Source organism: Enoplosus armatus, chromosome 19, assembly GCF_043641665.1.
Source record: "Enoplosus armatus isolate fEnoArm2 chromosome 19, fEnoArm2.hap1, whole genome shotgun sequence".
Taxonomy (NCBI): Eukaryota; Metazoa; Chordata; class Actinopteri; order Centrarchiformes; family Enoplosidae; genus Enoplosus; species Enoplosus armatus.
Genome location: NC_092198.1, coordinates 16,597,168 through 16,665,575, shown reverse-complemented (window position 1 = coordinate 16,665,575; position 68,408 = coordinate 16,597,168). Strand labels below are relative to the sequence as shown.

The 68,408-nt window shown below is 38.8% G+C and overlaps 10 protein-coding genes across 12 annotated transcripts; 4 read left to right on the top strand and 6 right to left on the bottom strand.

Annotated features, from left to right (window-relative positions):
- Positions 1 to 218: 218 nt before the first annotated feature.
- Positions 219 to 2,458, bottom strand: grcc10 (gene rich cluster, C10 gene). The gene is made up of 4 exons (XM_070926188.1): positions 2,422 to 2,458; positions 1,841 to 1,894; positions 1,328 to 1,504; positions 219 to 662 (listed from the first exon to the last, which is right to left on the bottom strand). Exons 2-4 carry the CDS (start codon positions 1,890 to 1,892, stop codon positions 523 to 525), a joined length of 369 nt encoding a protein of 122 aa, XP_070782289.1. The 5' UTR covers positions 1,893 to 1,894; positions 2,422 to 2,458; the 3' UTR covers positions 219 to 522.
- A 94-nt stretch (positions 2,459 to 2,552) lies between these two features.
- Positions 2,553 to 3,973, top strand: saysd1 (SAYSVFN motif domain containing 1). The gene is made up of 2 exons (XM_070926027.1): positions 2,553 to 2,962; positions 3,514 to 3,973. The coding sequence occupies exons 1-2, from the start codon at positions 2,759 to 2,761 to the stop codon at positions 3,835 to 3,837; spliced, it is 528 nt and encodes a 175-aa protein (XP_070782128.1). The 5' UTR covers positions 2,553 to 2,758; the 3' UTR covers positions 3,838 to 3,973.
- A 962-nt stretch (positions 3,974 to 4,935) lies between these two features.
- Positions 4,936 to 9,343, top strand: bpnt1 (bisphosphate nucleotidase 1). Its single transcript, XM_070926405.1, has 9 exons — positions 4,936 to 4,982; positions 5,520 to 5,641; positions 5,743 to 5,847; positions 5,975 to 6,082; positions 6,232 to 6,280; positions 7,344 to 7,435; positions 7,509 to 7,706; positions 8,209 to 8,314; positions 8,508 to 9,343. The coding sequence occupies exons 2-9, from the start codon at positions 5,522 to 5,524 to the stop codon at positions 8,663 to 8,665; spliced, it is 936 nt and encodes a 311-aa protein (XP_070782506.1). The 5' UTR covers positions 4,936 to 4,982; positions 5,520 to 5,521; the 3' UTR covers positions 8,666 to 9,343.
- Positions 9,344 to 10,220: 877 nt separating this feature from the next.
- LOC139302697 (serine/threonine-protein phosphatase PP1-beta catalytic subunit-like) lies at positions 10,221 to 15,230 on the bottom strand. Of its 3 annotated transcripts, XM_070926402.1 has the most exons (9): positions 15,179 to 15,230; positions 14,870 to 14,899; positions 13,435 to 13,569; positions 12,723 to 12,953; positions 12,242 to 12,346; positions 12,017 to 12,088; positions 11,666 to 11,817; positions 10,652 to 10,786; positions 10,221 to 10,564 (listed from the first exon to the last, which is right to left on the bottom strand). In XM_070926402.1, the coding sequence occupies exons 1-9, from the start codon at positions 15,228 to 15,230 to the stop codon at positions 10,460 to 10,462; spliced, it is 1,017 nt and encodes a 338-aa protein (XP_070782503.1). In that variant the 3' UTR covers positions 10,221 to 10,459. The 3 variants fall into 3 exon arrangements, with proteins under 3 accessions (XP_070782503.1, XP_070782504.1, XP_070782505.1); XM_070926403.1 differs by lacking the exon at positions 14,870 to 14,899 and having other exon boundaries at positions 13,435 to 13,566; XM_070926404.1 differs by lacking the exons at positions 13,435 to 13,569; positions 14,870 to 14,899.
- Positions 15,231 to 16,844: 1,614 nt separating this feature from the next.
- LOC139302647 (phospholipase B1, membrane-associated-like) lies at positions 16,845 to 32,437 on the bottom strand. The gene is made up of 42 exons (XM_070926350.1): positions 32,260 to 32,437; positions 31,565 to 31,618; positions 30,911 to 30,971; positions 30,770 to 30,804; positions 29,624 to 29,708; positions 29,473 to 29,524; positions 29,185 to 29,262; positions 28,588 to 28,653; positions 28,426 to 28,487; positions 27,882 to 27,957; positions 27,621 to 27,728; positions 27,174 to 27,248; positions 26,974 to 27,045; positions 26,744 to 26,818; positions 26,576 to 26,636; positions 26,017 to 26,075; positions 25,154 to 25,227; positions 24,947 to 24,990; positions 24,708 to 24,816; positions 24,217 to 24,268; positions 23,949 to 24,029; positions 23,802 to 23,867; positions 23,608 to 23,708; positions 23,350 to 23,431; positions 23,151 to 23,255; positions 22,588 to 22,683; positions 21,876 to 21,947; positions 21,598 to 21,675; positions 21,057 to 21,117; positions 20,786 to 20,844; positions 20,324 to 20,391; positions 20,189 to 20,232; positions 19,297 to 19,396; positions 19,154 to 19,205; positions 18,983 to 19,063; positions 18,817 to 18,882; positions 18,633 to 18,727; positions 18,364 to 18,445; positions 18,166 to 18,270; positions 17,978 to 18,073; positions 17,807 to 17,881; positions 16,845 to 17,141 (listed from the first exon to the last, which is right to left on the bottom strand). The coding sequence occupies exons 1-42, from the start codon at positions 32,435 to 32,437 to the stop codon at positions 16,845 to 16,847; spliced, it is 3,438 nt and encodes a 1,145-aa protein (XP_070782451.1).
- A 3,786-nt stretch (positions 32,438 to 36,223) lies between these two features.
- On the top strand, positions 36,224 to 39,217 carry LOC139302386 (protein yippee-like 5). The gene is made up of 3 exons (XM_070926064.1): positions 36,224 to 36,389; positions 37,427 to 37,593; positions 38,046 to 39,217. The coding sequence occupies exons 2-3, from the start codon at positions 37,453 to 37,455 to the stop codon at positions 38,265 to 38,267; spliced, it is 363 nt and encodes a 120-aa protein (XP_070782165.1). The 5' UTR covers positions 36,224 to 36,389; positions 37,427 to 37,452; the 3' UTR covers positions 38,268 to 39,217.
- A 585-nt stretch (positions 39,218 to 39,802) lies between these two features.
- slc35a1 (solute carrier family 35 member A1) lies at positions 39,803 to 45,825 on the top strand. Its single transcript, XM_070925407.1, has 8 exons — positions 39,803 to 39,938; positions 40,225 to 40,405; positions 42,100 to 42,259; positions 43,290 to 43,442; positions 43,588 to 43,654; positions 43,957 to 44,133; positions 44,221 to 44,355; positions 44,953 to 45,825. Exons 1-8 carry the CDS (start codon positions 39,929 to 39,931, stop codon positions 45,084 to 45,086), a joined length of 1,017 nt encoding a protein of 338 aa, XP_070781508.1. The 5' UTR covers positions 39,803 to 39,928; the 3' UTR covers positions 45,087 to 45,825.
- Positions 45,826 to 46,522: 697 nt separating this feature from the next.
- rars2 (arginyl-tRNA synthetase 2, mitochondrial) lies at positions 46,523 to 58,313 on the bottom strand. Its single transcript, XM_070925406.1, has 20 exons — positions 58,183 to 58,313; positions 57,934 to 58,007; positions 57,739 to 57,841; positions 56,994 to 57,077; positions 56,799 to 56,899; positions 56,659 to 56,714; positions 56,183 to 56,266; positions 56,003 to 56,079; positions 55,616 to 55,774; positions 55,387 to 55,493; positions 54,685 to 54,780; positions 54,304 to 54,364; positions 53,185 to 53,261; positions 52,461 to 52,585; positions 51,558 to 51,625; positions 51,343 to 51,452; positions 49,920 to 50,015; positions 49,697 to 49,771; positions 49,517 to 49,580; positions 46,523 to 46,710 (listed from the first exon to the last, which is right to left on the bottom strand). Exons 1-20 carry the CDS (start codon positions 58,216 to 58,218, stop codon positions 46,624 to 46,626), a joined length of 1,740 nt encoding a protein of 579 aa, XP_070781507.1. The 5' UTR covers positions 58,219 to 58,313; the 3' UTR covers positions 46,523 to 46,623.
- Positions 58,314 to 59,298: 985 nt separating this feature from the next.
- akirin2 (akirin 2) lies at positions 59,299 to 63,145 on the bottom strand. The gene is made up of 5 exons (XM_070925491.1): positions 62,668 to 63,145; positions 61,922 to 62,056; positions 61,059 to 61,208; positions 60,905 to 60,976; positions 59,299 to 59,957 (listed from the first exon to the last, which is right to left on the bottom strand). The coding sequence occupies exons 1-5, from the start codon at positions 62,837 to 62,839 to the stop codon at positions 59,947 to 59,949; spliced, it is 540 nt and encodes a 179-aa protein (XP_070781592.1). The 5' UTR covers positions 62,840 to 63,145; the 3' UTR covers positions 59,299 to 59,946.
- Positions 63,146 to 66,524: 3,379 nt separating this feature from the next.
- cnr1 (cannabinoid receptor 1) lies at positions 66,525 to 67,928 on the bottom strand. Its single transcript, XM_070926172.1, has one exon. It carries the CDS (start codon positions 67,926 to 67,928, stop codon positions 66,525 to 66,527), a length of 1,404 nt encoding a protein of 467 aa, XP_070782273.1.
- Positions 67,929 to 68,408: the final 480 nt, after the last annotated feature.

Here is a 68,408-nt window from a genome sequence, read left to right as displayed (position 1 = left end):
AAACATATGAAGATGTTGTTGCCAAAGCCTTATTACAATAATAAAGTTATGTATATGGAAGTTATTGTCCCCCCCCACACACATTTTCTCCATTAATATCAAACAGATTCACAGAAAACATTGTAATATATAACAAAAGAGTTACATTTGATACATCTCTGCATATAAAATGGTATATTTTAAAATGATTAAAAAAAAAAGATGGCATTAAGGAAATGTTTAATGTTCAATGACAAACAAATGGTCAAAGTGTAACGTTACAAATAAATACTGAAACATTTAAAAAGCAATAATTTAAGACGTCTTTGCAAGGATACTTTATATGAAACCATAATGTAGATGAGGTATGAATTTCATCTTTGTTGGAACGTGTTAGTGTTTTCAGTTTGAAACTATAATTTTTCCATTATTTCTCAAGAAAAGTAAATGATAGACAAGATCCTGGAATTACAGTAAATTCACGTTCATCTGAAGCATTAGATGGAAGTAACCTTGCAGTTGACCAATGAATGTACATAATTCCTATGAAGCTGGAATGGCACCTCCTATAGGTGGTGTTGACAGTGGTGGCAGGAGGAGAGACTTCAGTTTAACTGACATGGCTGCAATTTCGGGGTCCTGGGTTTCATACATCTTCACCAATCTGGCAAATTTTAGGACACCTGAAAGTGAAGCAGAGGCAAGATCAACGTGATGAAACGTGTCATCTACTCTGAAGAACATGCGGTCTACGTGAGTGAGTATGGCGATTCTGACTAAATACAGTACCTAAATATATATCTATATATATTCATGTAATGTGACAGTATTATGGGGTTGACTTTTGTCACTTTCAGATAATCATACATAACAGAGAAATTAAATGATTAATAATGTGTTTACTTCACTCAGCATGAACAGAATTATCATTTAACTGTACTGCAAAATGTAAGACTACAAAAACACTTAACATATATCATATTACAATAACCAAATCCCAGATGATATTAAGTTTCAAATAATGACATTAAAGTTATATCAACATGTTCAACAGCTCTAGTGAATACCATGATGAATTCTGGTTCAATTGTGTGGGCGCAATGTTCCCCTTTACAGGACGGTGCTTTGCCTCTGAATTTATGAATGATCTTGTTTGGTGCCAGAGTTTACTGGTCCTGAGCAACCAGAGTACATCTGTATGATTCTCACCAGTAAAATCCAGGAAGCCGTCAACTACATGCATGTGTATTTGTGCTAAAAGTTCCTTTCTGCAGGACACATCAGCACCTAGTCAAGAACTTTTTGTATCCCTAAAGTAAATCCATAGAAAATGCAGCCTTATGCTCACCCTCTCCTTCATTGTTGAAGCCATAGGCTTTGATGACCTCTTGTTGAATCAGGGTGGCCACAGGGAGCACAAGCTGCAGCATCTTGCCCATGTCGTTGCAGGCACTTTCTCGAGCCTCCTCCATCCTTGCAGCGTTTTCTGGTACCGAGAAGGCCTGGATCACCTCGCTCAGTACCACTGTGAAAAAACAAACAGAACATCAGTAGCTGCTCTGCTTCTACAGCATGTTGTATATATATATATATATATATATATATATATAACTGCAAGGTGAGCAAACTGTTATGTCGCACATAAATACAGGATCTTGGAAATTCACTCAATGTGTTTTTCAAGCTTGAGGAAATGGAAAAGTTATCCGTGTGCATAGATAACTCAGGTCAGATCATGCAGTGAGATATGCTGAGTGTGTTTGTCCAATATTTATAAGGCAATAATGATGTGGGGCAACAGATGAAAGACCAGAAAAACTAGAAAATGTAAATTTTATAGAATATAACCAGTTCTTCTCACCTCTGGTCTGCTCAACAGTGAGGGTGGGCTGCTGTGCTGGAGCTGAGGCCATGTCTGGAGAGCAATGAGAGAACAACCTGTACATTCTTCTATATTTCGTACATTAATCGAGAATATAATCAGCAGATTAATCGACAATGAAAATGATTGTTAGCAGCCCTACTTAGATGTTGTATATAACGTTACGAGATGTTACAAATCAAGAGCTGCATCTTGATATAATACATTTTGACCATATACCAATACATGTCTAACGTTAGATCTATACACAACTCTGTAAGTTAAACTTAAATACAAAAAATAGTTACACCTACATCCAGCTGCTGTAAGATTATGCTCTCTGTCGTTTAAGTCTCTTCCACAATGACACGCCAACATGAAAAACCCTTGAGCTGGACGTTGGTTTAATAACTGAGCCCATCGACCGTTTACTTTCTCTCTATCGATGGCTTAGAAGTTAACCTAAGCTAACGTTAGCTAGCTTATGAGGAGGTTACCAACAGCGACAACAAATAAAACACATATATTCACGAAAGGATTTACCACTGAACATTAAAGTGTATATATGTTTGGAAACTCACCACCAATGAAAACAACCTAGCTTGTAGAAGACCTGTGAACGTTTGCCAAAAAACGTCACATTTTACGACAGTTGAAAGCTTTTTGCGACATGACTTCCGTCTTTCAGATAGACGCGGATGTAAAAGGTAAACAGAGGTAGTTACGTGGTGAGAGCTCTAAAAATGTAGTTAAAGTGGAAGTTAAAGTGAATGACAGTCAATATATTTGTATTGGACGTTGTATGGAGCTTTATTGAAGCAAAGCTGATATCAAGAAGTTTTGAATAAGTTGTACAAGCAGCTGTTTTGCCACGTAACCCTAATAACGTCAGCGTAAAGGGGCTGGTTGGGTGTATCGATGGAGCAGAAGCTCGCTGAGTTCAGAGCCAGACGACAGGCTGAAAATGCTATTAAAAAGGCTGAGAGTGCTGGTCCGCAGTGCAAAGCACAGACAGAAGCGGACATGGCTGCTGAGACTGATGCAACACCAACAGCTGACAGTCGACAGACAGAGGAGAAGACAGAAACAAGCAGAGGTTCAACCCAGAGCTCTGAGAGGAAGGTGAGACATCACTCAGTTTATTCTGTTTAAGCTATGAATCAGGTCAGAGGTTCATGAACTTTCTGATTAAATATGTCTTATCACATATTAGAGTGTTCACTGCAGTTGACTGAGACAAATCTAATCTGACGTGAATTGGATTTTATTTTATTTATGGATCTGATATCTTCAAATAGCTTGTTTTGTCTGACCAACACTCCAAAACCCAAATGTATTATACAGTAATATAACACATATAAAAGCAGGAAACCTTCACATTTGAGAAGCTATGAATGTTTGGCATTTTTGCTTGATAAATGACTAAAGTTAATCGATTATTGATTTGATTACCTTAAGTCGTCAGTTAATCAGTTCAGCAACTAATTGTTTCAGCTCTACATGTAACATAAGACTAAACAATACAATCTTTAAATGTCAATTCATATCGGTGCTGATTGGGTATAACCCAGCAGAGAGAGGACAATTTTGTGCCCAGATCCACTGTAAGCAGTATACATGTGGTGTTGAAACGCCTTGAATTTATCAAACCTCCTGTTGTGTCTTCTCTGCAGGACCGTAGTGACTGGCTGCTGGACAGCGCTCTGGGAAGATGGCTGACTTCGAGACAACTTGTCTTCTCAAACCTTACTTTACTTAAAGTGCTGCTGTGGCTGGTGCTGCTTGGTCTGTTTGTTGAACTGGAGTTTGGCCTGCCTTTCTTCGTCATCTCCCTCTTCTACTGGCTCTATGAAGGACTCCGTAGTCCAGCTGCCCGCGAGCCTGGAGAACTGAGCGCGTATTCTGTCTTCAATCCAAACTGTCAGCCTCTGCTGGGCTCTCTCACCGCGGAGCAGCTGGAGGGAGAGATGGGTTACAGACCTCTGGCTAACAGATGAATTGCTATCAAATAATCAGATATTTTTTCTGTTCAAAAATGCTACTCTTTTTCAGGAATATGCAGGGACTTACAGTAGTAATTTCATTTTATTATTTATCTCTATAACACATTAAATTGATATTGGTCTACTTACAGTTTTAATCTTGTTTCTGTTTCTTCTTTGAGGCTGTTTCATGGTGTCACAGATACTGGCCAGCACTTAAGGTTGTCAAAGAGGGATATGCCATACCAAATAATCATCACCATCACCTTGTGCACAATATAATGGGTGACATTTTCCTAATATTGTCTTTCATTTTGAACCTGTATCTCCATTTCCTGTACTGACAAGTGTGGGTTTGATAGAAAATGTAGGAATGCTGTTTAGGAGCGAAATAAGGAGAAACAAAGGGGCAAGCTGCTTTTAATTTATATGAGAAAAAAATGTTGTTTACTTTAATAAATACCTTTCCAGGTTTATAAAAGAATTCTGAAGTGTCACACAGTATTGCATCTTGTCTCTAGGCCTTGATATCACAAATGATTTGTTATTGTTATAACGAAATCTGTCATGAAAATAAGTTATGTTGGATTCGAGAAATGTTAATGTAAAACTCACAAAGGGACTTTCTTAATAAAAGTAATGACATTTGAGCGCAAGAAGAGAGCTTATCAGTCAAAAGGTCAAGCAAGTATCTCTGTGTAAGGATTTGTGGATCTCTGTCATTTTCCCTCACTTGAAACACAGCGAACAATTGGACCCTTCAGATGACTTTTAGCACAGAGAACATGTTTTATAGACAGAGCGAGATGCTTCACTCCCATCTACTTCCGCATTTGCGTGTAGGAGATTTGATCGTTTCTGTGTTCAGCTAGGACCAAAAACACTGACATACCTTCGGGGGGTTTTTTAAGATCACTACCATATTTAAGCCGACGCTAGCGTCCTGTTTATGTGTGTTGAACGTATTGTTATTTACGTTTGCATATATTACTGAATGCCATGACAAGCTATCTTGCTAGCTGCGACAGCTCACTATTTGTCTCCTGGGAGGCCAGGTAACTATCTTGACAATTATTTTGGTCAAAAGCACTTCCACAGTTCCTATATCTCCCACGAACCCGTGGAAACTGTTTGGTGGCTACCTGTCTGTGTTCGCAGAAGTAAGTACTCACTCCACATCACCAACTATCCAGTAGTGGGACATTTACTTGATATTCTTGCGTGCTCCGATTTAGCTAGCTAACAGTAGCACGGTAGCTAATTAGCAGGACCTGCAGACTGGTTTACTGCTCATTCTGACTGTTTACAGGCTCTTTTAGTTACCTAGCTAACCCAACTGCTCTAAAAAAAAAAAGCCATATGAATCGCAAAATAAAAAGAAGTAGAGGGTGAAAGTAGAGAATATTAACTAATGATAGTTTGAGAAGAGATCAGCTGAATCCAGTCATTGCCACATGCTATGAATGTTCCACTTTCTTTTAAGTATCCACAGAAGAGGAGATGTAAGTAAGACAAAGGAAAGGATTTTTTTTGTTTTCAGACAAACTGCAAGAGGGTCTGCTGATAATTTTCTTTTGATGTCCCCACCTCAACTTCATCCTTAGCTCTAGAGGCTGTAGATTTAGGTGACACTGTTGGTCATGATTCTGAATGTGTCCACTAACAAAGATGTGCTGTCTGTCTGCTCTGTCTGTCAGAGATGTCTGGAAGTCCTGCTGTGGTCATGCGGCTGGTGGCCTCTGCCTACACTGTGGCTGAGAAGGCCGGGGCCATTGTGAGAAAGGTCCTTCACAGTGGTGAACTTGGCATTGTGGAAAAGGTGGGACCAATTTATTGTTGGTATTTTATAAAAAAAAAAAAAAAGAAGAGAATAGACTGAGATGAATAGTTTGAACCTTTCCTCCATGTACCCCTGCACAGACCGGAGCTAATGATCTACAGACACTGGCAGACAGACTGGCACAGCAGAGCATTTGTGCGTCACTGTCCAGACGTTTCCCCAAAATCACCATCATTGGAGAGGAGGTGAGTACATTAGAGACTGTGTTTAGTGTGTTGGTATAATGAAGTTCATGTACTGGATTATACCAGTATTAGGCTGTATGGAAGGAGGGAGAAAGACTGATGATCAGGTGTATCGCTCGTTTATCAGGAGCTTCCAGTGGAGGAGATAAAGGAAGATTTAATCGAGAATGGCCACTCAGAGGAAATCCTTCAGAAGACATGTCCAGCAGAATATAGTGGGCTGAAAGAGGAGGAGGTAACCGTCAATAGAATCAGAAATGCAATGAATCATATCACAACAATTGTTCGAAAGAGTTGCAGTACAGTTGTATCAATACATAAATGTTGTGGTGTGAAACAATCAAACACTGTTTACTCTTCTGAGTGTTTCTTTCTGAATCTCAGCTAGTTGTGTGGGTTGATCCCCTGGATGGCACAAAGGAATATACAGAAGGTAGGCTCATCAAATGTGCTTCTTTAAAAAAAAATTGTGTGTGTGTGTGTGTGTGTTTGCGTGTGCGTGTGTGCGCGTGCGTGCGTGTTAGATATGCACTACAAATGCTTTTGAGACATCATTGTGAGCTCTCCAGTTCTTGGTCAAGAAACCCTGAACAGACATATTTCTCACTAAACTGACTGCACTCGCTTGTACTGAAGGCATTAAAGAACACATTCTGGCTTTGCAGCATGTACCAACACTGCACCCTGAACCTTGCTCATTATTCTTTTATTTTGAAACCGGTAGTGACTAATTGTGTAATACCAGCATTACATTCTTTGTAGTCGGATTGGTCCATCTCGAAATATCACCCATCAGCACAGCAATTGTGGTTAAACCTTTTACTTGAACAATGTTTGTTCCTGAAATACAATTTTACAGGCAGCCGCTGAACAAGCAGAAACAAGTATTTTCTGTGGTCATTGTAGAATGTGATAAATGATGTGATTTTATTCATCATTTCATTATATTAGCAGGTTTTGCTACATTTTGCTAAGTTATTTTGCTACCAGGCAGTGAACATTAACCACCATTGCTATAACTTAAGTTTTGTTTTAATTTCATTTAGTTCTTTGTTCTTCGTCGGCTGTAAAATGCTTTCTGTGCACCACTTTGTTGGGTTGCTTTCTGTCTCTTGGCTTTCAGAGCTTCACTGTCACTTTTACCTTTTTCTTTCCCTTCCTTGTGTATCCCTGCTTCTGCTCTCTCTCTCTCTGCTGACCCCAGCGTCGAGGTGTCTCCGTCACCAAACTGAGGCCCAGATACCACACAAAGTGTCGGACACCTCTCAGCCTCACAGCACAGCTCTCTGTATGGGAAGGCAACAGCAGGAAACTGATAGAAAGATTAACTTTGGCAGTGAATAATATTAGTTATTCTGCACCAACATGGAAGCGATCTTTCATTTAAAAACATTCTCAATAACCTTTTCTTTCTGCCCAGCATGAGTTTTAAGTGCAGTAAAACTGGCGGCTTTAAGTGGCCTTACAGCTAACAGCCTGCTATGTTCTGATTGTAGGGCTCCTGGATAATGTGACGGTGCTTATTGGTATTGCATACGCAGGCAGAGCTATTGCCGGCGTCATCAACCAGCCTTTCTACAACTACCAGGTACAGACCAGACTGAGTGACTTTGTGTCCTGAAAGCTGTCACTGTTGTTAATTCAAACTTTTTCCTGGTCAGCTCGGAGCAGGAGCAGATTTAGGGAGAACCATGTGGGGAATGCCGGGATTGGGTGCCTTTGGATTTCAGCTGCAGGAACTTCCAGGTGATAAACGCATCGTCACAACAACACGTTCCCATAGCAACAAGCTGGTAACGGACTGTGTGGACGCAATGGAGCCTCATGAGGTTATAAGAGTGGGTGGCGCTGGAAACAAGGTGAGATGGATTTAGAGTTAACAACGCACTGAGGTTGTTAAAATGTAAACTGGGATTTTATTTCTCCTGTTCAGTCTATGTGTAGGAACAACTTGTACATAAAGCACCAAGCACAGCCGTGGTTTCTCCATCAGAGTGATAAACATTAGTTAGACAAACAGAAAGCATGTAAGCCATCTAAACTGATTTGTTTTGTTTTTTTGGACATCTTAAATGTTTAAAAACATTATCCAGCATGTTAATGGAACACTTATTGGCTCCTCCCTGACCAAGAACCCACACTGAAGTGACCTTTGTTCTATGGCTGCGAATGTTAAATGCCCAGCTCGAGAACTGAGTGTTATCATTGACCGCAAACTGAATGGGGAGTCAGCAAAAGTGGGCTGGAAACCAGCCAGGAGTGCATGACAAGCAATACAGACGTTTTATCTTTAACACTACCAGTACATCAGTAATAGCCTGTTGATGTGTAAAGAGTGTTTATCGAATCATCTCTCTGCAGATAATTCAGCTTATTGAAGGAAAGGCGTCTGCTTACGTCTTCGCCAGTCCAGGGTGCAAGAAGTGGGACACCTGCGCTCCTGAAGCCATTCTGCATGCCGTTGGAGGTAAAAACCATCAATTCTGTAGCAGCAGAGGATGTTAAAATGCAAACTTGTCTCCCTGTGAGTTTTTAAACCAAATAGGAGTATAAAATTTTAAAACTGTAACTTAATAGTTTACAACATGCATAGTTTTCCAGTCTTTGAATCAGTGTCTAAAATGTATTTTTTTTACTAATTTATTCCTTTTCTTGTGCAGGTAAACTGACTGACATGCATGGCAATGCATACTGCTACAATGCTAATGTAAAGCACATGAACTCTGCTGGTGTTCTTGCTACACTACGCAATCACGAGTACTACGTCAGCAGAGTACCACAGTCAGTGCTGCAAGCCCTCAAGTCTTCTTCACACTAATGTCCCTCTATAGTTCTATGGTTCAACACTTCCAAAAATCCACACATCTATTTTGTACTTTTTACTTTACTTACTTTTTAGTTCAAATGTCACATTGGACATAGTGAACTGCTGTGGTTTCTGTGTCATTCAGCATCACGTAATCCTTAATTAACCAGAACAAACAGAGAGCAGGTTCAACAGCACTCCATTTATTTCACTCATTTGAAACAAACTCATACACATCTCAAAACATCTTAACATACTGTTTCCAACTTGAAGACCAATAGGTTTACAAGGCAAAAGGCAAGATTTAAATAAAAACACATCAGGTAAATGTTCATTAGTGAGTTGGAAATGATTACTAACTGATTTACTTTCTTCAATAACCACTAAGTTTGAACAATGTAATATAACTAGCATGATGCCAACAACAAACAAAATGCCATTGTCTCGTCTTTGACCTCTTTACAATGTCATGCGATGACTGGAAGTGCAACAATGTTCAGGTCGACATCTACTGCTGTGAAGAACTACTTGAGAACTACTTCTCAAGCTGCGACAACTTTAAGAAAACAAATATACTGATAACTAATTTTATTGTCAGTGTTCTTCAAATTTCTTTTATATACATTCTTCTCTCCGTCCGTCCTACTTTTCTACACATCTACTGTACTTACCAGACTAAAGGACACTACCTCAAAGTGCTTACTGATGTTTGGTTCCCACATTTTCCACAGACACAGAATTTACATCCGAACTGAAAATGAAACTTTTATACTATTGCATTACTCACTGGAAATTCTGCTCTTTAACACCACAAACGCTCCTTCAGTGATGTGAGGGATAAAAAAAGTTTCAGAGTTTGGTGTTGGTGGTGAAAAAGAGGCTGGAAACACTAATGTAGAGCATATATGGCAAGATTTGAGCAATATTGATTGCACTTGTATCATCAAAATCTCAGGATCTTACTGATACCTCCATGGAGAGAAAGACATTCTTGAGTCGAAGGGAAAGTCAGAGCAATGTCTAACAGGCATTTTGGGAAATATGCTTAGTCGCTTTCTTGTCATGTCATAAAGACTGGAAACAGGAAATGGATAACCTGGCTCTGTCCAAAGATAACGAAACACCAGAATACCACCTACCAGAACTTCTAAAGCTCACTACTTAACAGGTTATGTGCCTATTTCTTGGGTGGGACCGGTAACTTCTTGGAGTCTCCGCTGGTTGCCTGGCAACAGGTCCTGATTGATCTTCTCATCTAACTCCCAAAATATCAAACTATTCCTTTAAGCAGTGTACTACTTCAACCTATATAGAAGGGGCAATGGCAGTAATTAGGTTAGTTCCATGGACACACAAATCAAGGTGAGACAAGAAACAATTGGCCCTGTTGTCTGGGAGAATTTATGGATTTTACATTGGCTAGGGCAAAGCACCCGTCTCAATCTCACAAGCGTGCATGCATTCACAAATCACTACGGAAATAGTTAATCTGAAGGCGGAGAAGCATCTTTTCTTAACGTCTTGCCCATTCCACAAGAGATTGGTTTTGATATTGCTGAATGGACTGAGTAGTAGAAGTGAGGGCTGAGTTAATACATACCATGGCATTAAAAAGAAAATGGAAAAAATACCACTCAACATGTTCATAAAAATACTCACAGAACAAGCAAAAAAACACTCCTGGAGTTTTTGTTTACACATGAACAAGCTGACTTAAAGAAGGCTGGAGTGTTTGAGGCAGCCTGCAGGGACGTGGGCCAGAGACCAGCCGGGTGGGGGGGGGGCAGGAGAGTCTGGGCCAGCCGCTCACCTCTTTTTCGGTGCCTGAGTGGTGCGAGGCGGGGTGACAGGGCGTCCTGAATTCACCCCTCCATACTGGTACTTTGCTTTTTTTTCTGACGGCTTCAGGATCTGAAAGAAAGCATGATAGTGATAAATACGTTAAATGCACATAAATCAGGATTCATGTTACGTTACAACAGACACTGAGGTCTGTACCTGGAAGGAGCACATGAGGGACTCGTCCACACTCATCATGCCGCCTGCGTTGTCAAACTCCCCACAGTAGTTTGGGGCGGAGAACAGCGTCACCAGCTGTCGCTTGGCAAAGAACTCATAGCCGTCTTCAACAACCTGTAAGGCAGCAGGGTTAGAGATGAAACAATCAGTCCATCCACAGAAACACAGAAATTATTTGGCAGATAATTGCTTAATCGCTGAAGCAAAATTGCCAGAAATTCACTGGTTCTAGTCCATGTCAAAATAAGCAATTTAAACATGTCAACTTGGGCTCTAGGAAATTTTGTATTGATTTCATTTATTTTTTTCACTTTTTTTCTGACATTTTATAGATCAAACAATGAATTGATAAATCAAGAATCAAGGCTTATTTTAATTTACCAAGAATGCCAGCAATAATGCACTCACTGTATATAGTGCTGATAGGTGATAAAGAAGCTGAAGGAGACCAGAGCTGCACTATTACGGCTAAGCTTTGATTACAATTAGGGCTGGACTACATGGCAAAGATACTGTGAGACAACAGAGGTTGGCAGCAGGAAGATATTGTTTCTATACTGTTTACACAGAGGTAGCCTTTCAAAAAATGATCTGGTATTGAGCCAGGACATAGTGGAAATGTTCTTCATGGCAATATTGGTGATAAAGTACCCTGATAAGCCAAAAACACACATCTGGTTATTTTATCAGAATTATTAATTCATCTTTAAATTAACAGAAAACTGCCTTCACTTTTATGCTGTAATAGATTAAGTTTAAAAAAAAAAAAAAATCAGTGTGTCTTCTATAAATATGTTAAACTGAACTCAATGATAATGTTGATCATTAACAATTTATTTGCTGAAATTTATTTTTTTTATTTATATTCTGACAACATTCTCTGCACAGTCGTGTGAATTTGTAAGTTGTTCCAATTTATTTTCCTTAATAAAGTAAAGTTTAACCCTCCATGGTAATATCTGAATGTAACCCTTAATCTCAAAACAGTGTTACCTGATGTGCTCGGCAGATGAGGTCCAGGTCGTGACGGTTAAGAAACTTGCTGACCACATCAGCTCCAAAGGTGAAAGAAACTCCCCGATCGTTCTCCCCCCAGCCCTGGACGTCTTTGTCTGGGTCTGACCACAGCAGGTCACACAGTAAGCCTGGCACAAAAAAAGCATTCAGCAGTCAGAAACACGAACCGTAAAGTCAAGCAGTCACTGATGGAAGTGTGTTAAGACCATTTTCTGCTAATACATCTAGTGCTTTCCTGAAGACAGCTTGTGAGAGATGCAATAAGCTTATCTAGAGTTAGTCTTCCTTTAGTTCAGTAACATAAACGCATACTGTAGGACAACAGACCTGTGTCTGGGACATCAGTGGGTCTCATTATGCGTCGAATTTGTTCCATGGACTGTAGATCAGGTGAGAGCCCTGAGGAGAACAGATGATATTTTATAAGTGACACACACTAAAGCTAATCCTATGTGAATCAGAGTGTACATGAAAAAAAATCAAGCTGACTTTTATTCCACATTATTCAGTGGTGCATTACTGGCTGCTTCATAACCGAGATGCATCACAAACCTCCATGGCAGCAGAAAATCTTCTCATCAATAATCGCAGCGATGGGCAGACAATTAAAACAGTCTGTGAAGGTCTTCCAGAGCTTTATGTTGAACCTGCGCTTGCCTGAGGAAAAAATAAAGAAATGTGGGGAACAAAGAACAAATCAGACAAGGAACAATTGTAAATGAGGCTTTTAACTAAATAATACTGGATTTCTACATTCAGATTTGGATATTTCTGTTATCTAAAGGAACTTTACTAACTATTAACTATGCAAACTTAAGTTGCATCTCTCTTGATCAGGAATGTGAACAGAATTTCAGTTATTAAAGGCTGTAAATATAAATCATGTTGATTTTCAGTTTTATAACTAAGGACGAATTGTTCATGTTTGCAAATGCTTTCCTTGGCCAAATGCAAAACACACAGTGGGCCAACTCACACTGAACAGGATGCACACGTAGCCAGTGCTCACCAAACAGGTGTTTTCCCAACTTACACTCATCATAGAAGCCGTAGATACGATTGATGGAGGCACACTCGTGGTTCCCCCTGAGCAAGAAGAAGTTTTCTGGGTATTTGATCTTGTAGGCGAGCAGCAGGCAGATGGTCTCCAGCGACTGCTTCCCTCTGTCCACGTAATCCCCCAGGAAAAGATAGTTGGCCTCTGGAGGGAAGCCTCCATACTCGAATAGCCTCAGCAAGTCTGTGTACTGTCCATGGATATCACCTGGAAGGATGTGTTCATCTCATTTTTTTATTGGTATCACAATATCACAATTACCATCACAATCTCAATTATCAGAATCAGAATCAGAAACACTTAATTGATCCCCGGGGGGAAATTGTACAGTACCGGTGCTCCCATTCAAGAGTAGAAAGTAGCATAAATTTAGAGCAATAAGTATGTAGAAAATATAAAAATAAGAAATAGAAAATAAAAATATACACATTTAAAAAAAATAAAAGTAAAAAATATATATACAACAACAATGTATGTGTATATATATATATGTGTATGTATTGCACTGTTGTGTATGACTATATATGTATTGCACTGAAAGGCAACTAAATAATGTGAAATTAATTAATTCATTACATCAAGTTGGATTAAATACAGAACATCTTTAAAAATTGCTACTCAAGGTTGCCTCTAGCTATGTGTTTTCTCATTAAGGAAAGGGGTGGCTGTTGATAGGTGCTGTTCTCACCGCAGATTTTGAGTGGAGCCTCCAGTTCTAGCAGGATCGGCTGACTGAGGAAAATCTCTCTGGACTTGATGCAGAGCCCCCGCACCTCAGCCTCTGTCATCTGTACGACCTTCCCTGGACGACATCCTCGCACTGCAAGTCAAAAGTACAAAGAGGTCAACAGTCAACATGGGCTGATCCTTAAACAGGGATGAGTAAGTATTAGACACCAGAACCATTAGGTAACTTGACATAGTGATCAGAACTAATATGCATCAAATTCAACATGATGATAGTGGGCCAGGTAGCTATATTTTAAAATTGTAGACTAAATTAGTACTGTTAAGACCATAAAATATGGAAATATATAATTAAATTTAAAAATCCATTTTGTGCATTTCTCAACTGATCATAAATGACTGTTCCAGACTGATGTTTATAAAAATTTCTGATGTTAGCAAATGTATCAAAAAAAATCTCAAAATCTTACAAAGACTTCGATTTAGTTTTAAAATGTAAGTATTGAAATGCCTACCGATATCTCTGAGAGTGAGAGCATGTGTCAATCGTGTGTTTTTCTTTTGGTAGTCGGGTTAGCGGCCCTTCTGTTTACATTTGCATCACGGTGTGCCATTAAAGAGAGCTGACCATTGCATTTGCTTTGCTACTGGCCAGACATGCCATTTACTCCAGTCAACACGGGTTGTTATGAACTGGCAAGTACAGGAATGAACAGCTTGTTGGCTCAGCTGGAGGTGTGTGAGTGAGTGAGGGCGTTGTGGTCCAAGCAAGACAAAAAGTCTAGAGGGCAGCTTCATGTATAAAGAATAAACAACATGCTTGTTTAGTAATGCCTTAGCGTTGGCTATAACTGCATGTTGGTGGCTAAAGTAGTAGTAGTAGTAGTATAATATCAAAGAAGTAAATTAAATACATAAACTAATAATACTAATACATACAGTACATTGCAATAATACAACTTTCTAAATTAATGAAATTAAATTGGTCTAAAGGGTTGGTACAGTCAGGCTCTATTAATTGCTTTGTAAAGTTTTATACATCTTTCAGGGGTTTGCAGTACAGAATTCGTTATATAAGTGGTGTTTTTCATAAATTTGGTTTGGTGTTAATGACATATTGCCATTATCAAAACAAGCAAATTTTCCAATTATCCTTTATTAAACATTATAGATTATAGAAATTCTGCAGGCTTAATTGATTTCCTACGTAAGGGGGGTGTGTCCGGGGAGAGGTAGCCGACTTGCTAGCTACCTGCCTTGCCAACGAGAACAGTTAACGTTACTTAGCAACCACAACATTCCACGGTTCTTTCTCGTTCCATCGCATTCCGTCCTGTAAAGAAAAAACACTTACTTGCCCGGACTCTGCTACTCGGCTAGTTTGGCTGTTATAACGTTAAGTTATATCACTAGTTAACATAGTTAGCTCTCTATCTGGCAGCAGCAAGGTGAAATTTTACGCCACCCTCCCATTTTACTCAGCCTAACGTTAACTAACTATCCAACATAAGCGAACAGATAGCTACTAGGGACTGTGACACCATAATAACGTTTACATTACTCCTGAAGCACAGAGCTTTTAACGCAACGGTTAGCTTACGAGTTGCCGATGAACAATACAGCTACGTTAAGGCTGCAAGATGCTAAAATCATTTTTGACATACCGTGAAGTTACTGGTTACAACCAAGAACGTACAATTCAGTCCTTTTCTTGATAAAGGACGCAGAAAGACAAAATATCTTACCTTCCAGTAATCGAGAGATGATGCTGTCAACGTTCAACTCGCTTTCCGCCATGTTTCTGATACTCACACAGACAGAGTCCCGGGTAAAATTGGCCCCGAATACTGACTTGTAGGCTCAAAACGGGACAAGCCTTCCCAGGAATGCACACAGATGGTGATATTATGGATCACACAAGTTATCAGCAGTGGTGGAATGTAACAGAGTAAATGCACAATGCATGCATAAGTGCATGCATACTCGTGCACAGGTACATCCAAATTGTACATAAGTACATTAAGTGCAATTTGCTTTCTGTTGTATCACAAGAGAAGTCATTAAATTGCTCATAAAAACGGACCCTGTAGGTCTAGGTAAAATAAAGCCTTATGCTATTATATATTTTTTCTATTTTATTGTATTCTTTTCAGTCATACTTTATTTTATTATCCATAATTTCCTGAGCATTTCCTATACGTTTACTAGAACTTTGTAATATGATAATAATTATAGGGAAATTGATACAGTGTTCAATTAGTACTTCCAGTTAATGAATTCGAATTAATTACTGTAACCTAGAGAGTCTTTAATTTCTATTCCATTTTGTGTGAAGGCACAGTATGGAAGCAGCAGATTATTATCAAGATCATGGATGCTGCACTCCCTGACCAGGTGGAAGACGCCACCAATAGGCAGCAGTGTGGACAACTGTCTTCGAGAAGCTATATTTATATACTTTAAAGAATAAGTCTGGTGTTATTTTATATTTTTCTAGTTGTCAACAAATCCCATGAAAAGATCAAAACCAACAATATGTTTGCCAACCTCCCTACCCATCCCAAGAGCCACGCTGATAGCATGGCTAAAAAAACACCTAGATAATGTCGAGTGTAATTAGGTGGGAGACATCAGAGATCAGAAAATACCTGATAGTGCAGGACCTCTGGTCTTTTCACAGAACTATTGTTTACTAAGTACATCAACCATGACTTGAATATTGTAGCAATTTTATTTCATCAATAAATAAAAATGAGTAAAGAGAAATGTACAAAACTTCTAGATTCAACGAGGTCAGTCAATTACAGCTGGCATATTTCACAATTTCTATGTAGTATAGAAATTACAAATATTTTACATACTTGTAGCACCATTTGATATATTGAAATATTTTTGATATTAACATTTGATCACATTAGTCTCTATAACGTGAACAGACTGCTAGTACTGCCACTCCAACGGAGGACCATATCTCAGTCTGCAACTCTATGCAGCTTTCAGCTCATTGTTTTGGGTTTTTTTGGTCCTCGACCTACATGATTTTGTCAAGAGTTGAGTTTCAATAGCTCACACTGACACCCCTCAAATAAAACGGTGAACAGCTGCTGTTTAGTACTGCTTATTTACTGTTTACTACCTGCCTCAAGTGAAACAAGCAGTTGGTGAACAAAGTCAAACATCTCGCACAACAAAGAGACTCAGATCATTTTGTCAGGAATTAGTGGACCAAACCAGGGCTGTGTTCAATTGAATATTGGACTTGCAGTGGCAAGAAAGAGGGCTGTAATGTTTCTGCTGGGTGTTTCATCTGGAGTCTACTTTCTGCCCTCTAGTGGCCCAAAACAGCTTGATGCAGCTTTAAGACTTAAATATACCGTTGACAATAAATACAGCTTGGTAAGAATAACTGCATTAAAAACCAGTCCCTTTCATTTGTACTGTTTTCTCCACTTTGTTTTTCCGACCCTGACTGCAGGAGAGAATTAGCCAGGCAACAGTAATGCCAGCCAGTAAACCAGCGATTCCCACAATCACTGGCACCCACACAGGCAGAGACGAGGGACACTTTGGCACGTGGATGGTTGGTACAGGACTGGAGCTGGTGGTAGTAGTGGTGGCAGTGTTGATGGTGGAGCCTGAGACAGTCGTGGTGGTGGTCACTGGTGGACTTGGTAGGCTGTTGATCTTGGTGAAGATGAAGGGATTGGCCTATTGGAAACATAAAACAGCTCAGAGCAGAAATGTATGAACTGAAGAACTTTAAAAACTATGTGAAAGAATTTTTGAGCAGTTCTGCCCAAATATACTGAAGATTCAACCACAAAGATGCAGAGTTCAATTTGGGGATTATGGGTTGAAGAGTCAAGTAATATGGAGATCCAAAATGTCCAATATTAAATAAATAAGACATTATGAAAGAGATACTCTGTTGCATAAAAAAGACATAATAAAATAATAATTATATCTTAGTTTGGTTTGCTTTTATTCTGTCATAAAACAACCCACATATAACACATTTTCCACATATTCATAAAACAAACAAACACACAGATTCAATCCAACGTAAAACAGGGACATGCAGAACAAAATAAAACAAACCTTGGACATCTAAAACAAATAAAATTGAGACACAAGATTCACTAAAAGTTGAAATAACTTATTCCTATTATATATTTCATAATATTTCAGCTGAGAATCTATTGGATTATTATACAAGTTAATGGTTATATTATAGTTTTTGTCTATTTAGTCATATGCCTATTTATTTCATAATGTCTTATTTGTTTATTTTAAATTTTAGATTTAGTTTGGTGATACAGTAATAACATGAGTTGTGAGCAGTGGGATTTCTCTCCAGACTTCTCCACACATACCTCAGAGGGACAGTGGATCTTGGAGCGGTCATATGTGAAGTTGTTGTAGGCCTGCTTTCTGCCTACGGGCTCCAACTGTCAACACAGAAAAAGAAATTCTGTAAAACCTAAAAACACTTGGAAACACTGGTCGTTGTGCCGCACTTTGGTCCATTACTGCTCCATGCTCACCATGTTATTCCACAGGCCAATGGCCATCTCAGCATGGGCTCGCTCACTGATGTGGAAACAGTCCACAGAGAAGAAACTTGGGTCAGCCTCACCAACCTGGTGCAAAGATTAGATTTCTAGCTTGGTTACATTTCTTTACTTGTATGTGGATGCCTGTTTGGATACATTTGGATGTTTCTGTAACTTACTCCAATATAAGGGATGAAGGAATTGTGTAAAAAGGGTTGAAGAACAACAGCAAAGTCTTCTCTTCCGTCATAGCGATTTCCAGAAATAAGATGCTGGATCTCAGCCTGGGAGAAAAAAAAAAGAACATCGGAGGAATGCCAGAGGGAACCCCATTTTTTGAAAATATTTAAATGGTTAAAAGAGCTCCTTGCTTTTACCTGATACTCATGATTGATCCGTTTTATCTCTCCAAGCTCTGGGGAGTTTTCAGCTGGGTTGATAACACAGGGGCAGCTGGTCCTGTAAAAAACAGATTCCAAAACAGATTATTCTCCTTAATCTACTGATCTTATTTTACCACTTGGGGGCAGCGGAAACAAGCTGTAAACACAGCGCTGACACCTTTTATGATGATATTGTTGCTGAATGATGATTGTTTAAATGAAAACACTGATTATAGACATTTAAAAAAACAGGCAAAACAAACCTCTGCAAGAGGGAACAGCCAAGCGTGTTCCTCTGAACTGTTTTCAATGGATCTATCTGCAAGAGCTCCACAATGTTAACCAACAGCCTTGGTACCTAAAGATACAGAGAGAGACAAAAAACTTGACCCACTTGTACTCACGAGGACAGCAGATGACAATAACTTAAGGCTTTTAATATCTCACCTCTTTGTAAAACATGTCCAAACTCAGCATAAGATTGTGGCTATAGTTCTTGGGTGAGAGATTATTCTGCAGAGATATGCAAAGCATGGTTTTTACTGCAGTTCCATAACAAACAACACATGTGTGGTTATTTATGTACAATTCATGTATTTTAAGGAACACTTACTTGGTCTATGCAGTAATTGCAAAGATCATTCCCCCCGACAAATATTGTCACAAGTTTCCAGTCCTTTTCAAAATTCACCTCCTGTGTAGCATGTGTACAGAACGTGAGCATGAAAGAGGTTGACGCTATTAGAGCTATTGTATAAATTACTTAGTTTTGAGGAGGTCTTGCCTTATTCTCTCTCATGGCTTTGATGAGTGCTTTGACTTGTACTGGGATCTCTCTGCAACAAATAGAGGCAGTAGGCGTTAGAGAGATGGCACTGGGTTGTTGAGTTTTATTCAGGTGGAGGAGCTAAAAGAATATGCACATACGAGGTCTTAGCTCCAGCTACAGCCATGTTGAAGCCCTTCTGTCTTGAGCCCTGGCCTCTGGAGAAGCCCTTTAAGGAGGGGTTGAACTTCTTCAAGATGTCTGAGGAGATAAAGATGAAAAAGGATTGAGTCCCCATTGAGAAGTAGTGCACCGCTGGTTTCTACCACTCCAGCAGCTGGGTAAAAAAGTGAGTAAAAGTTTTTTCCCCTGCTATATAACATCTCTTCAATTGGTCCGCTGACTACCGGTTAAGGCTGTAGTTATAGTAGCTTCCTCCCAGTTAGGAATGTCAGACTGTATGTGTGTCTAAGAAACAGCAGAACATTTTTGTATTCTTATCTTAAACTTCTGCTTGTACCAGTGTTCCTAGTCCGATTCACCAAACCCTCTGAACTGCAGAGGCTTGTCATAGATAATTGCGTGTTTCAACCTGATGAATGCCAGCTGAATATGAGTAAGCGCAACAAGATTTTAGCATTAGCAAATCAGTGCCCCCATGTTGCTTTATCAGGCTACCAGTTCCGCTCCGTTTGTGCGAATTTGTGCGAAAACAGAAATTTAGCAGTGTCAGGACGATTGGAAAATGTTAATATAACAGCTGCCAGCAATGTGTCATCAGAGCAGAGATGTACTGTGACAGAAATAAAGAGGAAATTTACATGCAGTCATTTAAACTCCGAATTCATTCAGATTAGGAAATCATGCGTATCTGCCACTTAAGAGCGAATCCGTTTGTGCGAGTGGTCCATCGTTTAGTTCATGCCTCTCATTAAGGTAAAAAAAATGATAGATTTCCAATACTAACAAGAATGCACCTCTGGAGACATTGTTATTCCTATCAGATATAGTAACTCAATAAACAATTCTGCCAAACAAGTGGCATAAACTCACTTGGTAGTGTTGTGACAGTCTCCAGAGTCTTATCCCCTCCAATGCTGCAAGAAAAAAAAACCCCACAAACATCAATGTGATTCATAAAACGTGATGGTTAATGTAAACCTCATTAACACTAGAGGCATGTCATACCTCCAGGATACTCCTTTATACTCTTTATTGAGGTCAAACAGGTTCTTTGCTTTGGCGCCAGTGCCTGCCTGTGAACAGAGAACAAACAAGCCACATATAAAGAGAAAAAGCTGCAGAGGAGAGTGAGACACTGACAAAGACAAGTCTAACATCAAACACTGAATGCCAGAACATGAAAGGGATGATCATCACCGGTGCAAGCTATCTGGCTGATAACAAATTGATTAGAGTTCAGAGTTCAATGACACTAAGTAACTGATTACACATGTTCACAGTTAGTGCAAAATTACAGTTAAATGATTCCCTTCAACACACACACATATACCATATTATGTAATATGTGCTCATTGTCAATGGCTGCTTAAGCTTGGTAAACTATGTGTGATGTCTGTGTCCAGCTGTTTTGTACATTATATCTTCTTCCTTGTAAGAATAAACTAATCATTGTGTTACGACACTCACCGTTGAAGAGTCTCCCAGTGCTGCCACCACCTTGATGTCTGCTGGTCTCAGCATGTGAACTGCAGATAAAAGACATAAAAGAGATTCAACCTACTGACATCAAGATAAACCACAAACACCATCTCTTTGCAATGTAATATTTAGTCATTGGTGGTGTGCACAGTTTTACGCGACAGTGTCTTTGTTTCAGCTTGTTAACTGTAGATAAAAGAGGACATTGAATCTAATAACAAGTGTCTTCTGATAACGAAAAGACGACTGTCCGTCTTACCTGAAGTTGGCACAGTGTCAGATGGAGCAAGGTCCACACAGGAGAAGTCACTTCCCCAGTTCTGGGGGGGAAAAGAAACATCAAAATGTGTAAAATTTCTTCATCTTGAAATGTTGCCTTATCTTTTCTTTACCCCGGAGAAATTTGTTTTTATTTTTCATGAAATGGGTGAAGGTTATTTATAATGGTCCGATGGCAGCAGTCATAACCTACGGGGTTGGATTCTGAGAGGGACCAGGCAGAGGCGTCCACTGTCCCCACTGCTATTTGTGTTGGTGTTTGAGCCTTTTGAGCTGAGGCAATTTGGTGCAACCCTGGAATATCTGGACTGGTTGTTCTCGTAAAATTGCTTTTTATGCTGATGATGGTTGTTGATGATTTATTTTCTATCGATAAACGTATCAATTAATCAGCTAATTGTTTCAACACTATTTTCGTTTATGTGAAACATTAGCATCATTCAGGTCTTTAGTTGTTAAACATTACATATTTTGTACGTGAATTCACTTCTCAGCCTCTCAGATAGAGATTACATGCTTACTGTGACAGGTCCAGGTGTTGGAGAGGGACCAGCATACATGTAATTGCTGTTGTTATATGTCCGGATGTATGGTGAACTCTGTAGGCAAAGGAAAGAACTTACAATACATGATGTCAGTCAGTATATTCAAAAACGGTATATACTTTTAATAACAGAAGCTTGAGGAATTCATGTAGAGCATTTTGTTTCTTCACACAATTGAGCCATCTGAGAATTTACAAAAAACACATTCCCCTGCATTTGCAGCACTGACTCTCTATTTAAACACAATATCATACCTCAGTTGGACATTTCAGGTTAACGTCTGTAGTAAAATCCTGTGTGAAAGTCTTATTGCCCAGAGGTTCCAGCTGTGAAAACAAGAATCAGAGTGACAGCTGAGTATCATTCAGTACTTCTTTACGAGCGTTCGCGCCATCAAGATGGTTATATGATTACAGAGTTGGTCGTGTGAGGATTAAACACTGTGCATTGACAACACCATATCCATTAAATATGTGTTTAATTACATTGAATGACGGTCGTTGGCTGATGTGAGGCGTTTTCAGGCACTTTCATGTTACTAAGTGCCACGTCAGGTAAAATATTAGTTTCCCAGTCGCAATTACGACTTGGAAGTTGACATGAACACTATTTACAATTCAGAAACTTAGTCTTAGTCTATAGTTTTGTGCATCAAGTTTCCCTGTTATTAGGCCAGTTCATTTTTACTATACCTATGTCTATCGCTTGTCAATGGTGTCTTAGCTTTTTCTGATTTGTAATCATTGAATTTGACGTCCATTTATGTTTTCACAGTTTCACAATTGTTTCCAGTGAAAACATCAAAGGCCAACTCCTGTCTTCAACCTTTATTGGAAATGTGTTGTGTAGAAATTCACCTATACGCATAGTGAGGGCAAAAGAATAACTCTTAAAGTAACGAACTTGGCGATAGTAATATGTGTACAAAATACTGTAAAAGCCTCTTCTTGTCTGTCAGATACTTGCCATGTTGTTCCAGAGGGAGCGAGCCATCTGCGTCTGGGCCCTCTGGCTGAGATGGAAGCAGTCAGCACTGAAGAAGGAGCGATCGGCACGGCCATCCTGTGGAAAAGGTACGGTAAATGTATGAAGCGTTATCAGCCAGAGCAGTAAAACATAGCAATATACTCGGGACGACTTTGGCCAATGCAATATGGTGAAAGTAACTACTAGAAAATATTTTTTAAAAGAGAGGAAAGGGAAAAACGTTAGTTGATCTGAGCCTGGATGACAGAGTGGCAACCACGACACAGCTTTTGAGGCTTGAGTCCTAATTAGAATTTGTGTATTTCCATACTGTCGAAATCTTGCAGGTTTGTTTGGAGAATTTCTAAAACTTGAGATTGTGTGTAGTGTAGTGTCCTTTGTTTTAGCTCAACTAGCTAGGTACAGTTGTACTGTTGAGTTTGGATTGGAAAGCAGAGATACTGTCATGATTCTGGTGCTAAACCTGTAGTTATATATAGGGTAAGGGGACTCCCATAACGTCTGTGTAGTCCACATTTGAAAGACAGAGCCTTGTTACTGACTGGCAGTTTGGGGACGATGATTTCTCTGAAGAAAGGCTGGATGACCACAGTGAAGTCTGAGCGAGTGTCATACCGGCTCGACTCCACAACCTCGTGCAGTAAACGCTAAAAGAAGGAGAAAAGAGAAGGTGTCGTTGCCTGATGATGAACTGGGCTGTTACTTTAACAATCATAGCACGTGTTCTTTGATTTTTGTTACCTGATAGCCTCTATTGATGTCCTCCACCATTTGAAGAGCTTTAGAGTTGGCCTTTGGCAAGATAACGCAAGGACACAGAATTCTGGCAAAGGAGAGATAACAAGGTGTTACACCACAGTTTGTGATTATTTATTAAACGATAATTGGGGGAGGATGGAGTCATGATGGGAGCACATGAGCTGGAATCAAAGTCAATGGTCCACATCACATGATAAAACTTTTCAAAAAATGTTAAAAGCAGAGAGAAAAATGACTCACTTCACCAGCCAAGTTGGGCACTTAAGTGAAGCGTCCATGTGCATTTCTCTCAGTGGAATAATATGGAGAGGCTCTATTAAGTTCACCAGAGCCCGAGGCACCTGACAGAGACGAGCTCAATTAATTATAACAAACAATCAACCAGACCAACATATATATATCTGAAAATGCAGCAGCTTGTGTGTTGAATTTACCTCTTTGTGTAGATAATCCAGGCTGTCGCGAACATTACGGACATAATTCTCTACAGAGTAGCGCAGCTGTAAAGACAAGGACTACATATTCAGGTTGTGTCTTAAAAGGGCATGACTCGTGAATCTTTACTCCACGTTAGTACTCACAGAGTTGTAGCAGTGGTCACAGATGTCATTTCCTCCGATAAAAACGGTGATCATCTTCCAATCAGATTCAAAATTGATTCTCTGCACAAGAAAGAGTGAGGGAACGTGAGTAGCATGTGGTGCTTTTAAAAGGGCGTCGATGTGAGTGTGTGAGTCTACTGTATGTTTTTAAATAGATCTCCCTCGTTGGAAGTATGAATCCAATTCTAGACATACAATATATGTGTCTTAAAATAGATAAAGGATAAATATCCGCTCATGAACTTACTGAGTCATTCTTCATCCTTGCCACCAGGGCTCGCACCTGGGATGGTATGTTCCTTAAAACGCAAACGAAATCAATTATCACGATGAAATAGCAAACATGTTACTCAGACAGTTAAAAGCACATTTATTTTAGAATTTCTTCATATATATATAATTTCTTGTGTCTTTCAGCCTTTATAGTAACTGATTCTCAAAGTTTCATCACAGATTTTAGTTTTGACAACTTGATGTTAAAATGATAAAAAAAAAAAACTTTTTATCGACAAAAACAGATATAATATATATACTTGTGTGTATTTTTAGTTTTCATCATTTTGCATGGCTTTCTTTTCCTTTGTATGTTAAAGCAAAAATAAATATAAATATACATATTGGAAAATTGCTGTGTAAACGGTCAGAGATGTGTGGTCTCTTGCAATTAAGTATAAAAAGAGAATGAATTTTCATACTAATAGTATATTTCCATTAGACTGTAAGATGTGTCAGACTCACTTGCTCTTAGCTCCTGCTACAGCCTGGTTGAGGAAAGCCTGAGGAGTCTGCTGCTTGCCCATACCAACAGAGTAGCCCGTCAGGTTGTGGTTAAAATGCTTTAAGATGTCTGTTATAACAAAGGAATGATAATAAAAATAAAAGATTTCAGAGTGAACGGGGGTAATGCCCATCCCAGAGCAACACAAACAGGCTTTAACATGTTATTTGAACTAATGCAAGTCATCAGGAGGACTCACTGGGCAGCGTGGTGACAGTCGTGAGGTTTTCATCTCCACCAATACTGCAAAAAACACATAATATGGTGTTAAAATGATATAAGATAACTTTACAGCTAAAGAAATGGATGGTCATAAAACCACAGTTATACCAACACTGCAGCATATATAACATACGCATTAGGATGCAGTGTGGTGTGATAGTTATGTTGAAAAGTCTTGACTGACCTCCAGGACAAACCTCTGTACTGACGCAGGACGTCCAGGACGTTGCTAGGGCTGGATGCAATACCGTTCCCTGCCTGACAGATAAAACAGGAGAGTGTTTCAGTAACATGACAGAGGTTTTCTATATTTCCCAGTGTATGACATTCCCCCCAATATACACCAGTATATACGGCTCTTCTTTTACTGTACTTTGTTCATCTTTCCATTTCTCTATGGAATGATCTCATATGTACATGGTCTAAATGTCCACCAAGGCCTTGAGGTCTTTGGACTGTTCATCAACTGTTATGTAATTAAGTCTGAGTAAGTCTACTTTCATTATTGATTAATCTACTGATTATCTTTTAAATCAATCAAATAAAACTCGTCCGGCAGCATCTGGTCAGGTTCAGGAACAAATGTCTGGTCATTCAAGTAATTGTAATGTTTATAAACATTCATACATATCATGTATTATATTATAAATCCATCTTTATCTTTGTAATACTATCTGCTTTTCTCTCTGTATATACAAATGTTTATATATTTAACTCTAAATCATTGCATAACTGACATTTCCCTCTACTTGTGGGGATAAATTTATCCAATGGACAGTTATTCATAGTTATTAATATCCAAGGACAAAACTTCACTTTACTATACAGAATATAACATTATTCACTAATTTGAGCTACTACTGTACAGTATTTAACAGGCCACTGTACGTTAGAGGTTATGATTATGGTTCTACTTTTCAGACCATTTTATTATATTTGATTATGTTTGATATTTTAGATTATATGGCTTATATTTTATTCTAACATTTCTCTTTGTTTTTCTATCTCCTTGACAAGTTTTTTCTATAAAATGACAAAATGACTCACTGTCAGAGAGTCGCCCACAGCAGCCACCACTTTAATATCTCCAGGCCTGAGTTCATGGACTGGGAAGATACAGAAGACACAAAACTTCAATGAGACTTTCCGAGTGACTGTACAGTAATATGATACTTATAATACATGGAACTATGAAAATATAGTCTTAAAACTAGCTAGAAATACGACATAGTAGGATTAAAGTACAATTTGAAAGAAGTATAAAAAAGAAATGAAGAGAAATAAACAATGTAAAGTAGGTATGTGTAATTGTACAGACTTCGATATCAGACTCAATATTTTGTATGTTAATGTGAGAGCGTAGTTTAATGTTTTCATGTGTTCATGTGTGTCATATACATTGATATTTGAAGTCAAAAAGAAAGACAATATCTCATCAATCAACTTCAACACAAAAAGAATGAGAAATGACACATGAATATCTGTTCTGAATAAAATCTGCCCGACCATTTTAATGTGAAGTCCCAGAAAAGCATTATTTGACTTTTTCTAAACAACTGAAAGTCACTCTGGCATCTAATAAATGTAAAAGTGTAAACTATCTCACCTGAGGTGGGTGTGGAGGGCGAGGGGCTGAGGCCCTCACAGGTCATCTCTGTTCCTGTAAGCTGAGCAGACACACAGAGCACATCCACGGTCAGAACGAAACAGGAGGCGCACAACGCTGCCACAGCCTCCATGTGGCTCAGCACACAGACACATACACAATACTCACTGAGTGAAGCAGAGGAGAGGCATCGCTGTGGTGATATGAAGGAGAGTTTCCCTCCGTCCTCAGGAAGGGTCGGTCCTTGGGGAGGGGAGGGGAGGGGGAACAAGAAAAAAAGAGGTGGGTTGGGAAAGAAAGAGGGTAGAATATTAGTGCTAAAGTACAGCACGTCTAATGACACTCTTTAACATCCTGATTTAACGGCATGTGTGTGAGTTTTTAGCACAGTTTCTCACCTCAGTTGGACATGGCAATGCGATGATCTTTCCGTTGTCTTCTCTGTTATGTTGACCACTTGTGGGCTGCAGCTGAAAGACAGAAAACTCATTGTCCTCATGTTTGCGACAGAGAGAACAATGACTGTGTTTGTGTGCGTGTGTGTGTGTGTGTGTGTGTGTGTGTGTATGAGATTGCTTTGGTTGCTTTCAGGCCTCACCAGGTTTGTCCACATCTGCACCATCAGTTTATCAGTTTGTTGTGCCGCCTGTGACTCATAGAGAGGCTTCCCACTCTGTTCAAAAAGAGAACATGTGTTACAGAAAGTACATCTTCAGCTCCTCCTGCAGTGAGATAACCAGAGCTCTGTGTCTCTTGCTGTCACAAACAGACGCTATCATCATCTCAGAAGTTCTTCAGACTTTTGGTCTTCATTCGAATCTTTTTTTTTTTTTCCTTTCTTGGCATTTAACTTTTCATTTAACTTTTTTATTTTATTGTCTTGTCTGATTTCAAAGAGTAGGTTTGGTGCTTCGTAACTTCACAGGGAGAAGATAAAAGACATGGCGCAGAAAGTAGATGCTTGTTCAGTGGCTCTGGTACTGGTCAAGATTGTTATATCATTGTCGATGTAGGGGTTGAGGGATAGTAACAGCCTGTGACTCACAGCAACAGATGAAGGGTCTGTGATGAAAGGTGCGTCCTGCATAAGGACAGTAAAGTCATCTCTGTCTCCATACCAGCGCCTGTTTACCATGAGCTCATCCAAGGACTCCTGAAAAGGAGTCAAGAGGAAAGGTTTACCGTAAAGTGGCCGGGCATACACTACAGCTAACTCCACCACCACAGGTCAAAGTTTCACAGGAGCTTAAACAACAAAAGGACTGAATGTAGCTCACAGATGTTTTGGTATGAATAATGGGCAAACCTGCAGAGCTTGACCCAGCATGGCCCTCAGAAGTCTGACTTCTCCTTCCCCGTTTGTCTCCATGCATGAACATATCCTGTCAGCAAAACAGATTCACTCATGAGAACTGAATGATTACGGAGACGTTCTGTACTGTCGTGCTGCTTCACCCTCCCTTCAGCAGTTTATCGCAGTGTGCTACGCTCTATTACTAAGTGATATCTATGGATGGAATGCCACTAACAAGAAGAAATAATCACGTCATGATATTCATGTATAAAGCTCTATTAAAGCTTCAAACCACCTCACATACCTTCTGTCATTTAAATCTTTGTGTTGAGGCTGGTTTCACTATGAACATTTCTTGTTCTCAGGTCTCTCTCTCTCGAAGATTTTACCTGATTTAAGTGGATACAGTTGCTAAACTGCAGCCATTTTACAGACTCATAACACGTGTACATCTGTTTAGATGTCACAGGCTAAAAGCAATTCTTTATATATACTAAGCCAGAGATGAGGAAACAGTGGTCCACCAGAAAATGTGTCATTTTATGTATGAACTCACTTGTTGTGGAAACTGTTGTGTTCTCCATCCCACAATGCAACACTGACGATGGTCCGCTTCAGCTGCAACACAGTGAGGTGAAACAAAATGTAAAATGTGTGAATATTGCCAATATAGTAATAGCGGCAGAATGAAAAATACTGTATGTAATCTGAAATATACCTGAGAGTGCAGCAACTGCAGAGCATCATCCACCTCTTCAACCACTGCTTTGATGACGGACTGAACCTGCACACAAACACAACAGATAGAGGTGATACAATGACCTTTCGAATATGTGTATATGTGTTTTCTTACTGATGGGACAACTTCTCCACAGACAGAGTCTTCCTGTTACTGCTAATTGTTGTCAGGTACTGACAGAGAGAAGATAGCAGCTATAAGGAAGCACAAACTATTTTCCTGCCTCTGCACAGATGTTTTAGCTCTTATGGTCCTTTTAGAAGCTGTTGGTCAGCAAATGCTAAATACCTGAAATCAAATATCGAACGTAACCTTTTAACAGTAAAATTGAAGACAATAGGACGTTATCTGGAGTGTGTGAGTCTGACGCTGATAAGAATACAAAACTCTGTAACTTCAGTGTATTGAGGCAACGAGTGATTCTGCCTCTTGGCTTTAACTCACAATATATATATGAAAACACACAATATATGTGTGTGTGTGTGTGTGTGTGTGTGTGTGTATATATGAAAACACACAATATATGTAGTTTTTCTCTTAATCATTTGATCAATATTGAGGTATTTTGCTATTTACCTGCTGCTCACAGGCACAGAGCTGATCCACCTGAACAAAGAGAAGCACCAGCTTCCAATCTCTATCCACATCAGTGGCCTGTAGGAGAAAAGAAATGAATGATCAACCACTTTAAAGCTGTTTCATGCCACTCAGGTAGTTAAAGAGGTTTAGTAATATGCTCTGGTCCTATTGTAGAATGCTTGAAATGAACAAGCTATTTGAGATAAGTTGAGCTACAGATGTAGACGTAAAAGTGGCCAAGCTGAAATGATAAATATCCTTTAAGATTGGAGTTGGAGCACCTACCTGATTGTTGTGGAGGTAGAGGGACACTTCCTTTGCCTGCTCCACCAGTGAGCTGCAAACCAAGCGAAACAAGGAGACAACAACAACTTCAGATCATTGGAAAGAGTCGTTGGCTGCATATTTCTCACGTGTCAGGCGGTGCGCTCTGTACCTGTGTTGAACAAACTGAGAGGCGTACAAGTTTGTTTCATCTGAGAGAGGACTGACCAGTGCAGGGTTGAACAGGGTCATCAGCTCTGATGGAGGGACATTAGCACAAGCTCAACACCAAAACACAGAGCTTCTTTTCCTCGCACAGTAAGCGATTAGTCGATTCATCGAGAAGTCAAATGACAGAAAACCCATCTCAACAATTTTGATATTTTATCATTTTAAGTCATTTCATTCTTAACGTATGTAAATATCTGCTAAACAAGCAGTTTGAATATGTCAGCTTGGGCTTTTGGAAATTGTGATGGACATTTTTTTTTACTGTTTTCTGACATTTCAAAGACCAAACAATTAATGGACTAATCAAGAAAATAACGCACAGATTAACTGATAATGAAAATAACTAAAATAGTTGGATTTGACCATGAACATAGTGTTTTAGTTTCATAATAATTCTGAATACTTGTCGGTCATGAGAGCTTTCAGACATTAGCAACATCCAAACACGTATAACACCCTTACATATGTAATCATTTATTATAAGCCGCCATATAGTTTTTGAATCAAACACTAATTTGACAATGAAACGGTAAAGATCTTCGTTCTAATAAAACCAGTTATACATGAAAACATCACTGGGTTACAGTGTTTCCAAAATCCAATTTAATCAGAAGAAATGAAACGTTAAAGCACACTTTGATCAATAGCTGTGACTTCCTGCTTTGTGTCAGTCAGTATTTTATCTCTATGAAGTACCGGCAGTACTTTTATTTTACGCACGGCTTTCACAAAAGATAACAGGTGTGTGACATGTGTATTGGGGTTCACTGTTTTAATTATCACGGTTAGTGTAGATATCAGTGTAGTAAAGATAGCGCACAGTAGTGTAATAGAAGCTCATATCAACCTCTTCAGATGGATTACAGTGTATTTAGACCGTAGGCCAATTCTAGTGAAAGTTACATTTTGATTCAACAGCAGCACCAGATACCACAGCGGAGAAAAATAAGAGTGAAGAGTGCATGGACATCCCAATTGTGTATTAATCAGCTTAGCTTATCTAAGGATTTAAGTAAATTATTTAAGAAACATTTGGCTTTAGGCCTCGTAAACACTACAAACAACAAAATAAAACTTTGAATCTTGCCTCTGAGTCTTGATACCACGGTGGACAGCTCGGAGCTGCAGGAAAAGAAAAGAGCACAGTGTGATTATGTCTTCTCACTGTTGAATTTTAGACCTTGTGATGCAAATATCACTTCATGACTTTGGTGACCTGTGCGCTCACCTGTGCATGTGAAGTCCCATGGAGGACAGCACAGCCACATCTGAGGGCGTAACGCTGTTAACTGGAGAGAAAAAATATCCTTTAAATTGAATCTCAGCACAGAGATACAGGAGGATTTGCTTTGTTGCAATTCAGAAATACAATATTTCTGTAGTGGAGCTTTTTGGGTGACTGGATTTAACTTCTTTATATACTGTGGGGTAGTTTAATCCATAACGATGCATCATGTTTTATAAACTGATTTATTATATGTTTTAAAAGAAAAGTTTAATCTGCAAGGTAACTATTTTTATAACATAATTACAGCAGTCAGTAAAAAGTAAAATATGTCCCTCTAAAATATAGTGGAGTAGAAGTGTAAAGTGGCATGAAATTGAAATAATCAAGTAAAGTACAAGCAACTCAAATTGTACTTAAGTACAGTACAAGTTACATTCTACCACTGATGTGATACCGTATATATATTGTAATATAAGTATAGTGTAAGTATTCCACTGAAAATGCATCAGTAATGAACGTTTTGTAAATCAAATGCTGCATCATTGTTTATATGATGTACACATTTCTATCCACAGTAACAGTCAAGAAATCAATTGAAGCTACAGCCGTTAATGTAAGTCGGCCTCAAATCAACTTTGTCTCTATCAGACTCACCATTTAAAGGGGGCGACTGAGACGGGAACATCTGAGTGCAAGGCAGTCCAGTTACTGAAATCAGAGATAGATAACAAAGAGTACATTATTATGACCATATATATAATGCAGATGAGCAAATATTAAGATGATTTAATAATGCTCAAAGCACACGTATTAACATTCTGTATAGCTCTTCTTCTTCTTCTTCTTCTTCTTCTTCTTGGGAACTCGGCACAAACTCTTTAGAGGCACATGAATGTATTAAACTAAGGTAATAGTATGCTATATTTGTAGATTAAATATCACTCTAAGATCACTCATCACTTTTAACAACATGAGGAGCCATGCAGAAGTTTTAAATTCATGTCTTTTTGTTGTCAAAAGAACTGATGAAATATGGAATTCGTGGAGCAGCAAAGGCACAAAGCAGAAAGACCATCTATACGTTCAATAATGATCAAAACAAAAATAACCAAAAATAAAAACTCAGGAGTTAGAGTTTAAGTGCAAAACAACCTTGAGTGTAAGCAGGATGTATTTAAATATACTTGTCTTTCCTCCACTGATGTGTCAAAACCGATGATCCTTTACAAGTTTACTCCATGATTTATAATAAATAGTGATTATCAGTTTCTCCTATGTAAGATTTAAAAAAAAAACTGCAGCATTTACTGTGATTTCATGACACATTAAATTAAGAAAACAGTGGAAACCTGTCGTCCATGTGAGCCCCAGGACTGTGATCACAACCAGCTGTGGGAGCATCATCTCTCTGATTTTCTCTGATCGTTCCTGCAGCCTTCCTTCCTCTGTGCTCTCTCTCTCTCTGGCGGTCAGACGTCTTTCTATGTCATTATCAGTTATACCTGTCCAGTTAACTGTACATATCATAAAGATGCACCGAGGGGAGGGACTGGCTTACTTGTCCAAAGGACACGGCCGTAAGGTTTTATAATGAAACAATGACACTGATGATGAAACCTTTATTGTAATAATGAGCGCAGGTGAACTTCAGAGTGTTAATGGGATTCTATTTCTGGACTATCCGAGGGTTTTTTGCAAAATGTACTTTCGCTGTACACTTTGTTGTTCACTTGGTTACCATAAATAAAAATGACTGTAAATATCAGAATCTAAGATAAACTATAACATTACTGAAAGATGACTTTATGTTCCTCTTAAACTAAAGGAAATCTGCAGTTAGACTGTAATACACTACACAGCATGACTTCAGTTATATAAGCTTTGCTGTGTCTTCTGTGTAATTGTGACAATGATGAGTATCAAATGTTTAAATCAAGAGGTTGTGCTTCTAGTTCATTTGATGCTTTGATTTTTTATTTTATTTGAAGCTCAACGTCTCACCATCTTGTGATTGATGATTGCTTTCAAACTTAATGCAAATTTCAAACATTTTATTTCTGCTAATATTTTCTCAACACACATTGCACACATCCACTCTCACATATTTGCTGCTTAGCTTAGCATAAAGACTGGATACAGAGGACACAGCTAGCCTTGGCTTAATCCAAAGGTAACAAAATCCGCCTGCCAGCGTATTATTTGGATAGCATCTGATCAAAAACTGATGTTGTTTTATGTGCGCGTATGTACTGGACTATTTCTTGGCTGGGCACAATGACTTTCTGGAGTCTCTGCTGGTGGCCAGGAAGTCACTTTAGAGGTGCTGGAGGCTTGTGGGTTTTGTTAGATTTGGGCATAGCCAGGCTAGCTGTAATCCTGTTTCCAGTTTGTATGCTAAGTGCATTTGTGAAAAATGCCAAGCTATACTTTATGTAAGTCCCTGGCATGTTGATTTGACCTCTCCACCACAACAACATAAGGTCAGGAATCACACCACTTTGTAGACTGTTCAGCTGTGTGACTCTGTAGTACCAGATATCTGGTGTGACAGGGCATAACGCCGCCAGTGCAAGGGGGAAAAGATTATCTCAGTTATTACTACAAATAGTTGTAGCTATCTCCCTTTTATCTATAGATTTTATGAGTTCAATGAGGAAAAACGACGGCCATGCTCCGTGTTGGCTTCATGTCAGATGAGTTACATAAATGTGGAATAAACTGACTAAAGTTTACACACACTTGACTTTTGAAGAGAAGGGCCTGGCAGGACCAGGGACAGGATTTAGAAAAAGCATTTGGTGCGATGTTGGGAACAAAGTAAAGTTCATGAGTACAGTATTCTTCAGAATAGGGTGGAAAGTGGATGTCCAGTGAGTCCCACATTGATGCTTCAATGTTGTAAAGCTCGTCTGTCTCTTATCTCTCCTCTGATTAGAGAGGCGATGAGTGGCCAGAAGGAAGGGCCAGGAAGTTAAGAAAACAACTCACCAGATTTTTTACTACTACTGTCCTCATGTCATGCACTGACATTAATACTGCCTCTAATCCTGCCTGTGTTAAACTGTATACCCATAGGAACACATATTATGCACATTGAAAGAACTCAGCTGAGGTTCGGTCTGTACTGAAAAAATGTACAGTCATGATCTCTCTATTGTGTCCTTCCAGCAGAACTATGAACGCTGTCACTCCAATCATGATTACCATAATCCAGATATGAGGTCAAATTGCCTTTACAGTCTGTTATCTTCCCTCAAGGACATTAACTCTGCTGAAGCATGGCTTTTATCTCCCACATCTATACTAATCTTTGCACAGGCTTAGTTGGGCTGAACAGTTTGTCCTGTAGTTACACTTCTGGATATGAAACATCCACAAACAAGGCTGGTACTTATTTAGAAGCCTGAGACAGAAAAAAAAAAAAAAAAGTTTCATGTGAGGAGAAAGGTGCTCAGCTCTCTGCTATTTATCAAACGTAAGCAGGATTAAGTCGCTTGATAAGTGTGTCTGATTTTTCACACTGAAGAACGTTTTAAATCCTATATTGGCACTTTGGAGCATCCTTAAGTAAAATGCTTTGATACATTTGGGCCTTGGAGTGAAATGGTTCCTAGGAGGAGTGAATGAGATGCTTTTGTAAGAAATCTGATATCAAAAAAATAATCAGTTACATTTAGAAAACAGGAGGGGATTGTTGGACTTGAACGGTAAAGATGACAGTTTATGAAGTTTGAAGGGGCCTCTGTATGGAAATATGAAGAACTGGCAGCTTTGAGGAGAGCAGGAAGTCTTCTGGAAAAGAGAAGATTAAAGAAGAAGATTGACTGCGATTTCCTCAGTCAGACTTTGAAGTCCCTATTTAATAAAGTGAAGTATCAAAGGAGGGGATCGAAGAAACAACAAGAAACAGTGTAGGGAGACAGGGCTGCCTTCATATCCCACCAGCTGCAGCGATAGACCACCAGATGGACGATACTGTTCGCTGCTTTTCTGGCTGCTCAGAGCGCACAAACATGATTTGGCACCAGATGCAGTCGGGAGGAGAGAGATCTCTATGTGGTATTTTGGGACATTGCTAATGCGTTTGGCTCACTGTCACATAACTTAAGGTGGGAGGATTTGAGGTTTTTGAAAACAATCTGGTGAAGACATGAAATGCCATGGGGCATTCAGTATGAAGGCAGAAAGCTTACTGGACTTGGTAGAGGGGGAGCAGGACAGTATGTGAGTTTTGATCTGTTGGATTTTCTATTACACCTGACTTTTTCATTTGGATGTATGCCATATATCACTAGGTAAATCACATTGTCTTGATTTAGTTAATCTTAGCTGTAAAGTTAATCTGTTACTTGATTGTAGGATGTTTTTTTTAGTGCATGATGATAAGTACTTGCCCACATATTACTGTCTGGGTTGCACACCTGAAAGGGTGGCCTGTGTTAGCCTTGATCAATGCTAAATTGGTCTATAATATTTGATAAAGAGCACGCTACGTGCACATTCTCCTGCTTTCTTTCTCTTCTTCCCACCAGGCATGTTGAATCTGGAGAAGTCACTATGCCTGTAATATATTTAACATCTGACAAACCAGGGACTGGAACAGGGGTTGTTCTGTATTTTCCCTTTTAACAAGAAATCCTAGAAAAAAAGACCAAAACCAAATATGTGTTGGTCCGTCTCTCAGTACTTTCTGAGATCCAAAACTTTCTCTAATGTTCTTTAGGTTGGATTCTTAGCTAAATCTCTGTCAACTAGTCAATTCAATTCAACTTACTTATTTTATCAGGAAAATATACTCAGTATCAGTGCTGCTTACCCCCTCGTTAAACCCATAAAATCAGGGTATCTTTGAATGAATTTAACAATACATGTGCATGTATGATGAGAGGATGATGATCATCATCATCGTGGGAATTATCAATCTATCATTTGTGTAAAAAGTAGCATGAAGTTATTGCAACATGTCCAGGTGTGCTCTGCTGCCACCTTGTGGTCATTATTCAGAGCTGCATTAAGCTACCGGAGATGCACGGAAAATACTGGGGAGACTCAGCGTTCAAAACAAAAGCAGAGGTGAAAAAACGCTGGTTACAAGCATGGAGATGTAGACTCTAGTCTTTGGTACAGACTCTACTACAAGTTTTAGATGATAACCGTCATGATTATGATGATTGTTATCAGATTGTTACAATTCAAAACGTAAATGTATTTTATCAGGAATTTACTTTGAAAGTTTTGAGCGGAAGCTGTCGTTCTCATTGTCACTAACTTGATTCAAATAAACACCATTGTAACTGGCTGGCTGCATCAACTGCTCTCCTCTGAGTCGAGTTTGACAACAACAATAACAGAGGAAACGAGGACTTGTTTAATCAGCCGAGAATAAAGACTGGTGAACAAAGACACTTCGGCGAGAAAATAACCGTTTCTCCTCCCAACTGCTATTTCGCTAGCTAACGTTAGCTAACGGTATTACAAGGTGAGAAATATGGCTTGGACTTCATGTTTGTTTGGCCTATTAGCTACTATCTGGATGCCTTCGACATTTTTTACATACAGGGGTTTTCTTCTGACAGGCTATGAAGTGGATCATATTGTTGTTTTTATTTTAATTTCATAAAACTTTTGCTAGTTTATGAAGCTAATCCACAGTGACATGTTTTTCTTGTCTTTTGCTTAACCTAGTTATTGGCGTACCTGGCCTAGGTTAATGATGCCTTCAAGGGAGTCCTAAATCCCAGGATTTGAGCATGAAAGTCCTGAATAGTATTTTCTTTACAGTGAGCAACATTTACCTTAAACTGTATGGCTAGTTTGTGTTGCAGAGGCAATGAAAGGGGATAAGTGATATCTGACATACATGTATGAACAGATAATGGTTGTAAATATCTGACATTACTTAAATAATTAATGCAAATAAAACAGTACCCTCAATAATATTTGTTTTGGGGTACATAGAAAAATCATAGTAATATGGATCATGGCTGACATGATCTCTCCAGTTTTTCTTTAATAGGACTCAGCCCAAATGTCACACCATTTAGAAATTGGGTGTCATAGAAAAAATATTTACAAAATCCTCTGTCAGTGTATTTCATTTTATGTCATGATATCGATATATATAGAGATGTAATAAACCTGGAAAACCACTTGAGATTTTGTTATTGGACAAAATTATCAGACTGGAATGCCTGGCAAAACCAGCAAATTAGATACCTGACAAATCAAGGTATTTTATCACATTGATTCAAAACTTCAATATTGCCATAAATCAGTCCTGGTAGTTGATTTGCCACATGGCCCACATGGCCTAATACAAGAGATATTAAAAGAAGAGCTACCTCAGTGTAAATGATAAAACAAAATAACCACCAATAATAAGAAAATACAGCTTTCCCTTGTTGTATTTACTTTGTTGGGTTGTGCATTGGTTTATTTCCCCAAATTTCAGTGTTTTCAATTGCTCCAGAAATGTGTGTTATCATCTAACGGGGCTACTTAATTTGTTTGTTTTAGCTGTTTACCAACTGGAGGTAGACAAAATGGGGCGGATCTTCTTGGATCACATTGGTGGGACTCGCCTCTTCTCCTGCGCCAACTGTGACACCATTCTGACCAACCGAGCTGAGCTCATCTCCACGCGCTTCACTGGAGCCACTGGCCGAGCTTTCCTGTTCAACAAGGTGCCTGCACATCTCTTCCTTCACCTGGGTCGTGAATAACAATAGTGTCGCACTTGTTAGTTTAATGGATGGGCCTCCTCATTAACAGACAGTAGGACATTGCCTCATTTCTGTTTAATGCTAGTAAGCATTTAAAAATCCAGGAGGTGGCCAAGTGTCATGCTGACACAAACAAGCACAAAATAGTCCTGATTAATGATTGATGATGTTATGGAGTGTAAGAATTAGCATTAACATACCTTTGGGAATTGTTTGGAACAAAAGTAAGAGAGATAAATGAATCCTTATTTCAACAATACAACTAGCATTTATGGATGACTGTGGAAGTCATTAGAGCTGACTTTGAAATGTTTTGATTTTACTTGCTGATATTTGCTTGAAAACACAAAAGAAACCTCTGTAGAAAAGCAACTAACTGTTACAGTGACAGTTATCTTACTGCTGCCCTCCAGGTTGTGAATCTGCAGCACAGCGAGGTGCAGGACAGAGTGATGCTGACGGGAAGACACATGGTGCGGGACGTCAGCTGCAAGAACTGCAACAGCAAGCTGGGCTGGATGTACGAGTTTGCCACCGAGGAAAGCCAGCGCTACAAGGAGGGCCGTGTCATCCTGGAGAGGGCACTGGTTAGGGAGAGCGAAGGCTTCGAGCACGTTCCCTCCGACAACTCCTGAGTTCTTCTGTTATAATGCTCAATCCGTGCATAATACAGCTTTTCCTCCAGCAGCAGTGCATGGACAGTGTGCCATTTGTGAGTAGAGCTACACCAAAATAATATCACAGGCTGGGTCTTTGTGGGAAGCTTAAACAAGAAGTGGTGGACATTTTCCCATAACTTTAAACATCTATGAATTTCTTCTATGATGGGTAATAATACCATTGCTTCTCTACCCATTTAAAATCGCCTGCATTAAATGTGTTGGTGTGGTGGGATTTGGGCTGCTGTCAGAGGGAGAGGGGATTCGCTCCTGCTGCCCTTCAAGAAGCTCAGACAGACAGACAGATTGTTACGTAGAGGTTTGAATAGCCATTAACGGCACTGGTGAATTCTGACTGTAAACAGAAGATTGGATTAAGACTAGTGATTCTGATTGAGTGAAATACAATGTGTTTGCATAAAGAGTTAGTCACGAAGCAGTGTGCTGCAGTACATTCCTTTCCTGACAAGTGTTCAATGTGACACTTTGCCATAAATCCTTTAAGTTACTGTAAGTATTAATTTACATTACAACATTACATTATCAAAGTAGACAGAATTTTAAAATGTAAAATACCCTGTTATGTTAACATTTATCATTTTGATTATAGTCACTGCACCAGGTATGAGTTTTGACCTATAAAGAGTTCAGATATTCCCCCTTTATTTTATGTTTTGATAAATGATGATACAGTTGATCAGTACGTTGTACAGTGATGGAAAAAAGGCAACTTTTGTCTTTTGCATTTCAATACACTCTTGCTGCAAACGTTCCAGTGATATGCTGTTCATTTTTAGCCATTTAATTTAACAGTTTCACATTGACTTCTTACCAATTGTTCAAATATTCAAATTGACTGGTGGTAATAGGCAAATTATTTGAATGTTTATTTGTTTTTTGTCAAAAATAAATAAATTCACACCATATTTATTCATTGAATCTGTGTTTTCTTATGTCTGTCCTTATTCAGATTTGACTATTGTGTCCTGCCTAAACCATCGCAAAACATTCCATTTAAAATTGAATGTATTATTTTATTTATTAGTTGATTTTACAGTGCACATTAAATTAATTTGAGCCGTGATAATTCTGCCCTTCTGCCATGCAGCTCTGCTCACCAGTATTTGTATTGTTCGCCTATATATTTATTGGTATTACTGGCCTATACTGTGTTTTTACTAAAAACTCCACCTGTTACTTAAGCTCCACACAAATAATGTTTTAATGAATACTTGCCACTCGTGAAAGTGGTTGAATACAGAAGTGGCATGTGAATATCTGGCAGAAATGAGACACGTGTAACAGGGAGTGTACTGGTGACACTTGAGAAGTAAAACCAGTTTTAATTTGCCCTATGGCTTGCGTAGGAAAGCTATGTGACAGAGTTACAGGTGTGGACGGATTTTCGAGGCGCTGAAAACAAACAAACCCTCAGCAAAGCCGACTCGCGCTGCATTCTGGGAAATGCAGAAAGGATGAATCTTAGCAGAGACACCCAAACCAGGCGCACTGTTGTGTAGCTGGTCGGGCAGCATACCACAGTCCACGCTGATTGCTTTTATTACAGTTGATGGCATGTGATGTGAGCAGGATACGTGACTTCGTTGCCACCCGGACGGACACAAACCAGAGCAGCGATGGCCGGCGGTGAGTTTAACCAGTGAATACAAGCTAGCATGATAGGCTAATGTTAGCTGTTAGAGGACCACACCAGCAACGCTAGGTGGAAGGATCAGAAAACAAAACTGAGCTGTTTTAAAAGACCTGCTAGCCACAAGTACTGTGTCAGTTATAGTTTTCAGTTAAGGAAGTGACAGCACTTGTTATACAATGAAGTGGTCTTCAAAGTGTCGCGCTGTACTTGACGCTCGGCACGCAAGGTAAACACCATTAGCTACATGTAGTCATTACGTTTTCTCCCCTCTCTCCCCAGAAAATGTGAGTGTGATCTTTAAAGTGTACTGCCTGGCAGTGATGACCCTGGTGGCAGCCACATACACAGTGGCATTACGGTACACACGGACCATCTCAACAGGAGACTTGTACTTCTCCACCACTGCAGTGTGCATCACTGAGGTCATTAAATTAATACTGAGCCTGGGGATGCTGATGAAGTAAGTGTTTGTCACCAGTCCACGCACTGTTACATGTTTGACCACATGAACATTTGACCCTGGACATGGAAATGTGTTTTTATAATTCACTTGTAAGTGGAAAAAGTGACCAAGTCAGTTAGAAACAAGGTGACATCTTCAAATTGCTCGTTTTGTGTGACTGACGGTCTCAAAGATAAACCCAAAGATGTTCAATTTACTATGCAGAAGCCAAAGGTGAGCAGCAAATCCTCACAATTAAGACATTTGAACTAGTTAACTAGGTTTGGCATTTTCATAACAAATAACATAAAGTAAAACTATATAACATTCGAAAGAAGGAATAACGCACTGTTCGTCTTACAGATGTATAGTTGAATTCATTAGTAATAAATTGTGCCCTTGCTCATTTCAATAATAACGCTACTGTTAGTAAACTCAAAGTCCTCTCTACTTGCTCCTGTTTCACTACATTTTCCCATGTCACAGATAAACATGATGCTATCTTTAAACAGTTTCTATTATCAAAGTAGTTGCTGATACAATTTTCTGTCAATCTAATAATTTCAGCTCTACATTATTGACCACAGGAGTGGAATTGGGTTTGGCAGATGTTTTGTGAGTTACTGATTCTAAATTGGGAGGATTTGCTGCAAATCTCTTTCGGTTTCCTATCGCACACGTCACCTTGGGCTTTAGGAAATTGTGATCTGCATTTTTCACTATTGTCTTTCATTTTATAGACCAAATGATTAATCCATTAATCAAGAATAATTGGCAAATCAATTTTATAATGAAAATAATACATTTACACATAATGCATTAGACAGCGTAGAGGTAGAGGGATGTATTTTGTTCTCAATGGGAGTCAGGTGGGATGTAACAACAGGGACGAGAATCATATAAGAATTGCTTTTATTCCCCTAGACTTCAGATCTTACTGGCCTTGTAGGATTACTTGTCTGCTGACTTCTTCACTCTCTCCAGCTGAGAGATGAACAAGTTTCAGAACGGGACTGTTATTCTCAATCGTGTGAAATCTATGTGTAGTATGTGTATAGAGTATAGTTCCCTCCTTTAATCTACTGAGAGACAAGGTTTGCTTATCCTTGAACAAACAATCAAATTTCATTTGCATAGCACCTTTCATACACATTCATTCATTTTATATGTTAGGGCACACCGAAGTGCTTTACAGGGGACTCAAGCTAATAGTAAGGCTGTAAAAATTACAGTTGTAAACAATTGTAGTCTAATGCACAAGGAAAACTGTATTATAGCGAGAGAGATATATACATAAGTTTAAAATTCAAATAAAAATGGCATAAAATCCATAAAAGACAAGATTTTAAAACATTAAACATTGTTATCAAAAGCTGGACTAAGGTGGTACGTTTTAAGTGTCTGTTTGAAGATATCAACAGTTTCAGCTACTCTCAGATATTCAGGAACACTGTTCCAGCATCTAAACTAAAAATAAAGAAAGCAGCCTCACTTGACCTTTTTGTAACTTAACTAAAAAATGTATCAGAGGACCTGAGCTGCCTTTCTGGTCCGTACATTACAAGCATGTGAGACACTGTTCTCAGTCTTCTGCGCGTTCAAGAATAGTCGTTCAACCACTTCCATAAGTGGAATGAATGTATATTTAAGTGAATCATCTGAAGTGTTTACACTTCTTCTTCATCCGTCTGTTTTTATGTCTCCTCTCCCAGAGAAACAGGAAGCCCCATCAGAATGAAGAACATCTTAGTGGAACATGTGTTCCGCAGCCCAAAAGAACTGCTGAAGCTGAGCGTGCCCTCGATAGTTTATGCTATTCAGAATAACATGGCCTTTCTTGCTTTGAGTAACCTCGATGCAGCAGTTTATCAGGTATGACCTGAATCCTGTCCTTTTGTTCAAACTGGGTGTGGACCACTGGTGAACTTGTAGTCTTTGCTCCACCCACTGACCTTACAATGTATAGACTAGAGCAGAACAGTTCCAGAAGATCAGTCGATGATCAAAATAGTTGCCGATTAATTATTAATTTTCTTTCCATCTTCTACTTGTTGTAGCTCGAATGACTGTTTCGTAGCTTTTTTTTTACTATTTGGTGTCTTTTAAGAGAATATGTCATTTTATGATTTACTGTGTCAAATAAAGCACAATGACACTATCTTTGTCAAATGAATGCCAGATTAATGCCATGCTTCTGACTGAGATATGTCAATTAAGTGTTTCATTGCTGCTGTCTTTGAGATCTAGTGTAGCTTGGCAGTGAGCCAATCAAATCTAACTGCACAGCTGAGGCCTGAGGCTGCAGCCTTTTCAATGGACCACTTTATAGTTTTGATCATTTTTTCTTCTCTAGGCAGCAACAAACAGCAGTTTTTATTGACCAATCTGTGGATGGTTTCTGTATTAATTACTTACCCACTTAGTCTATGAAATGTCAGAATATGTCTATGATATATTCTCAAATCCCAAAGTGACGTCTTTAAATGTCTTGATCCTGACCTTTTGAAAAGCTGGAACCAGTGAATATTTGGCTTTTTTTGCTTGATAAATTACTCCAAGAATTGATCAGTTATCAGAATGACTGTTGATTTGTTCAACTAATCGTTTCAGCACAACTAGACGCACATTGTTGGGGCGCAAAAGCCGAAGCTTGCAGTTCCACTTTGGTTTCAGGGTAGAATGCTAACAATTCAGAGCACATTTAGGGAAAGTAATCTTCCAATGTATTGACCTCTCCAAAGTTTGAAGTTCATGCTGAAAACAAATAGTTGCCCTGTGTCTAATAGTAACAACAGTGATTATTCTGTATCAGTATAAAAAGGAACTCTCAGTCCACCTTCCCTCTATGAATAGGTTTTAAAAAGCAATAGATATTAGACCTAACTTGTGTTTTCCTGTGTAGGTGACCTATCAGCTGAAGATCCCATGCACGGCCTTGTGCACAGTCCTCATGCTGAGCCGCTCTCTCAGCCGGCTGCAGTGGTTCTCTGTCTTCACGCTCTGCGCAGGCGTAACCTTCGTCCAATGGAAGCCTGCAGAGGCCACCAAAGTTCAGGTGGGCGTGGCACAAGTTAAATTTTAAAGGTTAAAACCATCCTGGTGACTCTCACTATGGATTTTATTACCTGCATGTTCTCAGCCTGCAGGGGATATTTTACCATCTGTCTGGTGGCTCACGTCATTTCTTTGTTTCCTTCCAGATTGAGCAAAATCCTTTTGTTGGGTTCATTGCCATCGCTATTGCTGTGCTTTGCTCTGGATTTGCAGGTAAAGGTGGCACAGGATTCTGTGTTAAAGACTGGCAGTGGCTTTTTATCCATTATTGATTAAGCTACCACACATAATACAAAGACCCTCAGTAACTAAACAAACACTGTGCTAATGCATTCACCAGCCAACTCATTATGTGCACTACCAACTGATGTCATTTGCTTAAATTCTTTTATTTGCAATGAGTCCAATCTGTCATCTTGTTTTTAACGTATCGTTCTTTGAGGTATCCACCATCAAATATTTGTGAATATTTACTTGCACCTAACAGTTACTACTGTTTCTACTTTCTGATTTAGGCGTTTACTTTGAGAAGGTGTTGAAGAGCTCGGACACGTCTCTGTGGGTGAGAAACATCCAGATGTACCTCTCCGGCATCGTGGTCACCCTGATCGGTGTTTACCTGAACGATGGCAATAACGTCCTGGAGAAAGGCTTCTTCTTCGGTTATACACCCTGGGTGTTCTTTGTAGTATGTAAGTATGACTAACCCTGAGGAGTTTTCTATTTGATTTCACTTTTCTTCACAGTATTTTAGCTAACATTGCTCTTTGCGCTTCCAGTCTTGGCCAGTATGGGCGGTCTGTACACGTCGGTGGTGGTAAAGTACACAGACAACATCATGAAGGGCTTCTCTGCTGCAGCCGCCATTGTTCTCTCAACTGTGGCATCGGTCGTCTTGTTTGGACTACAGATAAGTACGTTAGGTTCTCATAACCACATTGTTGGTATACTGATGATGGAGCAATAGATCTTTATTGTTTTTGCCGTCGGGCGAGGGTGTGTGTTATTAGTTTGTGTGGTTGTGGCTTGTATGTTTGCACATTATCAATAACAGAAGCATTTGCTCTAGATCTTACTAATGTTTCTGCAAAGGACGCAATTTGGTACTTATTGCAGGAAACATGGAAACAGCGTTCAATTGATACACTTTCAATTAATTAATTCCAATTTATTGCTGAAACACTCTTGTAGTGGGTGCACAGCAGGTCAGCTGAACATGCAAACATGTAAAATGTGCCTACTGGGAAGCATACCATTTAAAAAAAATAAATAAATAAATATGGAACTTTTCCTCTGCAAGTTAACAACTGCTTTTAAATGATAAACTCTTAAAGAACTTTGTCTATATTTCTCCTATATTTATGACCAAATCACCAAGTCCTTTCTGGGGAAACTCCCCAGGAAATTTCTGGACCTATAAAATAATTTGTTCTCCCATTCATGTCATGCTGCCATTCCACATTTTTTATGGTGGAAGTGTCTGATTTTGCCTTTCTTTCCCTCTCGTGCAGCAATCACGTTTGCCTCTGGAACCATCCTGGTGTGTGTTTCCATCTACCTATATGGACTTCCAAAGCAAGACACATCCAAGCTGAGCCTGCAAGACACAGACAAGGAATCCAAACAGAAACTGATCAATGTGTGAGACACCGACCCGCAGCAGAGGAGTCTCTCTCGCTGGTGGACAAGGTCTGTGTTGTGATGGCCACCTTTTTATGGGGACCTAAAGCTCCTGCACTGACGAAATCAGGGAGCCACTCTTAGTTAGTTGGTTTCAGAATGAACACGGGCTCTGTTCAGTTCATCACGTAGACGACAATGTAGGTCTGCTCCCTCAATCCAGCCCACTTCCACCCACATTGGACTTGTTACAGTATGTTTCCCAGATCATTTTAAAAAACCTTAATGTTTTTATTGCATTATTTGAGTCATCTTTCAGTTAAGAAAAAAAACAAAACACATTTGACTGATTTTTTTAACTGGCCCGCATAGCTAGCTGCTTTTAAAGTTTGTAAATAATCTGAAGGTATCAGTGAAGTCTTCTAATTCATCTTCAGCCATGCTGGAGCGATAAGTACTAACAGGGCATTGTTACTATTATTTTGATGCCTCCATATATCTGTTATAGGGGGCTTATACACATCACAACTCCTTATCATGGAGGTTTCTTTTTCAATCAGTGTCTTATGTCCAGTATCACATAGTGCTGATTCTGAATGTGCCCAACTCAAAAGGAAAACATACTTGAAAGAAGGATGACAACAGATTGCATGTGTGATTATATGTTTAAAATATCATCTCTCCAGTGTCTTGTCGTCTTTTGTATCACGTCTGTGTCGCCTTCTGTTTTAAAAGTAATTTTGAAGCTTTTATTAAAACTGAATGGAAATAAGACCATCTCTGCTCAGAATGAACTATTTTACCCCTGTACTTTCAATTCATTGTTCGCTTAACTCCTTACAGTGATTGTCTAATCATAGTTTAGCAACCGTAACTAGGCATGGCAGACCCGTCAAGCGATATACTGCATTTGAAGAGTTTGAAGGGTGGTTTCTTTTTGTTTTTGTAGCCTTTCCAAATCAAAAAACACAACAGCGAAAGTGTAAGCGTAAATTAGATTAACTGTTCTTTTTATTTATACGTCTTCTACATGGATCCTCAACTGGTGAGGATGCTGATCTTTGGACATGCAGCTTTAGTCTCAGTCTTTTACCAGTTTATTGGGTACGCCGAAACAAAACTAATGCAGTCTAATACAACAATCCTGTAGTAAATCCTACCATCATGAAGGTTTTTCTTGAAACTTCTTTGAGAGGTGTTTCTATTATGTTGTCCACCCCATTTATATCAACAAGGGTAAGCAAAATAACAAACACCTCTTTTTTAAATACGTTTATCCATGTGCTTAAATACAGCAATATTTTCTCTTGTTCCTATTGAACAAGAAAGTATCTCTATTCATTGTTTTACAGTAAACTGGTTGGCAGGTTCTGTTATGCAGAGAAAAGCCTTCAGTTGAAACTCAGCTGAGCTGGTTGTATCAGTCTAACCTTGATAAAACATGCTGTGGGTGAAACTGAGTTCAATGAAGGAAGATGATTTTATTTTGAAAATATAATTTACAGTACAAATTAACTTTAACAGTGCAGTGCCTACAGAAAAAAAACTGAAAAAACAAACTTTCACATTTTATCAACCGGTGTGATGCCCAGGATCCTCATCCCACTGGCCAGCACTGAGCAGGCTCCGCTGAACAGTCGTAACCTTGCCTGTTGACATTTAGCAAATCAGTTAACTCTGTATGTGTACGTACGTACATGTTTTTACATACATAATTACATGTTTTTACACACACACACACATACATGTTTACTTACATGCATGTTTTTTCATACAAATACAGGTTTTTGATAAATGCATACATACATGGTTTTACATACATGTATTTTAGACAAATACGTGATTTTTCATACAAACATGCATACACATACATACATTTTTACATACATGTTCTTTCATGCATACAAACATACATACAGACATGTTTTTACATGCATGTTTTCTCATGAATACATGCTTGTTTTTTTCATTCATTCATACATACAATTTTATGTACATGCATACATTCTTACATGCCTGTTTTTTCATACATACTACATACATGTTTTTTCATACACACAAATGCATGTTTTTTCATACATACACACGTTTTCGCATACATACGTTTTTCATATATACGTTTTTGCATACATACATGTTTTAACATACATACACGTGTTTACATACATACATATTTTTCATACATATTTTTTATGCATACATGCATGTTCTCTCATTCACAAATACATACATGTTTTTACATTCATACACACCTACATACTTTTTCATACATACTTACACACACGTTTTCGTAAACATGTTTTGCATACATACATGCATTTTGTCATTCACACATACATACATGTTCTTTCATACATACAAACATACAGACAGATATGGTTTTACATGCATGTTTTTTTCATTCATACATACAAATTTATGTACATACACACATTCATACCTGTTTTTCATACATACTACATACATTCATGTTTTTTCTTACATAGCACATACATACCTGTTTCTTCATACATACATGTGTTTCTTACATAGCACATACATACCTACATACATACATTATACTATACATACTACATGCTTTTTTCTTACACACACATACATGTTTTTTCATGCATACATGTCTTTTGTTTTTACATTCATACACACCTACATACACACACGTTTTCACACACATACATACATGTTTTTGCATACATACATAGACATGTTTTTACATGCATGTTTGTTATGCATACATGCATTTTTTCATTCACACATACATGTTCTTTCATACATACATACAAACATACATAAAGACATGTTTTTACATGCGTTTTCTCATGTATACATGCATGTTTTTTTCATTCATACATACAATTTTATGTACATACACACACATTCTTACACACATACATGTTTTACATTCATACCTCTTTTTTCATACATACTACATACATTCATGTTTTTTCTTACATACGTTTTTCTATACATACTACATACATGTTTTTTCATACATACACACCTTACATACACACACACACACGTTTTCGCATACATACCTTTTTTTTCCATATATACATGTTTTTGCATACATACATGCTTTTTCCCCACATACATACATGTTTTAACATACACGTGTTAAAATACGTACATATTTTTATGCATACATGCATGTTTTTTCACACATACACACGTTCTTTCATACATACAGGTTTTTACATGATTCATTCACACATACATATGATTTTATACACATACACACGTTTTTTACATACATGTTTTTACATGCATACATACATACATATGTTTTACCATACATACATGTTTTAAAATACAAACATGCATGAATGTATGAAACAAACATGTAAAAACATGTTTGTATGAAAATTATGTATGTACATATATATATGTTTTTGCATACATACATGCGTTTTTTCACACACAAAATATACATGTTTTTACATGCATGTTTTCTCATGCATACATACATACATGTTTTTTCACACATACACATAAATCTTACATACACACATACATGTTTTTTCATGCATACATGCATGTTTTTTTCATTCATTCATACTTAAAATTTTATGTACATACACACACAATCTTACATGCAACATGCATGTTTTTACATACATAAATGTTTTTGTTTTTACATTCATATACACCTGCATACACACGTTTTTCATACGTATGACATACATGTTTTTTCATACATTCTACATATATACCTACATACAGACATATTTTCTCATGAATAAAGAAACATGTAAAAATATGTATATATGTGTGTATATATATAAACACATGTATGAATGTATGCATGTAAAAAATATGTGTGTATGTCTGAAAAAACATGTTTGTATGTCTGAAAAAGCATGTATGTATGTATGTAAGAAAAACGTATGTAAGTATATATGTATGAAAAACGTGTGTGTATGTATGTATGAAAAACGTATATGTAAATGTATATGTGTGTGTGTGTGTAAAACATGTATGTAGAAATATATATGCATGTATGTGAAAACGTATGTATGTGTGTGTATGTACGAAAAAACATGTATGTATACATGAATGTATGTGCGTGTGTGTGTTTATGTATGTATGAAAAAACATGTATATATGTAAAAACATGTAAGCATGTGTGTATGTATGTATGAAAAACAGGTGTGTATGTATGTATAAATGAATGTATGAATGAAAACAAATGTATGAAAAACATGTACGTATATATGAAAATATGTAAGAAAAACATGTATGTATGTACATAAAACGTGTGTATGTATGTATGTATGAAAAAGGTGACCTAAGTATGTATGAAGAAACATGTATGTATGCATGTATATGTATGAAAAAACATCTATGTATGTATGGATGAAAAAACATCTATGTATGTATGTTTGAAAAAACGTGTGTGTGTTGTGTGTGTGTGTGCGTGCATGTATGTATGTATATAAGTTATTTTCTCTCTACCTGTGCAACATCCTGCAAACTTCCTTTCACAGGCAGCTCTCTGTGTGCAGAGGCGATCAGGTGGCTGGAGGAGATATGGGAGATACAGGACATGAATACAACCAGGTAAACATTGAGCAGCAAAAGTTCCCAGTCCCAGTATAATGACCAAACCCTCAGAGCTAACATCCTAATCCTTACCACAGCCTCAATAAAAAGTTGACGAGGTGCTTGGGCTGCAGATCCTGGGCTGACTGATACAACACCTCATCATAACTGCAAACAAAGAGCACATTAAGTAATTAGTGAAACGTGGAGCAAATATTGATACAACACATGGCAAATGGTGACAGCTTCTTTTGTTGTCTCATAATTGACACTATGCAGGGAAATTTGGGGATGTTTTAAAAAGTGGTTTGCTTACCGAAGGAGGTGCTGCAGGATGGTGATACTTGTCTGCTCTAGTAGAAGAGATGGATCAAATACAGCTGCCTTTGCAGCCTCATTCCTCCGTATTAAACTGCAGTAAGAACACAACAGTAAAGGTGTGAAGGTCATCATCTTGTTGGCTCTGGCTTTGGAGGGTATCCAAAACCGTACATATCTACATGTATATTTAAAGATTAATGTCTCGTTTTAATGCTTTTCTTAATCTAAATCTAAATCCAAGGAGTGACAAATGATCAGTGGATGAACTATTGTGTATTTTATATTGCAAACAAAACACCAAACCAACTTTGGAAGTGACCTCAGAGCTGAATTCTTAAAGTAAAAACATGCTGACTTTTGGTTCTTAGTGGTGCAAGATTGAACAACGGTGGAAAGTACTGTACTTAAGTACAAATTTGAGGTACTTGTACTTTACTTGGTTTCCATTTTATGCCAACTTATATTTTATACTCCACTACATTTCAGAGACAAATATTGTACCTTCGTTCATAGTTATTTTGCAGATTAAAATTATTTTACATGCAAGACATGATCAGTTTATAAAAGCAATGTTTGGATTCAACTATCCAGCAGTATATTAAAAAGGATATACAGTATATGCGTATAATATTGTTGATTATTAATTGTTTATTGCTAATTATATGTTCAATCAATCAATGTTAATCATTTTCTGTACTGCTTTTGCAATATATACTTTCTGATCTGTCATGTCAATAAAGCTCATTTGAATTTGAAAAAAAAAAAAAGGATAGGCTCATGGCCAATATGAGCAGGAAGAATTATTACAGCAAGTAAAACCAGTTTCAAAATTGTGAACCTATCCTTTAAATACTTAGATTTAGCGCCAATGATCCACTATATAAAATAATATGACTCTAAAATGGGTCATTAGTATGTTTACTGTTGACACTTAAGTACATTTTGTTTATAATACTTAATGTACATTTAATTAAGTACAACTTTGAATGCAGGATCTTCACCACCTCGATTGTTAAATTTTAATGAACATAACGTGGCACCTGATTAACACATAAAGTTAAGTATGACACTGATCAACATTACCTCCAATAAAACATTAGCTCAATTAAAATAGTCGATTAATCGATCAAAATGAAATTAATCGATAACAATACAAAAGTAATTTATGAAGCAATAACACGAAATGTGAGGATCTGCTTTAAATAACTGTCAACTTTTAAATTTTGCTGAACGAGACATTTAAAGGCCACAGGTTAATCAGTTAATCATGGAAACAATAATTTGTTGCAGCCTTACTGTAATGGCATTACACTGCAAAGATTCACATAATTAAATCATCAAAATGGCCATGTGACAACAGAACTACTTGAATTTCTGAAACTGAGTTTCGTTATTCTCAGCAGCTGATGAATACAGACCTGCAGAGTCGAGCATGCGAGTACTGGAGGAAGACTCCCGTGTCTCCCTGAGCCTGCAGCATCCTGTCCCAGTCAAACGTATAGTCTGACTGCAGTGGACCTTTGAAGTCCTGGAACAAAGTCAATGAAGTCTCTCTTGTCACACTGTGCGGACAAATCAAGGAGTGACACAGGTAGTGGTTGAATATTTGACTGAATATTCCAAAACCAATTACCTGGACTATTAGTGCACTGATTCCCACTTTCTCTGCTGTGTCCTCTGGGTCATCCATTTCCTTTGTTGCTGTGGAAACCAAATCCAGGTTCATTATTCCCATATTGGGCAGTTTTCTTAGTACCATCATGCATATTTGCCATTTAAAGAGATTGAGAAGGGTAATGTTGGATTGCTTCCCTTACTATGACAACCACAGTAGTTTATAAATCAATATCATGGCTGAAGGTAAAATTAATTATCTTAAATTACGCTGTGGTGGAGACAACAGGGAGCATCCATGTTGAGCTAGAGGAGTTGTGTTTGTCAACTTGAGAAAGACAGTTTGTCCCAGTTCCATACTACATACAGACTGAACACAGTATGTTTTTATAGTGACTGTACCGTTAGACATCAAACTGCCATTTTAAAATCAAACTTCCCAAAGAGACAGCAAACAGTTTTTTCCCCAAAGTGTAACCCTCCACAATTAGTTTCTAATTCTTCCATGTCATTGTGCATTGCATTGTGGGTGAATAGTGTCCATCAACGGCACACTCACAAATCAAGTTTTTTTTGGATGCAAAATGACCGTTTTGGGTCTAATTTATTTAGTCACTTTTCCGGTGTGAATGCATTACATGGAATGAGTATATAGTATGTACTTGGGGCACAGATCAATTCGCCCACTACGACTACTGGAAGAACAGCGCCGTCGTCCTGTTGTGTGATGCAATCAGATAATCCCACTTGATGCTGTAAAAATGGCAAAATTCACACCAAATGTGTGTGTTTCAATACCAAAATATTCACACCGCACACGCCAGTTGCTTGAGCATTGAAGTATTGATTATGTAGGGAAAATTTAATGCTAGGACGTATGCAAATATACTTTTGTTAAAGAGTCACGTGTGCTCTGCGTTACTTTTTGACTGGCTCATGTTGTGCAGCATCCTGGCCCGAGCTTCGTCCAGCACGTCCTCCAGAAACACCACCTCACCGCTCCGGGTCTTCATGCCCCGCACCAGGCCGAAGGGCACATGCTGACACCTGCAACCAGTGGTGGAATATGCGTTTATATCCTTTACTTCACTAAAAGCAATACCACACTATATAAATACTAAAGTATTATCACCACAAATGTACTTAAAGTATCAAAAGTATCAAAAGTAAGTACTAATTAAGCAGAAGGGCCCTTTTCAGTGAGGTGGAGCAAATTTTAAGTACTTTATAGACTGTTGAGTATTTTGACAAATACCATACTGTATGATATTTTAAAAGTTTATTATATATTTTGAAAGAAAATGTTTATCTTTGTAGTAACTATAGCTGTCAGATAAAAGTAGTGGAGTAAAAAAGATATTATTTCCCTCTGAAATGTAGAGTAGAGGTATAAAGTACTTGGTTACATTTCACTACTGCCTGCGACAGCATCAACACACATATGAGACCAATGTTTCTAATTAAAACAGATGTCTGTGGTGGGTGGGGTGCTGATTACGTACTATGTTTTTAAACTTGGTTACAATTATAAAGACAGTGACAATACTACATTTTACAATATTACTCTTTGATCTCTTATTAACAGCTACCCGTCTATGTCGTGTGTGTGTGTGTGTGGTTGCGCATTCAGGTATTTTTCCCACTACCTGTTGGCCCAGGAATGTCCCATAGTGAGCAGGATCTGGAACAACTGGTGGAAGTGATTCGCTTGACTTTTATCGGTCTTAAAAAGAAAAACAAATGCAGAAAATTGATAAATATGCAGCGACAAAGGGCATGGGTAGAGTGTGAAAGGAAACAAGGGAGGAATTCAAGAGTAGAAGTCCAAGAGAACAATCTGAATCAACCGTTGAGTACATCATGGCACAGCGGGACAAACATATCAGCATATCACATCATCATAGACATTCAAATCAGTGATATGCAGACTGCGGGTTAAACAAATATCCACACATCCGTTTTGCACAGTGTTTGGTTATTTATAATGTTTTGCATATTTGTTTTTGCTGTCAACAAAGTGGATAAAAATGACCCCTGCTGTGAAAAGTGATACTGCTGAGTCAGCATGCGCTGCAAAAACATGGATGGCCCTTGAGTTTATGTAGGAAACAAGTGGCCTTCTCTTGCCCGTTACATGGACAGAATTTTTCAGTTGCGTGAGCGCAATGTGTCCATTTTCCTTAAAACAGATTCAGGAAAAAAAAGACATGATAAAAATGATGAAGTGCCACTTCATATCTTGATCATTTTGGGGATCATTTGGAGACTGACGGAGTGAAGCCTTCAGCGCAGCATAATGGATTATTCATTTAGTAATCAAAACAGTGGGCTGCAACTAATAATTATTTCCATCATCTATTCATTTGGCAATTATTTCCTGTCGTAAGACAAAGAAAAGCAACAAATCCTCACAATTTAGAGCCTGTATCTTGGGAATGTTTGTGATTTTTTGCTTGAAAAATGATGATGAAAATAATAAATCAACTATAAAAATAGTTCACGATTCATTTTCTGTTGATCGACTAATCGGCTAATTGTTTCAGCTCTGCAAAAAACTATAATGATGAAGATAATTAAAGCTCTGTTATGTACTCATCACTCAATGCTATTTCCATGTCTTGTTCTACTGAAGCTCATGTTGTAGAGAAATGTGTCTCATATGCGTAGACAGTGTTAGTTAACTGCTCCATCATGTTGTTAAAGGACAGCAATGTAACACTTCTAAAGTAAATGTAGAGAGCGTGAGTGCGTGAGAGTTTCCTTACCACATAAATCATCTCATCAAAATGGTACTTTTCTGTTCGGTTGATAGCTGCAGCAAGATCTCTGAAATGCAGAAAATGGAAAACAAGCTATCATTGCCACTAGGGCTTATTCATGTGATAATTCGGCTGTATCTACGTGTACTGCACGCTTGTCTGTATTTAAGACAACCACAGGCAAACATTTTAACTAGTTAAATTCTTTTCAACCAATATTTGATTGTATATATGTTTAATGGTTTTTCTTTCAGAATGGGCTTCTTAAACATTTCAATGACATTTTATAAACTCTGAGCCTGTGAACCTTCAGCCTTTTCTCCAGGACAGGACAGGACGGTTGTAAAAAAATACATATTTTAATTGGCCCTCTCGCCTCGTGCTGACCTGGTGATGTAGAGAGTAGTGCCGTCGCTGCGGAGCACTGTGCAGACGCTGCTCATGTCTCCAGCAGGGGAGAGATCCACTATACCTGTTCCTCTCCTGTAAACACAACAACCTCCATGAAACCAAGTGATGTAAGCTCGGGGTCGGCCGTCATTCATTGAATTATACATCAATGTCAACGGCAATAAAAACAGCATGCATTCAATTATTTTTCACACGTGAAACACTATACAAAACAAATCACAGAGTGAAATCTGTCTCCATCTTGTCTCTGAAGACATGCTGTTGGGTAGTAGTAGGCAAACATCGGAAAAACTCACAGTATTTCTCCATATTCTTTATAACTGACCAGCAACTGGATATTTTTGAGACTGATACTTATATTCATCATTTGAGAGTTTAAAAAAAATGTTTTAACAATATATCCACCGATACATTTTTGAAAATAAACTCTTCAATTCGTTTTTTAAAGAATTGTGATCAAGATTTGTACTGAGCGGGACATTTTACCCCTACGTCCAAACACACACATGCAAAATCACTGACAGCCAACTAAACATTGACATCAGTCGCACTTCAGTGGCAACCCAGTAAATAAACTAACTGGGAGCAGGTAGCCGGTCTACTGGCCTCCCAACACATGTTCACTGCGAGTCTGTCGTGTCAGTTACTGATCACATGCCATCACATGCTGTCACATACTCAGAGGTTTTCAACAGGCCTCGGCTCTGCAGCTGCTGCACCACCTCCTGGGCTTGATCTTGGTGAAAGGACTCCCCGGAGTAAATGTCAAAGTGGACCCCTAACCGCTGAAATCATTTGAAATTAATATTAAATTAAACAATCACTCATTACAGTTAATTATATTTATTCTACTGATATTTTCTTTTCTCCCATCACAAGTTTATGTTTTGAGTTTGGCTGGTTGTACCTTGTAAACGCGTTGATACTCGTCCACTGTGATCTCTCTGAACTGTTGCCATAACGACACAGCCTGGCTCTCATGCTGCTCCAGCTGTCTAAAGAAGTCTCTGGCAGCCTGTTTCATATCCTCGTTGTGCTCTGCTTCCTTGTTCACTTGAACATAAACCTGCAAGACAAAAAACTCTGAATACTGACGAACCGCCACGGTAATGTTGAAGAAAAGCCCTTTTAACAGCGTTTAGTCTGTTGATGGCGGGATGGCAGTTCACCTGTCAGCCAAATATTGAACACTTCTTCAAACGTGAAACACACACTAATTCAATAATTGCAAAACTGTTCTAAATCCTACGGCTCTCTGTGACTAGAGTCAGTGTCTGTCTTCATCCAAACTCACCTCAAACAAATGCTGCAAGGGATTCTGTTTCAGTTTCTCCTGACATCCAAAGTGGCCAAACCCTGCTCCCAGCAAGCCTGGAATCAAAGAAGGAAAACTGGTTTCATCAATAAAATCTGGACTTTATGGGACCAGAGGACACCTGCTGAATATTTTATATATATTTTATTATTTACTCACCAAACTGCATGCCCCAGTCTCCGAGGTAGTTCATTCGAATAACATTGTTTCCAAGGAACTGCTTTAGGTTAGCGATGAAGTTACCTGGAGATGAAGATTATATTTTCTTATTCCAGTTAACTGACTTTACAACAATAAATAACCAGGTGTTTTTAATAAGGCTCCTTTAAATTTGTTTTTATAACAATCATGACCAAGAAATGTACCAGGCAGCACATTTTACAGCTGAAAATTAAACTTGTCACTACTCTCTGGTGGACAAACTGCAGAATGGTTTTTCAAAACATATCTTTGGCTTTTCTGCACTTCAATTTCTTGTCATTGATCAGCTGACATATACACTGATACCGATAACTCCATAATGAGCTAATATCGGCCCATTTATAGTTTACAGCGCAACTCACATGCATATTAATCAATCAATGAAACGATTTTGGCTACAGTTACTATCGCAATCAACTTCAGCCAAAACTCACCAATAATTGTCGATCGCAAGTGTCCAGCATGGAATTTTTTGGCAATATTTGGAGAGCTGCAACATAAACACACATTAATTCTGTCTGGTGATAATCTATAAGACTTTGTCTGTAATGTTAAAGAAAACATACAAACATACCTATACTCCACTAATGTTGTTCCTCTCTTGAGAGTACTGAAAAGTTCACTATTTAACCTGTATTTCTCATCCTCCTCCTTTCCAAATGGCTCCAACATTTTCTAAAACAGATGTAGTAGATTATACAGATTATAGTCACAGCAGAAGCAGTCAAGGCTGTTAATTTCACCACAGTGGAAAAGAAAACTGTCAAACCTGGACAAGAAGTCTACGATTAACCTTAAAGTTGACCACCCCACATCCAGCAGATATGTCTTCCACCACACTGTCCAACTTCAACTGAAAAACACAAAGCAGATTTCAAGGGAAATACAAAGCCGTGTGTCTTTCAGGAGACTTAAGAGTGCATCTACAGAAATAACAGAAGAGGAAATATTCAATTAACTGATTTTGCTTGCTGGTGGAATGGCAAGGCAAACTCTATATTACACATTTCATACACATGGGCAAACTTAGTGTTCTGTATATAGCTTTTAAGTATGTCTAACATGTAGGGTGGAGCATTTAGAGCTTTATAGACAAGTAAGACAACCTTAAAGACAATTCTGGTGCATTGTGGAAGCCAATGCAGTAAATTGAGGACAGATGTATAGTTTCTTAAGTCCCTGTTATGAGAGTGGCTGCAGATTTCTGACTGAGCTGCAATTACCACACAGTCTTCTGAGGAATACCAGAAGGAAGGCCATTATAGAAGTCTGTTTTATAGATTACAAAAGTATCTACAAGTCTCTGTGTATCTGTTTTTGCAAGTATCCTCTTATTTTTCGGATATTTTAAGTGGTAATAAGCTGATCTCTTTATGGAAACCCGAAAGCAGCATCGAAAAGGAAACCAAGATTTCAGCTTTAGATTTAACGGACAAGGTATCAACAGACAAGGAAGATGGCCAGGGTGGCTGTAGCTCAGCTGGTAGAGCAGATTGGCATGACATGAATCTTACCCGAGTGGCCAAGTCCTCTGTCTGCAGCTGAATGTCCCCACTGGCTGGTAAAATCCCATTGATTCGTAATGTGCTGATTGACAGTTTGAAGTCAGCAGTCTGCCTGAGGAGTACAAGGTTCAGGTCGCTTTAACAGACACATACAGAGCATCTGACTCAAACAGAGAATGAATGTTAAACACCAACACACTTAACTGTTTCTTAAAAACTGGAACTGCTGACAGAGCTGGTATGAAGGCATCCTCTGACTGCTGCAGCGTGCTGCCCAGCTACACACCAAAACACACAGAGAGGTAGAAGAGTGAGGTGAGCTTACAGTGCATGGGCTAACTGTTATGTGCAAGACAGTCCTGCCTCCCTCTTGTTTTGACTTGCTCCAGGGTCAAGGCATGCTGCTGAGTTAGCATTAGCATAAGCATCTTTCAAAACGTTCAGCTTCATTACCTTTGCTGCAATACTTCGTCTGAAGAAACAAGCCATGTCTCTCAAACGTGCAAACACAATATAATGACAAACGTGTAGCAATATTAGCTACAACGAAATGCTGTGTGGTTCACATTGACATAGCTACTCTACTTCCTCTTTAGTCACGCCGCTTCCTCTCAGCTCGTCCAATCACAGGCTTCGTTCGCTAACAACGTCAGCAGCTAGAAAAGGTTTGTTTGATTATATCCTCCGTTGCTCCCGACAGAGAATATCCCATCTCCGGGTCACTTAAACATCTGAAAACGATGTTCCAACCTTAAATATTTTCCTATAATGCCAAATATTCATGATTGATATTGTTACGCAGTCGACCACTATTGAGGATTTTCAGTTATGAGAATATTGTGGCAGGTGGGACAACCGATGCCCAATGTGCGTTTATGCATAAAATAACCACACGGCACCCATGTAAATATCAAATTCTGGAACATTACATTTCAAATTTCAAATTAATCCTATTCATTATTTTCATAATTTTGTGGCGAGTGCTTTTTATACTTTTCCAGGACGCCTGCACTCTAGGTTTTGAAGCACACCTACTTTAGATGGCTTTAACTTTGAAACTGATGGTTTTAAAGATGAGGTCTTGAATCAGGAGGTCCTGATAGTTCAAGTAAATCCAAAAGCTTGAAACTAACAATTATCCTGCCCTTTTTCGAGTAAGTTTGGTGCCACACTTTGTGAAATATCCAGTTCCCAAAATATTAAATTGGTTATTTTTCATAATTTTGACACACCTTAGCCTATTTCAGTCACTTGTCTGCTCCATCATGCGGTCAGCTAAAAATACTTTATTATTGTAATAATTCCCTACAGAAAAAAAAGTCCCAATGATAAATGTTGCCATGAAGGTCTGAGATTTATCCTAAATAACTGGGACAGTGTCTGGAAAAAGACTTAATCCTTGAGACATTTTTTCCATATTTTGAGCACCACAAACTAAATTCCACTCACCTTCACAGCGCTGGGGTGACAGCCCATGACTCACTGACATATGTAGAAAACTGTTAAGCTTTGCATGTTTTGTGTGATCCCTTCTGAAGACGGAGTGGTGGCAAATTGAAAACCCAAACAGACCTTTGTGTAAACACTTTATTTAGTTCGCTTTTCTTGAATCAAAGCCCCTTTATACCTACAGCAAATAAAATCATGAAATTTTGATACGATGGAACAAAAGTCAAGCAAAACATTTTTTTTAAAATACAGTGTATACAAATGTAATAGCAGTAATTGCCAGTACAGTTTAAAAACAATGCTGAAAAAAAGCCAAGATGCCTCTTCCTAGAGTCCCACGCTGAAGGCGGCCTCAGTTCGTCCACTCGTTGTTGGTCAATCCCTTTTAAAAATATACATATAGAGAAGCTGCACAACTAACATCCTCTCTAGGAAATAACTAAATTTGACAAAAAAATCAAATCAAAAGGCCAAGTGTTTGGTGGCAGTCAGCCTTTTACGAAGGCATCAGAACAAAGCCAAATAAATATTGACACGGCAGTTAAGAGGCCACTGATAGAGTGACAGAGAGTCCTTGAACAGGTTGGCAGCAGGAGGCCCTCCTAACTCTGGCAGACACAGCAAACGTGGATGCCACTAACTGATGCCTGAGGCAGTGAGTCCACATAGAGGCGATATGGCACAGCTAGGAGAAAAGTCCAACTAGACCCACTGAGTCTCTGGAGTAGCTTGCAGTAAACGGTATTCCTGGATATCAGACTCCGACACTCAGGAAACATCTGTAGAGGACAAACGAGGAGACACAAGCTCAACACTGCGACTAGCACAGAAGTATATACACACACACACCCTCACCTTTCATCTCTTCAACAGTATAGGCAAACTCACTGTTTTACTAGATCTTATACTAGAGGAAGAAAAGGTCACTAAATGTTTCGCTCAACTCAGATGGAATTAACTGCAGCAGGAAGTGAAATTGGATCACCTGATTTCTTTGACAGAAATTTTTAATCCACCACTGACTCCTGTACCTGTGGTGGTTCCATCTGAGTGAAGAGTAGTTTTTTTAAGGTTAAACAGACCTTTGTGTAAATGTTGGATCTGAGTCTTATTTTTGGATATTGTCTTTGTATACCAAATCAATGAATTTCAGAAAAAATATTTTCAGTGTTTGCCTGAAATAATATCCACTTGTTATATTAGCATAGTTCAAACTTTCTCAATTTAAACTGATTTACAGAAGTGGGTGAAAAATTAGGTAAAAGTTGGACCGCCAGGGTTCGTGACAGTGGAGAGGAACAAATACTGTTTTATAACAGACTATAAACTCTACTTGAAATGCTGAGCCTAGAATAAGATTTTCATTAACGCTGACCCGACACTATGGTTTAACTTAAATTGGACAAAGTGGATTGTGGGGCATTATGACAATGACTGGGGACACTGAATTCTTTGAGTATGCTGCAGGAAATACTGTCTCATGTTAGAGGGTCAAGTCTCCTCCCTCGCACTTTCACATTCTGCTGTAACACTACTGTTATTTGTGAAGCTGAGCCACACCTTTGACAGCAAGCTACAGTCCACTGTGCAAAATGTAAACACTTGCAAATTGGATTCCAATTCAGAACTGGTAATAAAACTCGACTCCATTCTTAAATGTCTGTATTTTATCCGCAAATGTTGTCTCAGGCTTTTTAAATCCGAAGTGGCAATAATAAATACTCACAGCTGGCAGGCTGCTCTCCGAATCTTCGCATCAGTTGATCATGCGTGAACTTGACAAAAGCATCATATTGCTCTGTTGGAAGAATAAAATATTTGTTGGCACTGGATTATACACTTCAAATTGTTTTCTATACCATTTTCAAACAAAATCATACCTGCAAGCTTTGTTGTCAGTATCTCGTCGTACTCCTCACGGATTTTGTCCTCGCGCTCTTTCAGTAGTCTCTCACAAATCATCCCAACCTGTCTGAGGGAAAACAAAGGCTGCTCTTTCCTGGTGGGCGACGAGGCACCGGAGGATGTACCTGTTAGGAGAGTTAACATCACACAATTAATACAAGACAGATGACATTAAACACTGCAACCGCACTGCAATCTGGTCAGCCTCATATTACAATAGATAATACACTGAAATTGCCCTTTTTTATTGCTGAGCAGGTATGGCAACAAATATGTATTGTGCATGAGTGCCATCACTGTTCCTCATTTATCTGCAATACCTGACACTCTGTCAAAGCATAAGTCCATTTGCGTTTTTCCACAGAGTGAGGTTAAAAAACTCCATAATAAAAAGAAAGTAAAAGGACAAGGGGGGGGGCTTTCCATCTCTACTATTTTTCCTCTCTGGGGGATGGCTAAGACTATGGCATTTGTTGGAAATTCAAAAAGGTAAAAAACATCCTAACTTGTTGATGTCAAGTGGCTGTATAGGTTAATGAATTATAGAGTGGTGACAAAACGGTCATTTAGTCTGAATATCAGGCTTGCAACCACGTGTCATGGTCAGTTACTAGAACCCATGTTGCTGTCCTAACAAGAACAAAGGCAAACAGTCACAATAGATTTGTGATATGATCAGCTGATCGGTAAAATGATTGGTATATAAAAATACATTCTTATGACTGCAGACCCTTCTTCTAAATAATGGTAGACTGCAGTTTAAAATTACCCTAAAATTCTGAGCCCAAAAAGGAGGTTGATGGGTTTGTGAAAACTAGTGCCATCGGTAGCTACGTACCTGGTAGGGCAGATCCACTGTGAATGTTCTGCAGGTCCAGAGGACAGCAGCCGTCTGCCTGCTGGAAAGCACTGTCCAGGTGTCGTCGTTTCTGCAGCCGCTTGTACTCCTGTTTGATGTTGTGTAAAATTTGCTCTGACATAGAAAGAAAAACATTTGCTCCATTATCTAAGTAACATCTTCACGCAGAGACGCTGTACTTGTATGGAAAGAAAGGCATTGCAAAATTCACAAATTTGATAATTCCATGTGGCCTTCCTGATGGTGCTGTACATCATGTCTTACAATAAATCATTCTCCAGTTGAGCGAGCATCAAATACTGCAAGCAGCACAACATCCACCCATTACTTACACAACAGCAACACAAACCTTAACGAAATGTTTCCTGTTATTCCCACACTTTACTTCCCCAAACCACAGTAAACAAATACTGAAAAATCAAACATTCTTCCATAAAAACTGATTCACGGCATATGCCGAATTTACTAAGGGCCAATAAAGATTTAGATCACATGCTTTTCATTATGTGTTTATCAACAGGCAGCATTGAACACAACACTCCTCATTTAACTTGACAAATTGCGTCTGGAGTTTCGTTTCGACCACACGATATACACCGGTACACACTGGGGCAATGCTAATGGCGTACATGCTAACGTAGTCCACTTTTACCATTAAGAATGGTTTTACCATACTACTAATGTGACGTTACATTGAAATATAAACTGTCAATTTAGATTCCTACCTGTGGTGAGTCTGGACGACACTTCACCGAAAGGTGAGGGCTCCATACGCAAATATTTCTGTGGTGAAGACACCGGAGACATGATCGGAGCGCACCTCCTTCTTTTAGGGGAAGCCTGGCTCATTAGCGGATCAAAGTCCAGAGTCCTCTTCAGAGTAGCCCCACAAGCCATCACGCTGAAATGTGTCTATTAAAAACTAAAATAGAAAACCTCAAATTCCCTCTGTTCTGGGAGGGTCGCTGACCTGGGCCCCGGTCTGTGCTGCTAATGCTAGCTCACGTTAGCTAGGTCAAACGTCAGCAGCGATTCCAGGCTGCAGACAAATACGCACTATTTTCACCTCTCGTTGTCTTCTGCTGACAAATCACATACAGTCTGAGTTGCCGAATATATCTTGAAATATTCTGGATAATATAAATTAGGATAAATTTGATATTAGATCAGATGATCGCAGATTTTGCAGCACTAGTTCCGACAACTATCTATAACGGCTCAGTCTAGTTTACCTTTTATTCCATTCTATTTTATCGGTTCTGAGCATGCGCAAAAAATGGCTCATGCTGGTACTTGTAGTTTTTACTCCCTATCGCGCTCATTAGTTTAGTAGCTTGAAGACTACATTTCCCGAAATCTTTGAAACTGTGCTTTTTTCAAATTTGTTTTGTTTGCTAACAAAACCCCCAAACCACGGCAAATTTCTGTTTCACTTAAAACGGTTAAATACGAGCAGTAAAATGCCACTGTAAACGTATTTATACAAAATAGTCAATATAATACTTAGTCTGTTTTTAGACAGAAATATATTACACTGTATGAGGATTTGAGGGAACTTGTTTTAAGTCAAATTACCAGACTCTGCTTTTCTAATTGACTTATATCAAAATGTATTAAAGTTCATTGGAAACCTAGGTCAGTTTTGCAAAAATGCAACTATAAAGATTAATTATTCCAATGTTAAGGTATTTAATAGTATTTCTCTGCGGTAAATGAGTACAGAACCAAGTACTAAATGTGAGCCAAGTGTCTTGAATTAGGAGCATATTCTCAGAAAAAATAATAATGCTGCCTGAGAAGAAATCATTTGAAATTAAAAATGAAACTATAGGTTTAGTAGCATTAGACATTTCCCTACCATCACTACAACTTCCTCAACCACCCCTGTACACACACATATCTTGAACTGCACAAAAATGGAGGAGGATGTGTGAGCCACTGGTATTTCAACACTTGTTCTCCTGCCAAAAAAGCAAAACATTTTATGTCCATGGTAATATAGGACTTCACTCGACTGTACTTCCTCTGCCATTATCCTCCAGTGTCAATCTGGAAAGTTGAAAGAAACCAAATCTATGGCATAATGTGAACAAATTGAATTCTAAAGTTATACATAAGAGCGTCTAATAACTTCTGCATCCTGGTCCCAGCAAGGGCTGCAACAAAAGATTATTTTCATTATCGATTCATCTGACAATTGTTTTCTCAATTTATTATTATTCATTTGGTACATAACATGAAACCCCAAAACTTTCAGTTTATCATCACATAAGACAAAGAAAATCTGCAAATGCTCATAACTAGGTAATGTTTGGTAACCTTTGCTTGAAAAATGTGCTAAACAATCATAAAAATACTTGCTATTAATCTTCTGTCAATCAACTAACCATATTGGCTCTAGTTCCAACCCATGTTTATTTACTTATTTAGGTGTTGTATTCAACCCCCTAAATGCAGCCTCTCACGCATGGTAGAGTAAACCCACCTCATGGCTTTTTGGTAGATAAATGAACAAAATCCCGTTGACATCTGTGTGAACAGATGTTGCAATTTTCCTCTCCCTCTAAGCCAAGAGATGAAAAGCACAGAGCAGATGTTGCTGTCAGAGGATGCTGTGGAGGCCATTTTCATTCAATTTGTCACTTTCAGGGTTACAAGAAATAACCTCAGTGATAGTAACAAAGCTAAAATCAATGTGTAGAAATGTTCTCTTTCTTCTCTTTCTGTGGGGTGGCCACTGTTGACAATGTAAGATCTTCCACAAGGGGGCACTAAAACATCACTGATGGCTTTGGGTTGCCGTCATCTCAGGGCTCGGCTTCCTCTCTCAGTATCTGTTCCTCTTGAATCAGTGATTGTTGGATGAATTAAGCAAAATGTGCTGAGACCTCATGTTTCCCATCTTCAAACAATCAATCAAATAACTGCAGGCGAATTGACAACCAGCTGCAACTTTATTCAAAAGTCTGAAAACAGCAATACTAAAAACACTTGACTGAATGTGATTTTTAAGTCATAGATTCCTCATTATGCCACCACTGTACAGAAGCCACTTGACAGATGACATTTTGATCTTCAATACTCAATAATACAAGAGGCAGCAAAGCATACTGATAAACAGCTGTCTGGATAACTTTACACCAAGATAAATGTCTACAGAACAATTGTGCTGTGAGATTTCTAGATTAAAAGTACTACATCACATCTTCTCAAATTCTTTTGTAAGGTCAGTTGTTGACTCTCCGCACAATGCATACACACAGACTTCCATTCAAGTTACCAGCTAATGAAAAGACCCCTTGTTTCTTTGTTTAGATAAGTAAAATTAACAGCAGACATATTTTTATTTAGAGTTACGCCAAAAGTACTTCACTAGGCCTGTGCATGGGTTGCTTTTATTTTTCCCCAAAATGATGCCCCGCTGCAACAGTAGCACTAAAACAAGTCACTGCAATGATCAAAAGGCTTGGGGCTGGAAATATATCACCAAGTCACAAGGTATTAACACACACGTACAAGGCTGAATCCGGTAAAATCATACATTTCATGAAATGTTACAGTAGTGACCAGCACACTGTGTCCCAATTCGGTTTTGAAGAGTTCAAGCCTTTGCCAGAAGCTTGTCGTTGTTGTTGTTGTTGTTGTTGTTGTTGTTGTTGGCTGTACAGCTGAACAAGTCGATTTGAACACTTTATTTTGCAAGAAAACACTGTACAGTTGTTAGGTATACATTTGAACAAAGACACGTTACTCTCAAGGTCTAACAGCTAGCGAGTAAAGAAATGGACAACAGGGACAATCGTCACTCTGCCACAAAAAAACACCATTTCAGATTTTCAGATCCATTTACCTCCATCTCATTAGAGTTTATTTGTGATGGTGATAAATATGTTTGTTTGTTTGTTTTTTTATCTTGAGCATGAATCACCTCTCATTTCTCAAAATCTCTTCACACATTTGCCACTCGCTGAGTGTTGTCAGATGAAGTACAAAAGTGACACGTTTAATGGCTATTTTGGAAATAAACAATCAGAGTCATTTGAACTTCTTTTTTTTTCTTTTTTTTTTATCATTTCCTCATAGAAATGTCTGCAACATGTACATGAAGCCTGTAGAAAGTCAAGGCGTGGAAATGTGTTATATTTATGGTGCAAGACACATGTTTAAGTCTAAATGACACAGTAAAACATCTCGAATTAAAAATGTCAGTAGCCCCTTATCCCATAAATGAAGATATATTGTTTTCAAAACCTGAATACACAGTACAAAAATATAATATCACTAACTGGATATCATGAAGTCTATGGTAAACAGCAGATTTATGATAGTCTTTGATAATCCCTTCAAATTGTGAGTCCTTCCTATGAACTTGCAATACCATTTGGCACTTTGGCACACTATGTACTCACACACTGACATAAAATAATGCAACCACTGAAGCGTCTATGTGAGGATGTAAGTCAATACTTTCAGGAGAGGATTTTTTTTTTTAATGTGGAATATCTAACTTCTGCTTTATTGTGTTGAATGGCATTGTTTGAGGGGAGGATGACATTTACACAGTTTCCCCCGTGACGACCAATTAGACAGCCTCTGCAGAAGTTTCGGTTGACACAGACATTGTTACTTTGGCTATTTTCACAGTGGTCTTCACGCAGCTCTCTGCAGCCCTGTTGGCAGAAATGTTTCTGTTCTGGCAGTCCGACTCGAGGCTATTGTCCAACTGCTGGGCACTGCCCCTGCAGGCATGGCAGGAGCTGAGGAAGGCGTGCCGCAGGTCCTTGCTCCTCAAGGCGTAGATGATTGGGTTGACGGTGGAGTTGAGCAGGCAGAGCATGCTGCAGAATGCAAATACCGTCTTGATGTCATCGTCCATCCTCCAGAAGAGGTCATAGACCATGATGGCGAGCACTGGGCCCCAGCAGATGACCAGCACCGCAAGGATAAGCACCAGGGTCTTGGCCAGACGGATGTCCATGCGTGCCTGCTCAGGGCGTGTGGTCTGCACTTTAGTCCCATCTGCTGAGTAAACAACAAGGCTCTTCTGGGAGGTGCGGCTCAGCATTCGCACAGCGTGGTGGTGTGCTTTCCACAGGATGTATATGTAGGCGTAGATAATGAAAAGAACCAGCACGCTGGTAACACCGATCCAGAACAACAGGTAGTTCTCATCAATCAGAGGGAATATGTCTGAGCAAACAGAATTGAGACGTTTACAGTTCCAGCCCAGCAGAGGTAGCACTGCGATGACGATGGAGATGGTCCACATCATACAAAAGGCAATGACAGCCTTGGTCCGTGTCACGATGCGCCTGTAGGCGAGAGGCCGGTGTATGGAGATGTAGCGGTCGATAGCAGTGAGGAAAAGGCTCCCCACAGACGCAGTGAAGGATGCCGTGACTCCACCCAGCTTGAAGAGAAAAACATTGGGGCTGTCCTTCCTGTGGAAAACATGAAAGTCCAGAAAGCTGTAGACGAATATGACACTTCCCAGCAGGTCAGCCACAGCCAGACTGCCAATGAAGTGGTAGGACGGCCTGCAGCGGAGGGTGCGGGACTGAAAGATGACGCAGAGCACCACCAGGTTCTCCAGCACCGTGAAGGTACCCAGAGTGAGAGACATCACAGCCACAGCCAGCTGCTGGCTGGGGGTCAGGATCATGAAACACTCCATGTCCATAAAGTTCTCCCCACATTGTATGTTGTTAGTCTCATCTCTGAAGGTGCTCCTGTTGCCAAACAAGTCGGTGGCGTTGGTGGGGTAGAAGGGGATGCCTTTGAGGATGAGCTCCTCGTCTGCAGGTACTTTGTTCGGGAAGGAGTTGCTGCGGAAAGCAGATAAGGGCTTCTGCAGAGAGAAGCTGCCCTTGAAGTCTACATCATTGAGGGGGTCGTCATAGTTTGCGTCGTTGGAGCCCAGATACTGTAAACCAGATGTAATAGTCCGAAAGGTGGTGTCCGCCACACCGTCCAGCACAGATTTCATGGCTGTGTCTGAGGGTAAAACTGCAGTCTAAGACGCCTGGACAACCTACAAATTGATGACAAACATTTCAGACACGTTTGAAAAACCTGAAAAAAGAATCGCATGCATATTATGACAGGAATATTTGCAGCGGTGCAATGTTTGAGTCCACACCTTTGATATAAAAAAAAAGCCCTTAACATGAGATAACCTTCACATTATACACATATTTGGAGATATTTAGATTTTTTTGGTTCTTATAGTTTTGTTAACTGTAGATGCTTTTTTTCCCCCCACACACACACATTTTATAGAGTTCCTGGATTTGGGTATGAACCACATCTGATCTCTGAGAGCTGGTGTACTTAAATACTGTATCAGGCACCCTGCACCCATCAACACACATACAAATATTAATAAGTGGGCGCTTACTTTTCTTTTTTTACAGAACAGAAAAGCTGCTTATAAAAAAAACAAGAAGCATGAGGCTGAAAATAAAAA

Bases quoted from the DNA above. Each gene is read 5' to 3' on its own strand.
- grcc10 (XM_070926188.1), bottom strand. From the start codon at position 1,892: ATGGCCTCAGCTCCAGCACAGCAGCCCACCCTCACTGTTGAGCAGACC. The intron at 1,505-1,840 runs GTGAGAAGAACT...GTTTTTTCACAG, and splicing joins CACTGTTGAGCAGACCAGAG to TGGTACTGAGCGAGGTGATC. The intron at 663-1,327 runs GTGAGCATAAGG...CTTCACTTTCAG, and splicing joins CTTCAACAATGAAGGAGAGG to GTGTCCTAAAATTTGCCAGA.
- saysd1 (XM_070926027.1), top strand. From the start codon at position 2,759: ATGGAGCAGAAGCTCGCTGAGTTCAGAGCCAGACGACAGGCTGAAAAT. The intron at 2,963-3,513 runs GTGAGACATCAC...TCTTCTCTGCAG, and splicing joins CCCAGAGCTCTGAGAGGAAG to GACCGTAGTGACTGGCTGCT.
- bpnt1 (XM_070926405.1), top strand. From the start codon at position 5,522: ATGTCTGGAAGTCCTGCTGTGGTCATGCGGCTGGTGGCCTCTGCCTAC. The intron at 7,436-7,508 runs GTACAGACCAGA...TTTCCTGGTCAG, and splicing joins AGCCTTTCTACAACTACCAG to CTCGGAGCAGGAGCAGATTT. The intron at 7,707-8,208 runs GTGAGATGGATT...ATCTCTCTGCAG, and splicing joins TGGGTGGCGCTGGAAACAAG to ATAATTCAGCTTATTGAAGG.
- LOC139302697 (XM_070926402.1), bottom strand. From the start codon at position 15,230: ATGGCGGAAAGCGAGTTGAACGTTGACAGCATCATCTCTCGATTACTG. The intron at 14,900-15,178 runs GTAAGATATTTT...GTAAAATGGGAG, and splicing joins CATCTCTCGATTACTGGAAG to GGTGGCGTAAAATTTCACCT. The intron at 10,565-10,651 runs GTACAGACCTCA...GCTTTCTTTCAG, and splicing joins CCCTCATGTGCTCCTTCCAG to ATCCTGAAGCCGTCAGAAAA.
- LOC139302647 (XM_070926350.1), bottom strand. From the start codon at position 32,437: ATGATATGTACAGTTAACTGGACAGGTATAACTGATAATGACATAGAA. The intron at 29,263-29,472 runs GTAGGTGCTCCA...TTTCTCCTACAG, and splicing joins TCTACCTCCACAACAATCAG to GCCACTGATGTGGATAGAGA. The intron at 26,637-26,743 runs GTGAGTATTGTG...GTGTCTGCTCAG, and splicing joins CCTCTCCTCTGCTTCACTCA to CTTACAGGAACAGAGATGAC.
- LOC139302386 (XM_070926064.1), top strand. From the start codon at position 37,453: ATGGGGCGGATCTTCTTGGATCACATTGGTGGGACTCGCCTCTTCTCC. The intron at 37,594-38,045 runs GTGCCTGCACAT...GCTGCCCTCCAG, and splicing joins GAGCTTTCCTGTTCAACAAG to GTTGTGAATCTGCAGCACAG.
- slc35a1 (XM_070925407.1), top strand. The intron at 44,134-44,220 runs GTAAGTATGACT...TTGCGCTTCCAG, and splicing joins CTGGGTGTTCTTTGTAGTAT to TCTTGGCCAGTATGGGCGGT. The intron at 44,356-44,952 runs GTACGTTAGGTT...CCTCTCGTGCAG, and splicing joins CTTGTTTGGACTACAGATAA to CAATCACGTTTGCCTCTGGA.
- rars2 (XM_070925406.1), bottom strand. From the start codon at position 58,218: ATGGCTTGTTTCTTCAGACGAAGTATTGCAGCAAAG. The intron at 56,900-56,993 runs GTTTGACAGTTT...CATCTGTTTTAG, and splicing joins ATCGTAGACTTCTTGTCCAG to AAAATGTTGGAGCCATTTGG. The intron at 49,772-49,919 runs GTAAGCAAACCA...CTTTGTTTGCAG, and splicing joins ATCCTGCAGCACCTCCTTCG to TTATGATGAGGTGTTGTATC.
- akirin2 (XM_070925491.1), bottom strand. From the start codon at position 62,839: ATGGCTTGTGGGGCTACTCTGAAGAGGACTCTGGACTTTGATCCGCTA. The intron at 61,209-61,921 runs GTACGTAGCTAC...CTCTCCTAACAG, and splicing joins CAGTGGATCTGCCCTACCAG to GTACATCCTCCGGTGCCTCG. The intron at 60,977-61,058 runs GTATGATTTTGT...TTCTTCCAACAG, and splicing joins ACTGACAACAAAGCTTGCAG to AGCAATATGATGCTTTTGTC.
- cnr1 (XM_070926172.1), bottom strand. From the start codon at position 67,928: ATGAAATCTGTGCTGGACGGTGTGGCGGACACCACCTTTCGGACTATT.